At 35.5% G+C, this 72,089-nt stretch overlaps 5 protein-coding genes across 7 annotated transcripts; 2 read left to right on the top strand and 3 right to left on the bottom strand.

Moving 5' to 3' along the window:
* Positions 1-22,013: 22,013 nt before the first annotated feature.
* LOC130810705 (uncharacterized) lies at positions 22,014-23,672 on the bottom strand. Its single transcript, XM_057676843.1, has 4 exons — positions 23,154-23,672; positions 22,788-23,051; positions 22,424-22,699; positions 22,014-22,100 (listed from the first exon to the last, which is right to left on the bottom strand). The coding sequence occupies exons 1-4, from the start codon at positions 23,670-23,672 to the stop codon at positions 22,014-22,016; spliced, it is 1,146 nt and encodes a 381-aa protein (XP_057532826.1).
* Positions 23,673-26,259: 2,587 nt separating this feature from the next.
* LOC130810704 (uncharacterized) lies at positions 26,260-27,486 on the bottom strand. The gene is made up of 3 exons (XM_057676842.1): positions 27,103-27,486; positions 26,643-27,053; positions 26,260-26,598 (listed from the first exon to the last, which is right to left on the bottom strand). The coding sequence occupies exons 1-3, from the start codon at positions 27,484-27,486 to the stop codon at positions 26,260-26,262; spliced, it is 1,134 nt and encodes a 377-aa protein (XP_057532825.1).
* Positions 27,487-36,164: 8,678 nt separating this feature from the next.
* LOC130809748 (uncharacterized) lies at positions 36,165-48,133 on the top strand. 3 transcript variants are annotated; one of them, XM_057675534.1, is made up of 10 exons: positions 36,165-36,421; positions 38,379-38,766; positions 41,523-41,729; positions 44,689-44,907; positions 45,227-45,296; positions 45,385-45,582; positions 45,980-46,071; positions 46,780-46,962; positions 47,036-47,172; positions 47,283-48,115. In XM_057675534.1, exons 1-10 carry the CDS (start codon positions 36,309-36,311, stop codon positions 47,512-47,514), a joined length of 1,839 nt encoding a protein of 612 aa, XP_057531517.1. In that variant the 5' UTR covers positions 36,165-36,308; the 3' UTR covers positions 47,515-48,115. The 3 variants fall into 3 exon arrangements, with proteins under 3 accessions (XP_057531517.1, XP_057531518.1, XP_057531519.1); XM_057675535.1 differs by having other exon boundaries at positions 36,199-36,421; positions 45,227-45,287; positions 47,283-48,124; XM_057675536.1 differs by lacking the exon at positions 45,385-45,582 and having other exon boundaries at positions 36,199-36,421; positions 47,283-48,133.
* Positions 48,134-49,493: 1,360 nt separating this feature from the next.
* On the bottom strand, positions 49,494-54,371 carry LOC130810703 (17.6 kDa class II heat shock protein-like). Its single transcript, XM_057676841.1, has 2 exons — positions 54,150-54,371; positions 49,494-49,784 (listed from the first exon to the last, which is right to left on the bottom strand). The coding sequence occupies exons 1-2, from the start codon at positions 54,369-54,371 to the stop codon at positions 49,494-49,496; spliced, it is 513 nt and encodes a 170-aa protein (XP_057532824.1).
* A 16,704-nt stretch (positions 54,372-71,075) lies between these two features.
* On the top strand, positions 71,076-71,711 carry LOC130810702 (agamous-like MADS-box protein AGL62). Its single transcript, XM_057676840.1, has one exon. It carries the CDS (start codon positions 71,076-71,078, stop codon positions 71,709-71,711), a length of 636 nt encoding a protein of 211 aa, XP_057532823.1.
* Positions 71,712-72,089: the final 378 nt, after the last annotated feature.

Raw genomic sequence — 72,089 nt, 5'->3', positions numbered from 1 at the left:
ACAATAGAATACTGCGACAGGTTCGACATTCAAATCCGATTCAGTTTAGTATCTCGACCGCAAACCAATGGCCAAGTTGAATCAGCAAACAAGGAGATTTTGAACGGCATCAAAAAGAAAATCGAAGGGGTTAAAGGTACTTGGGATGAAGAACTACCCGGCATCCTATGGGCAAGCCGAACAACCGTCAAAGAGGCAACAGGACATACCCCATTTTCCTTGGTATACGGGTCTGAAGCCGTGCTTCCAGTAGAGATAGGCATACCCTCCACAAGGGTAACCTACTACTCACACAGCGAGAATGAACAAGGAAAAAGGGTAAACTTAGATCTGCTTCCAGAAACACGGGGGAATGCATTGTTAAGATCCATGGCCCAAAAACAGAGGATGATTCGCAGCTTCAACCGACTCGTCAAAACTAAACACATTCAAGTTGGCGTCTTCGTCCTACGCAAAGTTGAGGCCACGGGGAAAATCGTAGATAAAGGAAAACTAGGGGCCAACTGGGATGGCCCGTTCAAAATTATCCGCGTCATCAAACCCGGGACATTCGAACTGGAAGACATGAAAAGGAAGAAACTACCCCGCCCATGGAATGGAGATCACTTGAAGAAGTACTTCATTTAATGAGATTCGCAAGAGGCCAGTCAATGATCATTAGTTTCATCACAACCATTAGTTTCATCTCGCGGCATAGTCGCGTTGTCATTCATATTACATTTTTTCAATATATCAGAGGTTTCATTTTTTCAGAATTATCCAGCTCCAATATTTACAAGTATTTAGTTATATTCTACTTCCTCTATTAACATTGCAAATCTTATTAAATTCAGTAATGTCCATAAGTCGAACCCCTTGAAAGGGGTCCCATAATCAAATTTATTCTAAGTCACCACGAATCAGTGACATCCACAAGTCGGACCCAAAGAGAGGGGTCCAAATATCAAAATTGTTCTAAGTAAAAATATCGCCCATCAGTAACATCGACAAGTCGGACCCCTTGACTAGGGTCCAAAAATCAAAGTTGATTCAAGCTAAAATCAATGTTCTCTATTAATCAGGTAAGTATCAGTGACATCCATAAGTCGGACCCCTAGAATGGGGTCCCAAGGTCAAAATTATTCTAAGTAAATTTTCAATTTCACCCATTAGGGATATTGATAAGTCGGACCCCTAGAATGGGGTCCCAAGATCGAAATTGCTCTAAGCAGATTTCCGACCGCATCACTCCCCATTTTTGGTCGAAAGAAGCCGCGGCCTGTGAGATAGAACCGGAAATACTCCAAACACAGCACAATATCTTGAAATCAGGAAGAATCATTTATCATACGCACAAGAAATTAGAATAATTCGGCAACAAATATGTGATTCAATTGAAATTACAAAGTTTCATCAAAAATATTACGAGTTTACATTACAAAAATATTAAATATCATCCAGGAAGGCGTCTACATCTCCCTCAGGATCTTGAGGCGGTGGTTGAGGGGACCCGGCCACTCCCTCGCCGAGGCTCTGAGTGAAGCTTATAAATTCTTCAACGTCAAATGGCTCCACTTCAATCTCAGATAATTCCTTAGATAAGCCTTGGAGGTTTTTGCCCTCGTCGATCAGCAGATTGGATAAATCTAAACACAAACTCTCCAGCTTGGAGAGCGTCAAGTCCTCGGGGACATCCGAGGCTGAGGGAGGAGAGAGAGAGAGAGTTTATCCAAATCAAGGTGTTGGCCTCTTAGGTTTTGATGATGACTTCACTTTTAAATAAACAAACATATTTTAGAGATTGTTTTGTAGGTAAAAATCCGATTGTGTTAATCGTTGATGAAGCCTATGACTTTGTTCGTGGAAGTTGTACATGTCTCAAATATCCAAGAAGTTGGACAATTGCTTTAGAAGTCAGTTTACTGTTCCTAGAGTTAAAGTCCTGACGAAAGTTGTAGATGGAGACAGTGCGCTGTTCCCCACGATACTGGTCTGGAGAAGACATTGACTGGAAGTTACGAAAATTACGTTTTCTGTTTTTAGTTAATGTAAAAGGTTAAAAGTTTAATTAGTTGCCTAATTATTTAATTAATTGATTGGCAAAACTATTTTTAGGCTATCTAAAAATAGTCTAAGACTTTTTCATTTTAAGATTAAGATCTCCTATTTTTTTAGGATCTTGTTCTTTTTAAGTCCTATGCTATTTTTAGCTTAAGGAAACTGATTTTATCTTTGAGCAAATGACAGCCGGTTATTTATTCTTTTGGCAATTCCACTATCCTTGTTTTGAGAACGTGGATGATAGTGGGAGGTGTGTCTGAGGTAACTGCTGTCTGTTCCCACTATAAATAGGAGGAACTTTGCTCAAACCGAAATCCATCCAAGAGAATAAAAGAGTGTCCATTAAAGGGAGATCATCTTAAGAAAAATATTTTCAGTTTTTCAATGCCAATTAATTTATTATATTTTTCTTAAGTAATTATTTTAATTTTTAATCTCTTGAGAATTGGCCTTGCAAGGGTTAATGAGTGACTTGTTGTAATTAGACTCATGAGAAGTCTAAGGGAATAGAGAAGATAAACGTGAGAAGAGAAAGAGAAGGAGAAAGAAGAGAAGAGAATTAGGCCTAGAGTAGAGAAGCTTCGAGTGAAGCAAATTGTTTTATGTAATTGTAATTGATTGCCTAAAACATAGTGAGAATTTTGAAATCCCGGGGGGTCGTGGTTTTTCCTTTTTATTAGGCCAAGAAGGTTTCCACGTAAAATCTTTGTCTCCTTTTTATCTCTTGCTCTTTAAGTTTAAGCTTTATTTTGTTTGTTAAAATTTCGCAAATTACAAGAAAAACGAAGTAAAGCTAGATACACAACAATTCACCCTCCCTCTTGTTGCATTCGACCATCTTCGTGTATTTTAACAATTGGTATCAGAGCCCTGTTCCTCATTTAATCAGGAAACCCTGAGAGCAGTATCCTGTTCCCTGGCAAGATGTTGAAGATGAACGAACACATGGAAGAAGGGTACTCTACGCAAAGGCCACCTATGTTCGATGGGAAATTTTATACCTACTGGAAAAATAGAATGGAAATTTTTATAAAGGCCGAAAATTACCAAGTATGGAGAGTCATTGAAATTGGAGATTTTGAGGTGACGACCATCAACTCCAACAATGAAGCTGTTCCAAAACCAATCACTGAATATGAAAAGGAAGATTTTCAAAAGATGGAGATGAACGCTCTTGCTATTAAATTACTTCACTGTGGACTTGGTCCTAATGAGCACAATCGTATTATGGGTTGCAAAACTGCCAAGCAGATTTGGGACCTGCTAGAAGTTACCCATGAAGGTACCAGCGAAGTGAAGCGCTCCAAGATTGACCTCCTAATGTCCAAATATGAAAGGTTTGTTATGGAACCTAGAGAGAACATTCAAGAGATGTTCACCAGGTTCACAAATATCACGAATGAATTGGTCTCTCTTGGTAAGATCATTCCCGTTGATGAACAAATTAGGAAAATATTTAGGAGTCTTCCTCAAGACGAACGCTGGAGAGCTAAGGTCACAGCCATTCAGGAATCGAAAGATTTCACCAAGTTTAATTTGGAAGAGTTGGCTGGTTCCCTCATGACTCATGAATTGCATTTGGGAACAGCTAACAGTTCCCGTAATAAAGGACTGGCTCTGGCAGCGGATGATAGTGAAGAGTCAGACGCTGGTGAAGAGGAAGCTGCTATGTTGGCACGTAAATTCAAAAAATTCTTCAGGAACAGCAGATATAGAAACCAAAGAAACAACAAAGAAAAGGGAACTGCTAACTTGAAGACAAATTTTGAATGCCACAAGTGTGGGAGCACTGATCACTTCATCAAGGATTGCCCTCAATGGAAAAATGAGAAGGGCAAGGGAAAAGCAAGAGAAGTTGGAAAGCAATATAAGAAGGGAAACTTCAAAACTGATTTTAGAAAGGCAATGATCGCAGCTTGGGGTGATACGGAGAGCGAGGCTGAGACAGAAGCTCTAGTGGAAGAAGAAACAGCAAACCTATGCCTCATGGCATCTCATCACAGCAAGGATGAAGAGTCCAAAGAAAAAGAGGTAATGTCTTATAACTCACTTCCTAAACATCCATCTAAACTTAGCAAGAATAAATTAATTAAGTTGCTCTTGGAGACACAAGAGAAATTAGATAAACAGAATATCAAGTGTCTCCAAATCGAGAAAGACCTCAACTCAAACAAAGATCATGTGTCTTACCTAAATTCATTTAGAATAGATGTACAAAGCAGATTTTTTAATTTTCTAGATCAGAATATTGTTTTGAAAGAGACAATTGAAAAATTGAAACAGGAATTTATTTTTCTTAATATTGAAATAAATCAAAATAAATTGTTAGGATTAAGTAAAGATGTAAACAATATATCTACTCACATGGTTAGCACTGAATTTCAACAGTTGAAATCAAAATTAGAATCCTATGAAATAGAAAATGAACATTTGAAAAATAAAATAAATTCAAGAGGAAAAGGGAAAATCAATGAAGTTCCCAAATGGATTCTAAATGCTAAACCAAAAGGTAAAGAAGGTCTAGGTTATGATAAAAATAATAAAAAGAAAAAGGTCTATGTTGATCTCCCTAGTAGTAAAATCTGTTCCTTTTGTGGCAAAACTGGACACCTGAAAAATCAATGTGTAAAAAGCGAACAGCACATCAAAGAAAATAAAAATTATGTCGAACGCATATGGATTAAGAAATGTGATTCAAGTATTATCGACAGGGAACCCAAGGATGACTGGGTTCCTGTACCTAACCATTAAGTTGCTTTGCAGGTTCAAGTGAGGGGGAACAACTCATGGTATCTCGACAGTGGGTGTTCCAAGCACATGACGGGTGACAAATCTAAATTTCTCTCACTTGAAGCATATGATGGGGGAACTGTAACCTTCGGTGATAATATGAAGGGTGAGATAATCGCCAAAGGAAAGGTTGGAAGGTCAAGTTCCCATGCCATTGACAATGTATTTTTAGTCGAGAATTTAAAACACAATCTTTTAAGTATTTCTCAATTTTGTGACAAAGGTAACTCTGTTAAGTTTACTTCTGAACGATGCATAATTTCTAGGAACAACACAGGAGACCCTGTGCTTGAGGGAATCAGAAAAGGAAACACTTATGTAGTGGACCTGGACACTGTTCCCAAAACCAGTCTAACGTGTTTAAGTGTCATAGAACCCTAGAAGAAATGGCTAGGAATATGTTAATTGCTAGTGGTCTGCCTAGAAATTTTTGGGCCAAGGCCGTCAATACTGCAGGTTATATTTTGAATCGTGTATTAATAAGACCAATCACTTCTAAAACACCCTATGAATTTCTTAAAGGTGTTAAACCAAATATTTCCTATTTTCGTGTGTTTGGATGCAAATGTTTTGTTCACATAAATGGAAAACAAAATATAGGTAAATTTCATGAAAGAAGTGATGAAGCAGTATTTCTCGGTTATTCATCACATAGAAAAGCTTACAGAGTTTATAATAAGAGAACAATGTGCGTGGAGGAATCCGTTCACATAATCTTTGATGAAACTAACTTTTCAACAAGTGAACAGGAAATAAACAATGTCAAAATAGGTCTTGCAAATCTAGAAGATGATGATGAAGGAGTTAAAGTGCAAGATCTAGGAACAGCAGGTGAACAGCCAATACAAGAAGAGGCAGGAGAAACTGACCAAATCCAGGAACTGCCAGCACGACAGGACCAGCGGACTGTTCCCAATCCAGCTGTTCCCGCAGATGACCAAGATGATCTAGTAGCTGAACAAAATGCAAATCAAGATGCTGAATCAGAACATGCTACTGTTCCCTCAAGAGAATTTGTGCCCAAACCTTGGAAACATCAAAGTTATCATCCTCTTGATCTGATTATAAGTGATATGAATAAGGGAACACAAACCAGATCCCAACTGAGAAACTTTTGTGCACATTTTGCGTTCCTATCATCACTTGAACCCAAAAATTACGAAGAAGCTCTAAAGGATTTCGAATGGATAATAGCCATGCAAGATGAATTAAATGAATTTGAAAGAAATAAGGTATGACACTTGGAACCCAAACCAAAACACAAGAAGATAATTGGTTTGAAATGGGTATTTCGGAATAAGCTAGATGAGCATGGAATAATTGTAAGAAACAAAGCAAGACTCATGGTCAAAGGGTACAATCAACAAGAAGGTATTGATTACACTGAGACATTTGCTCCGGTAGCAAGGTTAGAGGCTATTAGAAATTTAATTTCTTTTGCTGCATTTATAAACTTTAAGTTATATCAAATGGATGTGAAATGTGCTTTCTTAAATGGTTTTCTTGATGAAGAAGTTTTTGTTGAACAACCCCCTGGTTTTGAGAACACCTCTTGCCCTGATCATGTCTACAAGCTTGACAAAGCTTTATATGGCTTGAAGCAAGCTCCTAGGCAATGGTATGAAAGACTATCAAAGTTTTTGATTCAAAATAATTTTGTAAGAGGAAAAATTGATAAAACCTTATTCTTTAAGAATAAAGGTTATGATATTTTAGTTGTTCAAATTTATGTTGATGATATTATTTTCGGTGCGACCACAATATTAACTCTCTTCGACCAAACCCTCGCCTCTTCCACATCCCAATGGGGGTCCACCAGCACCGCTGACTCCCGCTCCAAAATCGGAGCTAGGTTAGCCAAAGCTTCGTCTCTCTTTTGATTCGCCTTCTATTGGAGAGAATCGAAGTCGACGCCTAACTTCGCGGCAGCCAGACGGAATTTCTCGTCACTGATCATGGAACCGGCACCCACCATCTCTGCGGTCAGAGCCCCCAAGAAACTTGACGCCTCAGGCTCATTTGAGGTCAACCAATCCCTTGCTATCGGTGACTTCCTCCCCAAGCAAAGCTTATATATTCTTGCCGTGGATAGCAAGGATTGGAATTTATTCGAATCTTCCGACACCTGATGCAGAAGTGACTGATTTTGTCGAACCATCCTGGCATGAATGTCCATCAGGTGACGGATTTCGTGGCCGACAGGTTTGAAGCCGCGTCTAGACTACCGACGGTCCCCTCTAATTGCTTCCTGGCCTTCTCTCGCCATTGTTTGTTCTGACTAAGCGCTATTTTAGTTCGACGCACTTAGCCAGTTTTTCTCTTAAGACCGGCAGCTCCTAAAGATCCTCCCTTAGCCTCTTAAGCTCCTCCTCTTGTTCATTATAGTGAGAAGTTAGGGCCGCCAGGGTCTCCCTGTCCGCGGCACTCTGACGGCTGAGATTCAACTCGAACGATAACCTCAAAAATGTCTGCCCAAAAAGAAACCAACTTAGAAGATTATCCAGCCTTCCCATTCAACAAAGTATGAAAAATATAATACCTCAGCCGCCAAGGCCTGGAGTTGGCGAACCCTGTCGATAGGAGGCAGGGACTCCAAATGATCGACGTCCTTCCTACTGATCTGATGGGATGTCGCCCTATTAAAGCGGGTGATCATACCCTTATGACCCAGTTCATTGAAGAGGGTATCGTACTGGAAGGGTAAGACCTCCCTGCGGCGATACACCTCCTCAATCCGCGGCTCTGGGGCCGTTGATGATTCCCCGACCTTCTCCTTACCTTTATGGGAGATGGGAGCTTCAGCCGGGGGAATTGACGTCTCCCCTTCCGCCAACCTCGCCTGTAGAGGTATGGCAGTGCGTATGGAATCCTGGGAGGCCCTTCTGGCTGCACTCTCCCCATGGGAAGAAGAGTCTCTTTTTCTCTTTCTCTCCTTCCCACTCTTCTTTTTCTTCGTTTCCCTCTTCTTAGAAGGGATTACCCTCTGAGAGTCATCGGGAATATGAACTCTCTTCCTTTCCTTGAGGAGCCGAAGAGCCTCCTCTTCGCCAGGCACCTCGTCCAACCCTTTCTCTACCGTTGCCGAGTCCTACAAGAGAAAAAGTTAGAAGAAATCTCTCATAGTTCGAAAAATATATGAATTTATACCTTTGGAGGAAGAGGTAGAGGTTTTTCCGCGGGCCGTTGACTGGCCCCCTGAGCAAAATCACATAACACTGAATTTCTTCATTAGTTCTGGATTTTTTGCTCATAAGTTCTCCTTGGCTATCCCTGAAAAATCAAGAGTTAGAAACAAGTAAAGATACCATAAAAAAGAGAGGAAGAAATCCGACGACTCTTACTCCGATCGATAGCCAGGCTGATGTCGAATGCTAAGAGGAGGTTCTCATTCTCCAACTCAGATCGACCCGGTATCCAGTTGAGTTGGACGTTCATGGGTTTCCTCCCCAATTGAACGTCCATCTTCGCATACTCTATGATCACCGCATCATTGAAGGAACATTGCGGGATCCCATTATTGAAACCCGAGAGATTGGGTTTGATGTCAAAGGAGGTCTTAATATTCCAACCCCCTGAATTGTATAAATAGGCGAACTTTCCTATATCCCTTCTGATTTTCAGGGAGGTCGTGGACTATCTTCAGGCCACGACGATGTGTGGATGTTATCCAGCCACAGTCGTATGATTGAGAGTTGCATAGGCGGGCTCTAAATATATACCTAAAGGCGGTAAGTGTTGGTGGTACGGCCAAAACTTTACACAAGATCAAAAACGCCACCATAGAACCCCATGCGTTAGGGTATAATTCAGGCACTTAGACATTCAAAAAATCTAATGTTTCCCTAAAAAATGGATGAAGAGGAAACCTAAGTCCTAACTCAAAAGAAGGAAAATATACGGCTATACAGTGTGGGGGAGGAAACCTAACGGTGTCATAATTCCCCGGTGTTATAATGTTGATATCATCTTTCAAACCCCATTTTTGAGAGATGGCTTCCCGACGCTTGTCTAAATCTCTTTTGGTTTGTAAATCTATGAAGTAGTTAAGGGGTCCGCCGCTTGGGATGTAAAATGGAGGAGGAACCAGCGCTGCGTTCTCCCTTCCTGAGGACTCAGATGATCCTTCGATGTTTTCCATATCTACATACAATAACCCTTCCAGGTCAGGATTTATTTGCGGCAAGTAATTGGGGAAGAAAGCAACGCTCACTTCCCAAGGAGCAGTTTTCATTATCTTCGGAGGGTATATGAGGGATACAGATTACTCATCCCCGACCTTTATTGATTCATACTGAGGGGTGATTCTCACCGAACTACTATCGTTCGAATCATTCATTAGCAACCCCTCTTTATTAAAACTTCTACATGCTACCAAAGGAATTTCCTTCGGGTTAGCAGGGTTAATGTCCAAGTTAGCTATTGTCTCATGAGTAGACGTGACATCCATATTAACGATAGTCATAAAATAGTAGGCGAAACTTGTAAAGGATAATGGCTAAATTCATAAAACTAATTCAAAACATTAAACATTCAAGAACATAAAGAACAGTAAGAACATGAAGAATAATTTGAAGAAATTCAAGAATTTGAAGAAAGATTTGAATACCTTGAAGAAATTTTGAAGATTTGTCAGAAATTTGATGAAGTTCTGTCAGAATCCTTGAAGACTTTCGAGAGATTTGTCAGAATTTCGAAGGAGGGTTGAAGGTTGTCAAAGCGTTTCTCTCTACTTTCTCTTTCTAGTGATTTGAAGAAATGAGGGAGTTAATGAAGGTTAGGTGAGAGGGAACAGTTCCAACAACCCTATTTATTGCCGCAATAAATGCTCAACCTCGAACTTAAACACCCCTTGAACGAGAACTAAAACCGGGAAGTCGACAAGTCGGACCCCCAATGAGAGGGCAAACGTTGAAGATTTGTCTAAGTGTTCTTATCCATGTCCGCGAAGTCGACTAGTTGGACCCTCAATGAAGGGGAAATATGGGAAGAAATTCTAAGTACCAGCTCTTGATATTATCCGGGGAGTCGATAAGTCGGACACCCAAGGTGGGAGAGAATGTCGACAAAATCTCTAAGCTATTAAATTTTCTCCTGAAGCCGTAGGGTCGATAAGTCGGACCTTGAATCACACCCCTAGATAAACAGAAATTATTCGAGTATAAAGGATGTCCGTATGGTCGAAAAGTCGGACTCCTAGGGGCCCCCAGTTATGGAACAAAAATTATAAGTGTAGGAAAATTGTCCTATTTTCTGTATAATCAAAGACACGGACCTATGTGATCATTCCGCGTCCTGGAGGAACAAGGGGCGTGTTAGAACGAAGAAAATGGTTCCAAGTTTTTTTGTCTTCCGCAACGTCGATAAGTCGGACTCCTCTAAGAACCTCAGTGAAGAATTAAAAAATCTAAGTATAAATTTAAGCCGCGTCCTCAACACAAGTGATTTATTGTCCGGCGAGTCAGCACATTCATGCCGTGGTATGATACCTTCCCAAGATTCCACGGCTTATAACACGACAACAAGAAGGATGATAGAACAAAACCAATATCTTGTCCGTGAGGTCTATAAGTCGGACCCACTTTGATGGTATTCTCGTTCAAAAATATTCCAAGTCCCTAAAGTCCTGCGACTTCAGATTAAAAAATAATAATAAAAAGTAGATTATGGTGATTTCATCCGTGCGGTAGAGAAGTTGGACCCCCTTGGGGGCATTAATGAAGCGTGAACCAGGATCCAGCCTCCGCGACTATATTTCTGCTGCTAAATAATATAGATAGATAGGGATATTCCGCGGCATGCTTCAAGCCGCGGCTTGACTGACGTTATTTATTTTGGAGCATCTCATGCGGTTATTTTGAAAAGGCCATAACTTTTTCGTTACAACTCAGAATTCGACATGTGAACAATCGATTTGAAGCTTACGAGCCCAATTTTCGGAATCCGTCTAAAGATCTGCCAAATGATGCTTAATGTTTCCGCACAAAGAAAGATATTTCAAGTCGTTGGGGCTCCCTTTTTTCATATCATCCTTTATGCGTGGGGCTAAATGTCATGGTATCACTTATCTACTTTATTTATTTATTTAAATCATTAATGTTGTATTACCTTAATAACCTTTGACCTTTTGGATTGACCTTGACTTTTAGTCAACGGGCTTTTCCTGAATTTTCCCATCTCCTTAGTTGGCCCATAAGCAAGTGACCCACGAAATACCCTAACTCCCAGCAAAGTAACCTCCAGATTGACCCAACTTCCCATCCATCCCACAATGCATGGTTCTCCTTCTTCCAAGGCTGATAACTGCCTATTAGCCCTATGATAATCCACCTCTTCTCAGAAATAACTTCCTTCCTCCCCACTATAAATAGAGGCCAACATCAGAAAGGAAGGGATCATCTAGGAATAACCCCCTTAATATCCTTATTTATACTCCATTTCATTAAGCCTACCAAGACATAAGCAATATCAACCTCGATATCTTAATCCTTGCATTCAGTTTATAATCATTCATTCAATTATCTCATATCACCGTTCTATCTTGAGCGTCGGAGGGGTTTTCCGGGAGAACACCCCCCGGACAAGGCTAACACGTTGTGCTGCAGGAATTCAGGTCACTTCCTTCCACGAATCGCCGTCCTGATAACGCTTCCACTTACAGCATTTTAAGTGTTTTCCACTTCCTCGTTTCATTACCGAAACAATAGGCATAATATTTCAATTCTATAGTTTTGGAATTTCTAAGTAATTTTTCTTTTTCTATCGGTTATTAAACTTGTTCAAACCAGATAATAATATATTTTGTTTATTTTAAGAAAATGGGTTTGTTAATGATTTTAATTTATAGAGATGGTGAAAAGTGTGTAGTTTTGTATGGTGGATGGTTCTTTTGTTAATAGGACTTGATAGTTTAGTTTCACTATCATCAATTTGTTTTATCTTTTAGGTTAATAATAAACCAACCTTTGCTTGATCCGCGAAAATAAACCCACTTATTAATTTTTTTAAATAAACCCACCTATTAGGTATATTTGCTAAAAATAAACTGATCTATTATTTATAACAATCTTCAAAGCGTTTGGCAAGTCAAGAATTATGAATAAACAATAGTTGATTTATTTCTTTACAATTTTCCCTATCTTTTATGCATATTGCATATATTGAGTTTGAAAATAGTTGTATTGAGAACAATTAGAAAGATGGATATTACATATTCAAAGGAAAGTATTTTAAAGGTTTCATTCATAGTATATATTTTTCATTTATTTGTTAGTAACATATTAATCCAGACCATTTATCTTCTAGAAGTTTCTTTGATATTATAGTATTTTATTTATTTTCTAACTCGGCGGATGAACGGAAGAAAACTAAATGATCTTTTATATTGACAAGTATGTTTGTCGAAGGGTATAAGTCTGATGAATTTAGTCAATTGTCTTCACAACTAGATTCCTTTTTATCAGAAGTCACTGAAATGAGTAAATTGACTAGCTTTTCAAAGTAGTGCATAAACTTGAAAAGAGAGTAAAGAAAAAAGAAATGCATTAAATGTTGACTTTTGTTGTTGTTATAATTTTATATATATATATATATATATATATATATATATATATATATATATATGTTTGAAATATGTAAAATTTATAGTTGGATTATAAATCCGTGCTTAATTAAGATTGCGTTTGTAATTAGCTTTGGGATTCTGTGTAAAATTTTAAATACAATGTGTTTTGGCTGTTAAGAGAACAACCAACACTCTCAACTGTGGTGATGAGAATGTCTTTTAAGGTTCACAGTAGATATGAACTACCGGGAAGGTCTGAGTCGCTTTCCTGGCTGTTTGACTATGTTCTACTGCACAAAGTAGCAAACGAGGGCCGAAGAGGGGTCTTCCTTCGATGATTAAGTTAGTAAGGGTCTTGAGAAGATTGCTGTTAAAACTCAAGAGAATATATTTGTATGGGTTTTAGTGTAAAAAGATACATTACCCTTGGTGATGCATGGCATCGTGTATTTATAGTAATGGGCCTTAAGAGAGGATCCCAAAATCCTAATGACCGTTTTGGCTTTTACCTTGAGTGAAATATTTTTAGGGATCAGTGGACAGAGAAGTAGAATATGTCGTAATCCTATGTGTCATTTGGTGACTTGCTAATCTTTGTACCATGGACCCCACTCTCTGTCTTTTAGTATGTTTTCCTAGGTAGGGTACGAGGTAGGTGTGGTGCTTTGCCTTATACAAGTGTTGACAGCTTTTTCTGAGTACGACTGTAGTTGTCTCATGCCACATCATTATATCAGCTGCTATCATTATGTGGGATTAACCATCCTGCAGGTATTTATGTTCTTCTTTATCGTTCTGCAGGGTAAACCATCCTGTAGGTATTTGTGCTTCTTTATCGTTCTGCGGGGTAAACCATCCTGGAGGTATTTGTGCTCCTCCTTCATATTAGGGTTAGGGGTCATGTGCTCCAGCACATACAATTTACCCCTCAGGCCTGTTAGGTCATGGCAGAGGAGTCAGCAAGGCTGATTCTAGTTCATGTTCTCATGCTCTTCAGAGTTGGGGTGCCTATTTTTGTAAGTTTTTTTTTTGAAAGAAAATTTCCATTTCTTTACTCGTCTCTTATGGGATACATAATGGCACTATCCCTATACATGCCCCCTAGTCCAGGTGCTTTAGTAGTCATAATAAAGGATATGGACTATAACTGCTCGCAACTGCGTCAGGTTTGTATTTTCAGGATATTGTGCTTCAGGGTGATATTTCCAGGGTGCTGTGTATCAAGTTGATATTAACAGGATGTTTTATTTTCAGGACGATATTTGTAGGATGTTGTGTTTCAGGACGATATTTTGCAGGATGTTGTGTTTTAAGTTGCTTGGTTTTTTATAGTATTTATCTTGGGAAATGGAGCTATGGATGTGACAGCATTAAATGATGCCCCTTTTCGTAATTTAACTTGTGACGAGAATTTTTTAGCTTGTTGAGGACGCTTCGACACGCGTTTGATTGATTTTCTTCGATTGTCTGCGAGCTAAATCCTGTATCGACGCGTGGGGCCACTTGTGCTGTACTGTTTCGTTTTCCTGCCCATTTGTTTCCCTTTACTTCAATAATTTCAAATTTCTCCTAATCGTGACCGTTCATTTTCTCAACAGTTATTGTTCAGGCATTTATTGAGAAATCTATAAATATCCTCTGGTTTTCCACTTCAAAACGTTTCTCAACTCTTGAACTTCTCTTTCTTCTTTAAGTAAACTCTTTGATTTTCTGCTATTTGTGATCTCGCCATCTTTGTGTTGTTCTTCGAACGTATAGTTTTCTCGACTTTCTTAGTTTTTAGTTTTCTTGAGAATATGGCTAGGAAGAAGATGATTACTGCAACCGCTATTGACCTAACTTTTGATTTTCACTTGAACAAATCACCCGAACCGGTTCGCAACTCATTCCCTTTGGCCAATAGGGTCAGGGACCCAGACAGGGCTCCATCTAGCTGGGTATGGACTGAATGGGAGCATCTGTATTGGGATGATGCTTTTCCAACTTCGGCCTCGTTGGACTTGTCTGCTGAGGCTTCGATGACTTTTAGTTTGTTGGACGTCGATGAGTCTGAAGGCAAGTTACAGCAATCTACGCTCTCTGAGAAGATATTAGATATTATGGTTGAGGGGCGCCTTCAGTTCGTCATTGAAGATAGTTTCACCTATCTCGTGAACAAGGTTTCTGGTGCCGTTTGGGAGAGCCCGGCATGCAGGCACATCAAGTGATCATTACTATCTCCCTCTCTACCGATGTATTCATTCCTGTAAATTTATACCACTTCGTCTTTGGGTTACGCTTTCCCATGCTTTGGTTTTTGCAGAAGGTTTTATGTTTTTACCAGCTGTCTCTGAACCAGCTGATCCCTCAAGCCCTGAGGAAAATTATTTCATTCATCTGGCATTATGAATATATGGGTTACCCTCTAACCTTGGATTTATTTAGGTCCTTGTTCAAGATAGAACAAAGGGGAAACAAGCTGTATTATTCGGCTAAGGTAGTAAATGGGGCGACAGTGGTCGTCCCTGATTTGTCCGATTTAAGATATTATTTTGACAAGACTGTATGTGTGAGGGTTCCACTTATAGTTGATCACCCATACCGGTACAATCCTTCAATCTACTGGACCACCATTGTACTTCATCCTCCTTTAACCATGGATGAAGTCAGGGAGCTAACCAGCCTGGTGAGGTACGCCTTCCTCCACTTTCAAGGGTGGACAAATGAGTCCACCGGGCAGGAGTACAACCACAAGTGGCTCTATCACGAAGCTGTGTTGCGTAGGGAGCCCGTGCTGTCCTTGGTAGGAATGTCTACCTTCCTGACTTCCGGTAAGCATGATTAACCGTTGCTCACTCTTTTCTTTTGTTATCTCGATCCTTATTCATTTCGTTTTCCTGTTGTTTTCCGGCAGAATTTGGGAGTCAGGTGCATTATACCAACCTTGGTATAAACTCCCTTTGGGGAGTTTTTCAGGCCGGGTCCTCCGGAGTGCACTGGGGATGGCAAGAGAAGGTTATCCAATGACTAATAGCTCTGGGATCAGATCTCTAAGGCCCCGGCCCAGGTGGCCATGGCCGACTTTCATCTGCGGCTTTTTGATGTCTATTATCAAGATCCGCTGATGGGTAATAGGGCGGTTGCCTCCTTCGATATAGATCAGGTGGTGCCCCCTGGTAAACATCACCAGCTTTGTGGAGTGGGTAGGGTCCCCCACTTTCAAAGTGAATTTAATGATGTGCCAGCTTGGGTGCATCCAGATTTCAACCTCCTCTCTCAAGAGTTTTTAACAAAACCAGAAAGGAAGGGGTTGAGATTTGCTGCTGAAACAGCCTAAACCAGCGTAAACAATATAATAATAATATTGTCTACAAAGCACAGCGGAAGACTTATAGAAGTCCGGGCTGAATCCGACCTGTGGCTCGATAGCCACAGCAACCAATATCAGAGTATTTAAAAACTTTACAAAAATGTAATACAATTACTTACAACCCAGTTATAAACTAAATTAATACATTATATAATATCTATTTTTTATTTAAAAAGACATGATTTATCAAAATATCATTATAAGTTAACCTTCCGAAAACGATGTCCTCGCTATCGCAACACATGACACATAAATGAGCAGCACATCCATCTGCACTAAAGATGGCAACCTAAAAGTGGATCTACCCCCTGTAAGAGATAGACCCTATAAAAAAAACGGTCAACAATTGCATTGTTGAGTAATCCAAAAAACTACTACATTTGTATACAAGTCATTAATAAACATCTCCAATCAAATTCCTTGTTCACTTGGTAACCATTTATAAACATTATTTTATCCTTCTCAAAACACTTTTAAAAGACCGTTTGATATGGACATAAATGCGGCTATGAACCTTTAGTTCATAAGGAATCAAAACACGGCTATTACTTTACAAGTTAATAGCGTAAATCAAAACTCTTTTAAAAAGATCGTTTGGTATCGACATAAATACGGCTATGAACCTTTAGTTCATAACGAATCAAAACACGGCTATAACTTTACAAGTTAATAGCGTAAATCAAAATGCGGCTATTACTTTACAAGTCAATAGCGAAACAATACGGCAAATGACAAATATGATATCATTTGCAAAACAAACAAAATTTTATGTACCAAACGTATTTATTCAAAACTCTTATTAAATCAATAATTTAACAACACTTAAAACGTGGGAATATATGGACCGTCAGGAAGTAGGCTTGATCTAAATCCTGAGAACACGGGTGATCGTCATCACCGAAAATACAGTTCTTGCAAGAACGAAACGGGATCGGGGGCTCGAGACCGATCCGAATAACCATTACCTATTATCAAGCTATAGGATTTCACAATAATCCGGATATAAATATCCGTTGCCAATTCCCAAAAACGGACATTCTTCAATGTCGAACATTCAATATAAAACAAAACAATAATTCAATTGATTTTCTTTGAAATCAACAATCATACCTCATTTTCATAATACAATATTTCAAGACTCGTATTTTATAAGTTAGTAACATACAAAATATGTTTTTGTAATCTCTTTAAATGAATAAAATATTTAAAAGCTCATATATAAAAGCATATGCACATTCAAAACAATAATTTAATAAGGACCAGGAGCAAGGTCAAACAAGGTCAAAATCCACAGTTTCAAACACCAAACGATTTTGCTCAAATATCAATAGTAGTAATACCACACCTTATAAAACATAACTTGAACTTTGAAACTTGAATTAAATTTAAAAGATAGGGTAGTATTTTGCTTGTAGATTACCTTTCTACGCCATGAATAACAATCAATAATTAAAATACCAATCAATTCATATGTTCCCAAATTTATACTTGAACCAAACACTCATATTATTCAATTAAGATCCATAACCCAACAATACCAATCCATAAAGGGAAAACAATAAACCTAAGTTAATCTCAATTACTCAATAAATAACCTTAAACCTCCAATTTATTTTATACTTCCTAATCCCACATAATAAATTCCATTTTAGTACCATAACAGGACACTTGTTAGTAATTTGATCATAACTCTCTCATACGAACTCATCTTGGGGCGATTCAAGTGCCTACGTGATCGCGACTCAAATCTCTACAAATATCATGAAGACACCAGAACCCAAAAACAATCAAAACTATCCCAAAATAGCCAAAACAGAAGGTTTAGTATTGATTTTCATGACAGCTTGCGGGTATGTCACTGTTTTGAACATAACTCTCTCATACGAACTCATCTTGGGGCGATTCAAGTGCCTACGTGATCGCGACTCGAAGTTCTACAAATATCATGCAGACACCAGAACCCAAAAACAATCAAAACCATCCCCAAAATAGCCAAAACAGAATGTTCAGATTATGAACTGAAATTTCAGAATCCCAAATACTCAATTTGATACTAGAAATCAAATAACCCAAATAACCAATACTAATCAACACTAGCAAAAACCCAATTACTAATTAAACTCATATACTCTAATTAAATTCAAGTTGATACCCAAATTGAATCCACATACCAAACTACCTTAAAACATTCAATTAATACTTAAATAGAATAGTTTGTGGATTACCTCAATCACCATTGAAGGAAGAGGAAGGAGTTGGTGTGGTGGTGTGGTGACACAGGCGCAGCCCAAAGGAGCCGGTGGTGATGCTGGGCGCCTACTGCCGCCGCAGAAAAACCACAACGTGGCTGCTGCTGCTTGGAAGACTCATGGCTGCTGTAGGAGAGGAAGGAGGCGTGTCCGTTGGTGGAGGGGAGAGGGTGGAGCAGTTGGTTTGGTTTGAGGAGGCGCACAAAACGTGAGGGAGAAGGAGAGTAAGGTGTACTGATTTGGTGTTGTTTGAAAATGAGGAAGTAAGGGTAATGGATGAGTATAAGGGTTTACAATTAAGGAGTTAACGTAATGAGTCATAAATTATGTGGCGAAATTACGGTGACTCAACTTCATATTCATACTCACGAAAATATGAGATGGGTAATACACCCATATTTTTCGTCGTATAATTTATTTTTCAATACTTTATTTAAATTTATTTTTATAAAGATAAGATAGTAATCAATTAATAAAATATAATCAAAATACACTTTTATCGAAGTATTCTTTATATAAATTTTATACATAAAATATACCTCTTTCTTGAAAATGTTAACAAATGAAATACTTGAGTCAAGATTATCAAAATAATAATATTATTACTCGAATTAACATACTTAATAATCCCAATCAGCTTAATCACTTATAATTAAGCTTTATTAAATGTAGTCTATTTCAGCTGCCCCTGCTATGCTGGCTCTTCCTCCACCTCCACCCAAGAAGAAGAGGAAACAGAGGGAGAACCCTCATCCTGCAGGGGCTGCGTCTCTTCCTGTTGTAGTTCCTTTTCAGGAGTGTAGGGTTAAGTAGAGGCATGACCTTGCCACAGCTACTTCTTCTAGTCCTGCTACTTCAGATAATGACATTTTTTAAGGTTTAAGTCGACCTGCTTATATTATCTTCTTTTTGTTTTCTTATTTATTTTTTCTTCTTTTCTTAGTAGTGACTAATATAACGACGATTGTGACTGAGGCCCCCGCCAAATCAGTCCCTCCGCCTGTGGGGAATAGAGGTAGCCTCCGCGGCTCAGACTGGGAGTGGGGCCCTCTCAGTTGAAGTTTTTGATTCAGGGAAGTGTATCTTCCCCAATGACGAGTTCACCAATTTTGATTCTTTCGTCAACGTTTCGGATGACGACGGCGAAGGTCTTCTATATCCAGATTTGGCTACTGCAGGTTCGTAAGATATGCCTCGGACTTGTGTTTATTTCTTTAGTTTCTATGGTGTTCAGGACCGACTCTCCTTTCTGGGTATGGTTACACAGTTCTTATTACAGTGGGTGAGCCTGCTGCTAAGCTGGGGGAGGCTATGGCAGAGGATGTGGCTCCTAGGGTCATCACTTTTGAAGTTGCAGTGATTCCCCCTGCTTCTGCCCCCGTCCCTCCTGTTGCTCCTGCCCTTTCTCCTGCTCGGATCACTCGCAAGAGAAGCAAGGGCAAGGGCAAGTCTTCGACTTTGGCGGAGCAGAGGTCTCCTTCACTTCCTTGTCCTCTTCCTTCAGTTACATGATTGAATCTTAATCAACCAGTATTTCCCCGTGAGTAGTTACTTTTTCTTATGCTGATGTTTATATATTTTTTTTCTTTTTAGAGAGGATGTATCTGGACTCAAGGCGGGATATAGGCACTTCATCAGTGGCTAAGCCTATCACTAACGAGGAAATTGCCTTTCTCTTGAGGTCCAATCCTCCTGAAGAAGAGGCTTACGAGCCAATGGGGCTCCTTGTGACTGATGGGGAGGAGGTGACGATGGCCCCCTCCCTTAACCAAATAGAAAATGTCATAAAACACGTATCTTTCTTACCCTTAGCTATTTTTTGTCTCCTGTTTCGACGTCTGTTTTTAATTGAGGTTTATTTTGTTTTGCAGACTCTTCGGAGTCACTTTATTCGAGTAGGTACAGCCGTTCAAGCTGAACGGTTGCGCCTTCTTAAAAAGCTCAATGAGTCCAGGATCAAGAACCTTCAGACTCAGGCTGCCCTCCAGCTCAGGCAAACTCAATACCAGGACTTAAAGTCCAGGTTTCCTTCAGTCGTTGAGGAGGCTGAAGAGCTAAAGAGGAGGCTTTCTAAGGCAGTAGCCCCTCTTGAACTTATACAGAAGATTCAAGATCTTGAGGTTCAGGCTGCTGCCAAGGACGAAGCTCTGGTGAAGCTGGGCGCTGCGAAGGATGAAACTTATGCCAAATTAAGCGTTGAGTTGGAGGCAATGCACGCTGCTCACCTTAAGAACGCTGCTTTGTTGAAAGAAGCTCTAAAAGAGAGAGAGAGAGAGAGAGTGCAGCAGGTGAGCAGGTGTGATCATTTTGAAGAGACCTGCTCCCAACTCAGGCTGGAGGTGAGCCAGCAAAAGGGGAAGTATGAGGTTGAGCTTGCGGGTCTCAGGGCTGAGGTCTAGCACTTGAGAGAGCAAATGTCTACCTGCAAATGGGAACAGGCTGCCGCAGAATCTCAGCTCTTAACCTTGCAGAAGCAGCTTCAGGAGTTTTCTTTTTCCCTGTCAGCCAAAGCTAAAGAGGCAGATGATCTTAAACATCAAGTGGCTGACCTTGAGTCTCAGTTAGAAGCAAAAGCTAAGACCATAGCTGGGCTCGAGGATCAGCTTGCATACCAGCTAAAGGCTGTTCAGGACCCGGTGAAGACTATTGGGTCTCCCCCTCCTGTGAATGGGACTTTTTCAACATTCCCATCTTGTGTCCGAGCTTCAACTTCCTTATTCAAAGATGCTCTTGTTAGGGCAGATACAGCTGAGAAGAGGGTTGCTGATTTAGAGGAGCAATGTAGGGGGTAACAGTCGCGTCATTTTGAAGTGGAGAAGCATCTTCAGGTATCCGAGCTCCAGGTCAACGAATACATTCTTCGTACTAAAAGTCTACAGCTAGACCTGGAGAGTACTAGGGAGGAACTTGCTACAGCTCGATCTGCTCTTGAGCTTGCTCATAAAAATCATAAGGAGCAGATCGTTAAGGTTTCCTCTTACTATCAGAAAGACGCAACTGTCGAAGCTAGGGTCATGATGCTCAACGCCTGTTTTATCCAATATCCTGACTTTGATTGGAGCGCTGTAAGGTGACATCTACAGGCCCCCAAAATCGAGCATAATGTCAATCAGTTAAGGAAGAGTGACCCTCTTCTCTAAACTCCAGGAGGAGAGTCCCCTTCTCAGAAGCCTGCCTCTACAAGTCCTGCTTCTACTACTCCTTGTAAGTGACTTGCCTCCAGTTGTTTCAGCGTTTAGCTTCGTCATTTTTTGTATTCTTTGTATTTTTGTATTCTTTGATCTGGCTGTATACATCCATTCTTTGTAGGTTTGTATACTTGAACATTACAACTTGTAATTTTGTATACTATAACTTGTAAACTTGTAGGAAATTTTTGTAAACTTGTACATTGCAACTTGTAAATTTGTATACTGTAACTTTTGTGAAATGATAAGTTGATTTCTACCTTCTATTCTTCGCTTTGCTGTCTAAGTTTTTATTCCTTTCTTATGCTTTTGTATTCCTGTTGAACAATCGTTATAGTGCTAGAGTATGTCTCCCTAGCTCATGTGTTTTAGGCTTTTGTCTAAGGGATATGAGCTGGTTTTGCAGCTATTTATTACTACTACCTTCCTTATTCCATACCTTTTTCTTATTTTATAAAATTATTAGTCATTTTAGGAGAGTAAGGTGTTGGGGACTATTTTTTGTCTGTTTGGGATCTGGAACATCCTCTTCAAGGTATAAAAGATCTGTCCTGAAGAGTGTTGACCCAAGGGTTACTAGCCTTTACTATTTGGATTCTAAGATATTCTCTTTAGGGTATCAAAATGACTTTTTTGTTGAGATTCTTAATCCAAGAATTGGTGAAAGCCTGTTTAGGACAAGAGTCTACCTTACCAGAGCATTAGATAGCTTTCCTGTTAGATCCATCTCCTAAGAAGAATGAGCCAGAGTTATACTAGACTTTTGGCGTTGAACTGGTTTGATGGTAATCAGGATCCTAGTATCTCTCTTAACTGAAAAACTTTTGCTTCCATGGTTAAGGTAACAAATTTCCTTGATCAGGCTCTTCTGTTGAACGACTTCTTCGAACTATTACCTTTAGATTCTCGAGGTTGGGAGAAACCTGCAGGTAGTATAAATGTTTTCAGTATAGTTATATACACAGTCAACTTGATTTACTAAAAGGTCAAAAAGACTATATTCATTACAAGAGAAAAATTTAGATTACCGCGAAACTATACATAATACTTCATCAAGACTCTAGAATTCCAATTGTGCCTGAATTCGTCTTGGCCAGGCTTTTTTCATTTGTTGGCTCCATGACCCAAAACTTGAGTTACAATGTACGGACCTTCCCAAGTTTCAGAAAGTTTCCCATGATCTCGAATTTGTGCAGCTTGGGCATATTTCAGGACTAGATCTCCCACTTGAAAGTTTCTTTCTCACCTTCCTATTATACAATCTTGCAACCCTGTTCTGGTAGGCTGCCATTTTTAGAGCAGCTTCTTCTCGTACTTCCTCAATGAGTTCAAGGTCCAGCAGCCTTAATTCTTGATTTTCATTTTCTTCATAGCACTGGGTACGCAGAGTTGGTACACCGATTTCAACAGGAAGTAGAGCCTCTTTGCCATGTACAAGCCTGAAAGGAGTCTGCCCTGTAGCTTCTTTGGAAGTAGTTCTGAGTGACCATAATACATCATACAGAACCTCAGACCATCTACCCTTTACCCCATCAAGTTTTTGTCTTCAGCCCATTCAGGATTTGTTTATTGGCTGTTTCAACTAGTCCGTTTCATTGAGGATTACAGACTGATGAATATGCAACATTAATCTTGAAGTCATTGAGATATTCCTTTGAGGTATTACAATCAAATTGCTTTCCATTGTCCATCGTCAGGACAATAAGTAACCCAAATCTAGTGATGATGTGCTTCCATATAAACTTTTTAGCCTTCCTGGAGGTAATTGTAGCGAGAGACCCTGCTTCTACCCACTTGGTAAAGTAATTCACACCCAATATAAGGAATTTGACCCATTCTAGGGCCACAGGGAATGGCCCTAATAGGTCCAAGCCCTATTGGGCAAAAGGAATTGGGTTGTGGATGAATTTTAGCTCATTAGAAGGTGTGTTGATGCTAGGACTAAATTTCTGGCATTTTTTGCATTTTTCAACTACATTCTTCGCGTCTGAGAGGGCGTTTGGCAAGTAGTATGCTGCCCTGAACGCTCTGTGCGCCAGAGACTTTGCCCCTTGGTGATGACCACAGACCCCCTCGTGGATCTCTCTTAGAATGTACTCAGCTTCTTTAGGGGTAACACACTTCAGCAGAAGACCACTCTTAGTTACTTTATACAGCTCATTGTTGACGATTATGAACTGGGGTGCCAGGGTTTTTATCTTCTTGGCCCTGGTAGGATCTATTGGTAGCTCACCCTGTTCTTTATACTTCAACATCTCTTCAATCCATGGGGAAAGATTCAATTTGTTGATTGTGAAGACTGATGTTACATTTTCATGGATTGCACTTTGTTGTTTTACTTCCAACAGAACAAATCTTTTCATTTCATGTTGCCTGGCGCTTCCTAATTTGGAAAGGGCGTCGGCCTGTTCATTCTGTGATCTGGGGAGTCTCTCTACTTCGAAGCCTTTGAAGTGTGCAATTAGGCATTTGATCTTTGGTAAATATTTCTGCATTGAAGGTTCTCTAGCCTCCTATTCCCCCAGGATCTGGTTTACTACCAATTGAGAATCCATCCTCAGTTTTACATGTTTTGCTTCCAAGGCTCTGTAGAGTTACAGGCCTGCAATAGCTACTTCATACTCTGCTTCATTGATTTTAGCTCTGAATTGGAATTTTAGAGGATACTCTATGGTTTTTCCTTTAGGAGATATTAAAATAGCTCATAGCTCCTGCCCCCACATTTCTGGAAGAGCCATCTGTGAGCAGCTGCCAGATAGGAGCATCTTTTTTCAACTCAGGGTTGTGCATGCATTCTGGAAATATGTCAGCCAAGGCTTGTCCTTTGATAGCAGTCCTTACTTGATACTTGATCCTCTACCCGTTCAGTTCAATGGCCCACTTGGCTAGTCTCCCAGACCTCTCTATCTTGTTTAGGGATTTTTCTAGTGGTAGATCTGTTAATACAATTACATGATGGGCATCAAAATAAGGCTTGAGTTTCCTTGCTGCTACCAAGACGACATAAGTTGTCTTCTCGATCAGGGAATATCGGGTTACTGCATCTACTAGGATCCTGCTTACGAAATAGATTGGCTGCTGCACATTTCCTTCCTCCCTAACTATCGTTGCGCTTACAGTGGTTTGACTAGCAGCAGCATACAGATACAAAGTTTCCCCTGTGACAGGCCTTGCCAGGGTGGGCAGGCTATGCAGGTCGTTTTTCAGTACTTGGAAAGCTTTTTTCTATTCATCTTCCCAAAAGAAATTCTTATTTCCGCGGAGCACCTTAAAAAACGACAAATATTTTTCTGTTGACTTGGCTATGAATCTGGAAAGAGCCGCCATTCTCCCAGTGAGCCTCATTACATCTTTCTTGGATTTCGATTCCGCCAAGTTCAGAACCGCTTGTACCTTGCCCGAGTTTGCATCTATACCTCTTTGAGACACCATGAATCCTAAGAACTTTCCAGCCCTGATTCCAAATACACATTTCTTAGGATTCAATCTCATATTGTGCCTTCTCATGTTCTCAAAGGTCTTTTTGAGATTAGGGATAAGATTTTCTTCCTTCTTGCTCTTGACAATTGAATCGTCCGCGTACACTTCTAAATTTCTTCCCTTCTGGCTGGCGAATATCTGGATCATTAGCCGCTGGTATGTTGCACCTGCGTTCTTTAAGCCAAATGGCATCATTTTATAGTTGTAGACTCATGCTGTGCAAATGAACGCAATTTTTTCTTTATCAGAAGGGTCCATGAAGATCTGATGGTACCCTGAGAAAGCATTCATGCAACAGAGCAGAGCATGTCCTGCAGTAGAATCTACTAGCTGGTCGATTCTAGGTAAAGGATAGAAATCTTTACGACATGCCTTGTTCAGGTTGGTGAATTCAATGCACATCCTCCACCCTCCTGTTGCCTTTGATACCAACACGAGGTTGGCCAGCCATTCAGGATATTGGCAGGGCTCGATGAACCCTGCCTCTAGGAGTTTCTGTACTTCCTCTTCGCTGCTTTTTCTGTTTCAGGAGCCATGTTCCTCTTTTTCTGTTTTACTGGTTTTGACCCTCTAATCACGTTTCGTTTATGAGTGATGGTGGTAGGGTCAATACCAGGCATATTCGCTGCAAACCATGCAAAGAGGTCAGCATTTTCCTTCATCAGGCTTACTAATTCAGCCTTGATTATTGGTGATAAGGTCCTTCCAACCTTGATCATTTTGTCTGTCCCTTCAATGAGGGGTATATCTTCCAGTTCTGTCTCCTCGGGTTTTAAAGTCCTGGAAAGTATTTTATTTCCTGCTTCGTTATTATACAAGGGTCTAGGGTTTATCTCTGTTGCCCACCTTTTCTCTGAGAGTTAGGACCGTGCCCGGATCCCTCACTACTTCTTCTATACACACTCTCTTATTCTTCTCCTCTTTTCTTTCTTCTTCTCTTCTGGGTTACTATTTGGGGGTCTTGACAGCTTTAATCATATTGCAGGTTCTGGCCATCTACTGACAGCCTCTGGCTCTCCCCACCTTTCCATTTTCTCCTATAAACAGGAGTGTTTGATGGAAAGAGGAAGGGATGCCTGTGATGTCTCCTAAGAACTTCCTGCCTAGGATGCAGTTATATCTTGTTGGGGCGTCAATGATGTAGAACTCCTGTGGACAAGTGACAGTGATTCCTTTCTTGTCCTGAATGGTTATAGGCAAGGTGACTTTCCCTTCGGATCTTATTGATTCCCCTGAGAAACCAACTATAGGAGTTGTTGCTCTTACCAAGTGTTGTCCTTCAGCATCCATTCTGTCCTAGCAGCTTTTGTATATCACATTCACTTCTACCCCTTTGTCTAACAGGACTCTATATGCAGGCTGCTCTGCTATTTCTAATAACATGACTAAGGATTAGAGTGGTGTAAAAATTATGTCAGGAAAATATGGTGTTTCTGCTTCTTCGTGGATTTCAAAAATCTTGGTTGTGGGTTGAGTTACAGCCTTCAAATGTGCTTCTCCATCTGCTATGCCCCCGGATTTTTTGAAGATCACAAAGATTGGGGCTTTCATTTGCTTCTTGGCTTCTCCTTCGTCCTGGCTTGGACCTGGATTCCTCTTATTTTAAGCTTTAGTTTTGCGTTTCTGCTCGTCGTTCCACTTCACATAATTTTTGAAATAACCCCTCTGGATCAGGTCCTCCAGATTATTTTTCAGGGTCATGCAGGATTCAATGGAGTGTCCTGGACTTCCATAGAAGTCACAAAACTGGTTCAAGTTGTTTCCTAACCTGCGGAGCGATGGGGGCCTTTCCCATAACTTAGAGTTCTTGTGAAGATGGAAGATTTGTGCCCTAGGAGCATTTAGGGGTGTGAATTGAGCAAAGTTTTGGAGTGCAGGTCTTCTGGCCTCATCCCTGTGGTTTTTCCTTTCGTCAGCACCTTTTCCCCTGCTCCTTCTATCCTGATCGTTTGGGGAACGAACAGGGTATGACTCTTTATTGTAACCGTTGTTGTTGTTGTTATTACTATGACTTTTCTTCTCATGCCTTTCTCCTCTAAGACTAGCAGCGATGAATCTGAAATTTTCTGAGCTAGTGAACCTCTCTGCTCTTCTCTAACGTCGTCCATACTATGGATGTTGATCCATCCATCATCTTCCTTGAAACTTCTGCTATCTGATCTGTCATCATTCAATCCTGACATGAAGGCCAGGAGAATGATGGAATTTTCAGGTTTGATGACTGTCAAACATTCTGTGTTGAATCGTGCTATGTATTCATTGAGGGATTTCTCTCTTCTCTGCTCGCATTTCATCATCTCAATGGATTGCCTAGGTCGCCTAACAAACGGTGCGTATTGACTCATAAATTTCGCTGTCAAGTCATCAAAACTAGTGACAGAACCTTCAGGGAGGCACTGAAACCAACTTTGACCAGCCCTGTCATGGTTAGGGCAAAATTCTTACACCAGGAAGCATCATTGTGAGCTCCAAGAGACATAGTCCCTGATAGGCGTTGAGATGTTCTGTGGGGTCTGTGCTCCCATCGTATCTGACGTATCCAGGTAGTTTTACCCGGTTGACAGGCATGCTCACTATTTCAAGGGAGAATGGTGAAGTGTTTGGCATCCTGATCTTTTGGGCAGGAGAGGACGTTACCGCTTTTTTGCCCTTTTTCTGCCTGATTAACTCTGTCTGCGAATCTTCCCTTCCCTCATGAACTGCCTTCTCTTCATCGTTCTTTTTCTGCCTGACCTGGCCTTTAGTGAGGTTTCTCTCATGTCTGATCGCTTCTTTTTCTTCCTTACTTTCATGCCCCTCAGACCAAGAGGTCTGAGTGTGACATGGCATCCTGATTCTTTGTTCAGGGTCTTCTTCGATAATTTCTTTTTATGGGCCCAACCTTTCCCTAACGTTAGAGCTTTTGGGACCTAGCCTACTCTGCATTCCTCTCTTCCGCCCTAAGGATGCGGCTGATTCCACTGGTGTGTAGCTTTTTAGGCTACTTTGGGCTTCCTATTCTGGGACTAAACTTATTTTTGTATGGCTTTTGTTTTGAGCATGAGAATCAGTAATATGTTGTCGAGAGCCTAATCTTTGTTTTGCGGTGACAATCCTGGGTCCTACTTTGTGTTTCACACTGCAAGTTTTGTGCCTTGCTTCTCCATGTTTAGCAGCATAGGTCGTTTCTTTGTCTTATCCTCCTCGTAAAGAGGATAAGGAATAGGGTTACTCACAACATCATGCTTTGGTGGTGGAGTTACTGCTGGGTTGCTCCTTGCAGCAATGTTTGCTTGCATAAGTCCATGTGCAAGCGTCGCTATTTCTTCGGATGTCAGTCCTCCACTATGAGGAGTGGCAAATCCTAGCCTAACGGGGGGTGTTTTTGCCACAGAGTGTAACAATCGAGAAATTTAATATTTTACAATTGAAGAATTTAAAATAAATATTCGAACGAGGATTAATTTGGGTTGAGTGAATATATAATTTGTGGGTAGAATAACGGAGAATCAAATTGGGCTCAAATATGGCCACATTTAATTCTATTAATTTCTTTATTTTATTTTATTTTATTTTATTTTATTTCTTTCTATATTCCTAATGCCCTAAACCATGAATCGGTTTTTTTTCTTCCCGTTTGCATTTTCCCCAAATCCTAATTTCATTTAACAAAACTGAAATAAAAAATTTGCTCTTGTTCCATTTTAAGCCATTCGAAATCCCTTGCCTTCTATTCCTCTGAATTTTGCAGTCTTCTCCCTCAAAATAACTCTGAGAATTCGAGTATAGAACAATGGCTTTTCGTGCTTTCTTTCCTTGCCATTTTGACATGAAACTTTCGAAATTATCAACAATGGTGCCTTGTTCTAATTGCTTTCGCCTTCTTGCCTGATTCTAGAACAAACAAACATAATTTTTCCTTCTCATTCCTTTGAATTTCGATAGCAAGTAGTAGTGATCTTCTTTCATATTTTTTTAAAAAAAACTGACGAAAGACAGCAGCCTTGATTCTACCTAAATTCATTTTTTTTCTTTCTTTCTTGTTATTTTATTATTTTTAATTGGTAATTCCTTGTACCCATGGAACAAAATCTGCACCTCTGTTTTCCTCTGATTGCATCGTTCAAAATACAAATAACTTGCCTTCTTATTCGAAACATGAAGTGAGATAACAAGAACATCTTGGTTTACTTCTGTAACTTTTACCTTCTTAAATCCTTATGTAATTGTAAATTTTTATGTATACATTCTCTTTGCTCCATTATATCTTAATTTCTATTTCAACGCATTCTTTCCGAATTCATTAAAAATGATCAATTATTGATTCAAGATTTATTTAATATAATTGTTTTGGCCATTTAATTGGACTAACTGACCATTAGTAGCAAATTATTGGATCTTGGGATAAGTTCTTGAATCTTAATGGTTAGTATGAAATTATTAATTTTACGGGTCTTGTTGAGAAATATTTGAAAGTAATAAAATATTGGATAATTGGTGTTCTTGATTTAATTATGTGAGTCTTGGTCAAGCTACAGTCGTAGGAGGAGATGTAATAAGTTATATGTTAGTATAGTTACATTGAACACACGCTGGTGACGTTATGATATTGTCATGCTTCAGGATACGACTACGTCGATAAGCCCCTGCCCTTCTAGTCAACTGCAGCGAAACGGTCTCAACTTCTCAAAGCGACATTGTCGGCGAGTAGTAGTAGTCCCTTAAAGGGTCTGGCCAAACTACATTCTTGAAAATAAAATTTTTACTAAAGTTCTTTTGAAATTGGCAATTGTTGAGACAAATGTTGTTGTGAATGCTTATGTTGATATTATGATATGGTCAATGGATCGGGCTTGCGAGTTGGTCATTGATGGAATTGAGGAAAACTGTTCCCTGCTCCCTATTTTTGAAGCGAGTTGTCATTCAGATATTGACTAGCTTCACCCGAGAGCGACATAGCCATAGAACTAGGAGGCACCTCTTAAATTAGACTTCCTGTGCGCATATAGATCTAGGAAACTGATGTTGCTTTTAAACCTTTGCTTTGAATTGCTGTGTTTTATTGTTTTGGATTGTTATTTCTCATTCAGTTAAATCTGATCCTCTATTGTTTCCAACTTTTAGTTTGATTACAGATCAGAACCGGTCGGGAATGATAGGTTAGCAGTATTGATTAAAGTTCCAAGGATGTCATATTGAGCTGAGCATGTGGGAATTTTGTAGCTTTGTTTTAGGTTCTTTTTTTGATAAATGTATATTAGGCTTGGTTGTTCTGGTTATATTGCACTTAAAGTGATCTGCATGTTTACCTTGTGTTTTAATTAAATGTTTTGTTTGAGAATTAGCCGAGTTAGTTACGTTAAAGAGCTAATGACCCCTTTGCTTAAGTTTTGGAAGTGTGATTTAAGTTTCTTGGGAAATGAACCCCGTGATAACTCTGTTTACTCAGTCAACGGTAAGTCGGGATGTTACACAGAGGGTGTTGCTTTATCATCTTTTGATTCTTCAGCACCCATAACAACAAGTGGGTTATGAGTGGGGATTTTGTTCCAGTTTTGCTTGTGGTAGGGGTTTAGGTCATTGACGAAACGTGGTTCCTGACTTTGTTGAGGATTTGAGGTTCCTTCAACTTCAGCTCGTCGGTGCTCGCCAAATTTGGATCAAGGTTTTGCTTTTAGTTGTTCATTTTCAAGGAAAGTTTGTGATTGGTTTGAGAGTTAAGTGAAACGTAGCTAGAAAGAACTGGGCCCTCCCTCTAGCGCCAAATTGTTCCGACTGTTGAGAGAACAATTAACACTCTCAACTGTGGTGATGAGAATCTCTTTTAAGGTTTACAGTAGATATGAACCACTGGGGAGGTTTGCGTCTCTTTCCTGGCTATTTCACTATGTTCTCCTGCACAAGGTAGTAAACGGGGGCTGGAGAGGGGTCCTCCGGCGATGAATAAGTCAGTAAGGGTCTTGAGAAGATTGTTGTTAAAGCTCAAGAGAATATATTTGTTCGGGTTTTAGTGTAAAAAGATACGTTGCCCTTGGTGATGCATGGCATCGTGTATTTATAATAGTGGGCCTTAGGAAAGGATCCCAAAACCCTAGTGGCCGTTTTGGCTTTTACCTTGAGTGGAATCTTTTTAAGGATTAGTGGAGAGAGAAGTAGAATATCTCGTAAGCCTATGTGGCATTCGGTAACTTGCTGATCTTTATACCATTGTCCCCACTCTCTGTTTTTTAGTATGTTTTTCTAGGTAGGTGTAACACCCCTGAATTTCCAACCCCTTAAACGAAACCAGAATCGTGAAGGAATGGAGGAAATTCGGGTGTTACATAAAAAGAAAAGAGAAAATAATTAAAATAAACGCTAAAGATTAATTGAAAAGGTGAGTAGATGGAAATTTCGGCAGCATCTCAGTTAAAACTGAGGGTGTGACAAGGATATATAAATGATTGACATAACTAAACTAATCTAAGGCTTTTAATGCCTTTCAAAAATATGTCACGACGGAATGAATCACCGTCGGCTTCTCCAATCATCAACTCTAACGAGGATCGTGGTTCCAGTGTTAACGCATCAATCTGACAGATACTAAAAGAGTATTCTTACTACTATACATGCAAAAGCTACGCAGCAGAACTATGGATCATACAAGGAGTCACATGGCTCCATACAAAAAAAATTATACAATCCCAAAAGAAACTTTACAGGTAATATAGAAGCTATAAGCATTAGGTAATTTGTACACAATTGTTATGACCGTACTCCGCTCTTTCCCCCAAGGAAAAGCAAAAAAAGCTCCTATACCTGTTATGTCAAGCTATGATCCTCCTGCTGCTCAACATAATGACCATAGTCAGATGTGTCATAGCAGAAACATCATAGAGAGTCATGAACAAACAACAACAAACACATACACGTCAGTAATTAATGAACTTATAACAATTAGAGTCACTGAACAAAACTATAGACAACGATATAGTATGGCAATAACGAGTCTACTCATCTGTTTAAACACCTCCATTTACTCATAATTTCTCTTTCAAACTACTAATCTCTCGAAGTATATTCAAAGTTAGTGGATCTTTTCTCTGTTCATGGCACAGTGACACGGCCAAGGGCGTTATCGGCCACCCAACGCGCATGGCAAAGTATGAGCTCATGCCCCCTCCAACTGACCTTCTCGGGTCCTACCTTCAGGAAAACTAACACACTGGGGTACTAAACCAGTGAAGAGGCCACCATATTGGGGTTTGCAAGGCCCGCATGGTAACACCTCGGTCAAGGGGCGGTATCGGCCACCCGACGCCCAATGACCCAAGCATGCTCATACCCCCCTTACGGTGGTCCCGTCGGACCTCACCTAGGGGACTACTAAATCAACCATACATAATCCAGTTGAGTCACGCCAACTAATCATAAATCAATGCTCAATAAGTAGGGAATCACTCCGATACCACACACAACCATGGTGCGTTCTCTACTATTTAGAAATTTGTTCTCATAGTCTCCTAATGCTTTCATTCTACTTGCCTATATCACTATTATGACTATTCACTAACATGTTTTACTTTCTGGCGTTCTATAATTCTAATGTGATGCATATAATCATGTAATATTAATAATACTTTGAAACGATGAATATAATAATTAATTACTACGTGTACGTACCTGCAAGCGTCACTGCACGACCAAAGTTACAAAAATCACCCAACTAAGGTTCTGCTTTCCTCTTATGAACTGGGGACCTATACAAGTTAGGAATAGAACTAATAAGTTCCCTTAACTAGTTTGTCCTACCAGCTAAAAGCCAAAGTGACTATTATGATCCATTCACGACAAGTTTCCAATTGCTTCTAGCACGTAAGCAACTCATTCAACACCAAACATAATCGTTAATTCAACAATAACACAAGTTTTTCCATCGACAAAGAATAAAAGGATTATGTCAACTGTTTTATTACACCAACTAACTTTGAGTTATAACGGTTCACATCATCTTAATGTAAAATGACGATTCACACTTAATGTTGATGTAGTGCTAATATGACAACAAGGATGAATCTTAAAGTTATCACATCGTAATATCATTTATTATATTCTCTAAGGTTAGAAAGAACTAAAATCAAGACATCATAACAAGTAACTTTAATAATTCTCAACAGTTGACACTAGGTTCATAGCCTTACTAATATCATTTAATCATACTTTGATAACCTAACAAGAGCACTTGTAATCAACATTAATAATTTATTTTACTTCAACAAGGCCAATTAAGACTACCATGCCTAACAAAACTCCCACATTCAACACAAATAAAGTTACTCATGTACTAAGACACCATCAAAATAGCACACAACCATTATTTTCATTCATACTTCAAACTCTAAATCATAAATATGTTAAATTCATCAACCACACTCTTACCCATAAAAGATTCAATGAAAATAATACAAAGTTCAACACTTTTCATCCATATTTCAAAAACCCAATTCATAAGTACATTCAAATCATCAATCAAATTCTTACCCATAACAAGATTCAATGACAATCATACAAAATTAACTCCAAACTCATAAACTTAGTTAAAATTCTAATTAGATACTAGGAAGATTATTTAGAGTAAACTTGAGAGGCTTACAATGGGGTAATAAGAAAAGAGGGGTGAGATGAAAAGTGTTTGATGTAGTGCTGGTTGCACAGGAGGGTCAAGACACCGCGGTGGGCCTTGGTGGTAGTGCAGACAGCCGTAGCTGTTGCTGGTGGCGCCCGAAAATGCAACAGTTGCTGCTGTTTTGTAGGCGGGTGTAGCGGGGCTGCTGCTGCTGGGCTTGGTTCGCGCATGGAGGCTACGGCTGTTGCTGCTTGGTGGCTATGCGGGCTGCCAGCTGCTTCTTGGTGATTGTGGCGGCTCACAGAGGTGATGGAAGAGAAGAGGAGAGGGAAGGAAAAGGAGTGACGGCTACAAGTAAGAAATAAGGGTTTCATACTACTCCTTATTATTATTATTATAATTATAATTATTATTATTATAATTATTATTATTATTATTATTATTATTATTATTATTATTATTATTATTATTATTATTATTATTATTATTATTATTATGTTTATGTTTATTATGTTTATTATGTTTATTTATTATTTTATTTATTTTTATCTCGATTCGTTTTCTTGCGTGACCCCACCAAGAGACTTACCTTCGTGGGCTCACACATTTAAAAAAATAGTCATTTTGATTTGAATCTCTTTATTTTTGAAATCACTACTATATTTTAATATAAGTATGTATTGTTTAAATTCGTATATGAAAGAAATTTATTAAACTAATTCAAAAATAATTAAATATAATTGTAAAATCTTTAAAAACTATTAAAATATTAAATAATTATGTCATTAAAATCTCAGGGTGTTATAGTAGGGTACGAGGTAGGTGTGGTGCCTTACTCTATACAAGTGTTGACAACTTTTTCAAAGTACTACTGCAGTTGTCTCATGCCACATCATTTATATTCGTTGCTATCATTCTGCAGGATTAACCATGCTGCAGGTATTTATATTCTTCTTTATCGTTCTGCAAGGTAAACCATCCTGCAGGTATTTGTGCTTCTTTATCATTCTGCGGGATAAACCATCCTGCAGGTATTTGTGCTCCTCCTTCAAGGTCTTAGGGTTAAGGGTCATGTGCTTCAGCACATACACAATGGGTTCTATGTAATTCGAGAATTGAAGAATTGTTTGTAATGGATATTAATGTATGGTGTCATTCTATCCTCATTCAAAGTATATCTTGGGAAGGTGAGAAAGCTTTTGTTTGGAAAGACTGATAATGGATGGTGTCATTCTATGCTCAACAACAGTATAATGTTGTAAGCATAAGGGTGGCGGAGTCTCGTTTCCATCTAGAAGACTATGGCTGTTAAACTCTCAATGTTGCTCTCGTCTAAATAAACACAAAATAAAAAGAAGGTAGAAGAGTTGATGAATTTCATTACATATTTAAACACTAAATTGAACATTGCTTTCTTCAGTGTGTTTTATTAGAGGTTTCCAAATTAAAGAATATTAAAAAGGTCTTGTTTGAGATGCAAGGAGCACTACCCCCAAAGTGATGTCTTGAAAGAACTTTACAACAAATTTTTAAGCATCGATGAGTAGAGATGACAATGGATCCTAGACTTAAATCTGATACAATATTTCATGGAACAGTTAAATCCAGGTCCAATGCAAATCCATAAAAAATGACGAATTTGGGTACAGTTTTCAGAAAAGTATTTAGACTCGGATCTAGGGGTGTAAGTAATTTGGTGAAAAACTGAACACCGAACCAAACCAAATCGAATAAGTAATTTGGTTTGACTATATTTTAAATTTGGTTTGGTTTGGACTGAATTTTGATTAAATTTCGGTGTTCGGTTTGGACTCGGTCTAGGGTCCAATAAAACCGAAAAATCAAAAAATCGAAAAAATCGAAATGTTAAAGGCATGTTATATTTTCCATTTGATTTGTTTGAATTTTTGCTCTTATTTTTAGATTTTTGTTTTAAAGTTTTTTACTTGTACAAATTAAAAACCCTAAAATTATTAATATCTATTTAGGAGTTTTAGAAAGAATAATTTTAATACAATACATGCAAATTTGATTTTCGGTGCAAAATATACAAATTGGTGCAATTCGGTCTATTTGGTTCAATTCGGATTGCTATTTGAAAATTCGGTTCAGTTCAATTTGGATTACAAATATTATGATTTGGATTTGGATTGAAAATATCAAAACCGAATTTTATTTAGTTTGATTTGGAATTGTATCAAATCTAAATCAAAAATCAAACTTTCACCACTAGATGCACATTATTAACACATGCACTCAATTCCTTAGGCTGCCTCCTGCTACAACATTAGACATGCAGTGACTATAATAGTAAAAAACTTTTGAAAGTAGGTTGGTATTTTAAGTACATTTATATTATGTATAAATTGTTTTGGATCATGAATATTCTCAACCCTGAGGGGTCTTTGCTTAGGGTGAATCGAGGTTACCGGTAACCTATTACTACAGGTTTATTTTCCTATATAAGAAAAATTAAGTATACTTAAAAAGAACTTTCCTCCACCACTCCCATCATTTCCTTTTCCCTACCCCACTTCCATCATTTTTTCACCTATGAGATTTCTTTTTCACCACCGCACTCTTTCCCCCCTCGACCCTCTTCGCTGTTAACCCCACTTGGGGTAAGGGGTGATAGTGGCAAAGTGAAGGGGTATTTTGATTTTAAAACTTTTTTGTAGAAAATATTGCCAAAAATTAACTATTTTTTGTTTAATTTGTTAAAAATAAATTTAAATATTATCTATTTTTAAATAAATTCATAAGTAAAAGTTGATTTATACCTGATTATTAAAAATATTTACGATTAATCAAAAGTTAAAATTAATGTTGAAAAAGCATAAAAAAAAAATTTGAATTATTCAAGTTAATCTTTACTATCAAAAACCATCAGTCCATTTTATAGTATTTTAAGGCATTTATTACTTTATTACCTATCAATCACCATAACAAAACCTCGATTTTTAGAAAATTAAAAATTACCCAATTTGCAGATTCCTTCTTTGCTAAAACTAAAAGGTCAATTGTGCGCAAAGAAGAGAGATAGAAAGAAGAACACTTTCCAACAAAAATGGCGCAACAAAGTAGTGGGATTCCCTTGATTGAAATCTACTGGTCTTTGGTTGATAAAGCTGATAAGAAGTTCTCCAAAATCAGGGACTTACCTCTTTATGAACGTAACAGGTCCAAATTCTTGGTCCTTTTTTTTTTTTCGAGATTGTTTCTTTCTGGGTTTGTGTTTGATTTTGTTTTTTTTATACTTCTGTAAAATTTGAATAATTTGGCTGTTTATTTTTCATGCATAATCTTGATTGAATTAGTGTGATTTGATAATAGGAAGAATTCTAGTTACTCGTTTGAGGGAAGACTACAGGCAGTACTGTTAACATGTGGAGTATGCTACTTATAGGCTACATGATTGGGATATCTACTCAATTCTTGATTGAAAATCTTGTTTGACTTATGGCATTAGACTCATATGATCACTCTTCATTGCCATCGGCAATTTAGATAATGATATTTTATTTTAGGAAATCGCTTGAATTTTTGTTGCATTTAGTGTACACATTGGATATTAGGGTATGGTCTTACGTATCCAATTCTCCCCAGACCATAGACCCTGATCTTTGGTGGGGTATACCGGGTATGATGATGATTGAATGTTTGGACTTGTTTGAGATCATGAGTTTTGAGTTTTTTCTTGATTTTACCATTTTCTAATGTGGGTTATTTGCTCGAATCCTAAGAAGCTTAAAGGGAGGCAGCTTTAAGATTTGTACAATCAGACCTGATGGACATGATTTTTAGTTTTTGAGAGATAGAAATTTTTTGCAAGAAGTCTCTAGAGGAATACAGTACCAATTATTTTTTAGTTCGTAGTCTTTGTCAAATTCTTTTTTCTTTAGTTCCTTGTCAGCTTCAAGACCACAATTGCCTCACTGGGAGGTACACTATGGTGGCTAACAATTGGTTCTTGTTTGACCTTGGCTTCTTCACCCTCATGGAAAATCTGAAGGGAAATAGAGTAAGCCATTACAAGATACCTTTTGGGAACGTAAGTTACACTTAATTATATGGCTTTAACGGCAAGGCCCTAGTCACCCAATGCCTAGATTTCTACTTGTAAAGATTCTTTGAGACTCTGACTATGGTGTCAACGACATATTATCTTTTAGATTGCATCAACATTTAAAATATCCGGTGAAATTTGACGAGGTCAGTGTCATATGCTTACAAAGAGGGGGCATAATGGGATGCAGGATCCACAATTTTGAGAAGAGAAGGGAAATGAATTAAGGGTTTGTTTAAGTTTTTTTACATGGTACACCCCTCTATCAAGTGAGAGATTATGTTGGTTGAAAAAAAATTAAATTAGAAATCAAGGGAGTAAAAAAAGAAATCATGTTGGCCCTTTTATTGAAGTAAATTAGAAGGTTTATTCTTGAACTTGAAACACCGAGAATTATAGTTACAGAGAGGGAGGGAAAGGAGAGAGAGAGAGGGAGGCATTTGCATGGCTGAGAGGAGGTAAAGTTTTCCAAATGCTGCAATTTTTTTTACCAAGTTTGGTTATCACCATATGAGGTATTCTCCAACTAGCTTCTTTAACTTATTACATAATGACTCCATAGATGTAATCGATTGTAATAGTTTGCTAACTAGATTTACTGGTTTACCCCTTATTCTTCCTATATGAGTTGTATCCACTTTTATATTAATTCTCAATATAATTAAAGGAGTTTGCAGGTTATTTACTTCAAATTAGTTTTGTAGCTCTTTTACTCTTTATGTTTTGAGTATTTCTATTTTATGACTTGAATTCTGACCTAGGTGGAAACCACTAAATGACATTGAGGTAATGATATGTTGTTTTCATCCAAAAATAGGAGCATTAGTAGAGTTTGGTGCCCTATGGAAAAAACATGTATATGAAAAGTTTATTCTGCTGTTCAGCCTAATGAACCGACTGACCTATGACTCTATCAGAGTCTATCTTATTTAGTTGTGACCTTTGAATGGATTTTTTAATGATGGTTAAATGGAAGTAAAATATTGAGGAAACTGTATATTTGGAAGAATTTTAGCTATTTGGATCATTGGTCTGTTTGTTGATATGGAGCAATATATTTTCTCTTTGCAGGTTTGACACTTATTTTTACAAAGTATTCAAAGTTTATACAGAGTTATGGAAGTTTCAACAAGAAAATAGACAAAAACTAGTAGAGGGCGGGCTCAAGCGATGGGAGATTGGTGAGATTGCTTCTCGAATTGCTCAGCTTTATTTTGGACAGTATATGCGCACAAGTGAGGCAAGCTATTTGTCAGAATCATATGTATTCTATGAAGCAATATTGACAAGGGAATATTTTAAGGAGGGCTTGTTACAAGATCTTAATATAGCAAATAAACAATTGAGATTTCTTGCTAGATTCATTACAGTATGCTTATTGTTGAACCGTAGACATATGGTTCATCAGTTGGTTAATCACTTGAAGATTTTACTTGATGAGTGCAAGCGGAGTTTTCAGGTTATTTACTTCAAATACTTCTGTAGTTCTTTTACTCTTTATGGTTTTGAGTATTTCTATCTTTTAACTTTTCATATGATTTCGAACATTCCTTATATTGATGAAATGTCTCTTGTGGGAAAATATCTTGCATTAGTGTGTTGGCAACCACTTAATATAATTAACAATTTGTATATGAACATGAATAAATCTTTGTTTTTAACCTGCTTACAATTTGTATATGGTCACAGACATTGTTGAATTATAATTTGAATTTCCTGAAAACACTCATGTAGTCTTATGATAGTGCTGTTATTTCATTTTGAAGTTTGAATATGAGAAATAGGCGTGTAAGAATAGAAGACTGCATACATGTGACCCCCTTACAGTGCTTAAGCGGAAGCAACTTTTGTGACTTTTGGAGAATGTTATTTAAGTTAATACTAACAAAACATGATCTTCTGTATTTATGACTTGAAATGCTCCATTTATCAATTGTATAAACCATAAAATGATAGTTTGAGGCTTTAAGCATTTCAAACCATTCGTTAAGACGTGGGGTAAGGAGTCTCTGACATGATTTAAGGAACATATAATGTGGTTCTATGCAAAGGATTTTAGTTTGAATGGCTTTCTGAGGTGACCCTATAATATGAGGTGGTTTCTCAAAACAATTTCCTTTCAATATTGTTTTTTATTAAATGAGGAACATATAGTCTAAGACTCGAACGAAAAATAGAGGGTTTTTTTGTTAATATAAGCTAGTTATTCTGAAATTGGGTTTTGTTCAGGTTCGAAATTGGTGGAGTTTAGAGGAAAATAGCGGAGTGAAACACTGACTTGGAACATCAGTCATGACTTGGTTGATAAGGATCATGCTTGATTCAATGTATGAGGTTTTCAGTTTTAGTTTAGGATTTGTAGATCAGACATATAATAATACTTGGTAATAAAAGACTATAAGATTTTTCTCTACTCTTGGTGATTAACTCGTCATTGTTGTTGTTGTGATACACATGGCACATTTTCTCCGCAGCAAATTTACCTTTACCGGATGTGAACTGGGATGATTTTAGTGTAATAAGGCAACAAAAAGTCTGTCAAATTTATTGAAGAGGCACTTACACAATTTCTGTCTGCTGATGTTTGGGAAGGCTGTGTTTTCAAATTTGTCGTTCTATTTGGAAGCCATATAGTCTTCTAATGACCGGAGCCTCACTGCATAATTACATTATTTTTTTTCTTGTTTTGGTCCTCTCAGTATTGCTTATGATGTTTTCATGTTCATGGCCATGTTTTCCCTGTTTCATACTTTCTTGAGTTCCCTTCATTTTTTGAAAGATTCTTCTCTTCAGTCAAGCTGCCATTTTATTGCACATTTATTGGAAATCTTTCTATAGGAATGCTTTCACTGTTCTAGATGTGGGGTTCCTTTCTTACTCCCAACAGCCTTCCAATCACAAATCTTTTCATTTGGTTATTCTTTATACTTTATCATTCCCTCGACCTCAATGAGTTTCCCCATCTATCACTTATTGAAATACATCCACCAAATGTCTTCATCTATTTCGTACTTATCTTTTCCAATCTACATGACCTTATCCCTAATAAAGGATCCTCTTTCCATGGGGATAACTCATGAAAGAGGAGTATTGTGGATTGCCTGGTGATAGTATTACCCTCTTGCAATTCTATTTTCTATCCAAAGGTATAATCATAGCCTTCTAAAAGATGCTGAGTGGCTTGCAAGATGACCCCTGCATTTCTGTCTTCTGTCATCAGATCTTAAGTGTCTTCTATCATTAGATATTAAGTGCAAAGAATGGAAGATGTTTTGTGGTGCTTTACTTAAAATTCCAACAAGTTCTATTTGAGTATTTTTTAGGATGGTTCAAAATAAGTCTTGCAATTCCAAGCACAGAACTCTTTCCACTAATAACGGAAAGGTCATGACAATCTTCAACCTATGGTTTTGATTTTTAATTTCACACTATGGTTGGTGCATTACAATGGTAAATTTGTTTAACAAAAATAGTTATACTATTGAAAAGCATAGGTTATTTAAGTTGAACCTACATCTGCCTATTTTTTATAATTCATTCATGTCAATAAAGCTCTATCAGCAACTTAAAGGAAATTCAAGGAGACTTGTTGGGTGATGGATTATTGGAATAGGACAGAATTAATGTCTTTTGGGAATGATGGCTGCCCCTGTCTTGACATGAGACCCTTATACACCAAAAACAAAGCAATTAGCAAGTGCTTCTCAAGTGGAGATTAGTTGAAGGCAGAATATGAAGTGGAAATCTTGCATGGTAGAGCAAGAATATATTTAGATCATGAAAGGTTTGGAATTTAATGGAGTGGAGATCAGTATATATTTTTCATTGATATGTTTGATTTGACAGCCTACAGCTAAGTTGTGCATTGTGAAATTTTTTGAATGATGCTGTGAAATGTGAACCACTTTAGATTTCTGGTACATTTACATAAGCCGAGCTAAACATCGGATGATTTTGCTTTATATTTAAGAAGGTGAATGTTGTTTCATTGTTGAACTGTTCTGATTACTCTAAAGTCTCATATGTAACCATTTTGTAAAAGTTCAAGTGACTTGGTTGGCATCTTGCGTCTTTTAGAAGCTTATATACCTTTCTTTAACTCGTGATGTATCCTTGTCTACTAAATATCACCTATTCTATCAAAGGATGTATTTTTAGCATAAGGTTGTTGGTGATAACTGATAAGTTGCATGACATCCACATTCTAATTTCCAGGAAGTTAACTTCAGAGAATGGAAGCTGGTTGTCCAAGAAATCGTTAAATTTCTGAAAGCTGACACCAATTTTTTGAACATAAGGCCGCTGAGATACAGTCTTGTTCTTGATCCTCATCCAGACACTCTGCCACATGTTGTTTCACAAAACCCAAAGAGAAATTTAAAATTACGAGATGCAGTGCTAAGTAGCTATCATCCTAATGAGGTTAGACCGACTTTCTCGTCTTTGTCCATTTGCTGTATGTGTGTTCAGTGAATATTGTCTTAAAGGATTGTATTTCAGAAGGAAGCATTAGGTTTTGTACCAATGGTTTGTTTGTTAGCCGGTAATATATGTTGCTAATATAATATATGTTAGTAATACGAATGCATTTTAACTTGTAAGTGTTCTTTTGCTAGGAAAGTCTTGTGTCAATATTTATGGTATGCACTGTTCAACTATGTGAGAAGTGATGCTCAAACTTGGGTATGGGTTTGATTCGGGTATGGATCCAACTGTCAGACTCAACAAGTTCTAATTTCTAGGACTCGCGGACACGTTTGGGAAGTGTCCAAATCTTTATTTGGACTTGTTTACTTCTTTTTTTATTGAAACTACTTTCTTTGCTGTTTTTTAGTGATTACACTTTCAATTTTTACACTATCCTATGCACTATTTTAACAGACATATCTTTAAATGTGCATAATTAAAAATTATAAAACATTGATATGATTTAAATATGCATCGAGACGAATCAAACAAGATGCTACTTGAATATGTTTTTCTTTTACACATTTGATATTATAAAATAAGATTGACTGATCAATGTTTAATATTCAAGTGTAGTCATTAAAAAACGAGGAAGTATTTAATAAAAGAATAAAAGAATAAGATTATGGAGGATTAGGAGTTTGTGTTGGGTGACTTCACATCTACCTGGTATGACCTTACACTTACTATATCATACATTAGAGTCATGAAGTAATTGATTTGAGTTGCATTCATTGAACTTTTATGAGTAACCAAATGGTTCTAAAGCATTCTATACTATGTGTTAAGCATAACTAGGTGATTGCCCGTGCTAAGCACAAGTTATTAAATATTTTATCATATTTAACATATATCTTTACTAAATAAATAAAAAATATCAAAAACAGATGAATTAAAAAAATAATATTGATACGCAATTTGAAATATAGGTTTGTGTACCATAATATACATTACGACGGAAAAATAAAGTTAAACGATACATAAACCTAGTGAAATGGATACATTTATAACAACTTTTATCAACTATAAATATTGAACCACTTTTTTGTATACGATATTGTATGTTAAAGTATAAATATTATCATAATCATCACATATTAAAATCTTTAATTTTTGCTTACTTTTGACCCATGAAACAACTATATATGATTGATCATTCATTAATACATATTGGTAAAAATTTAAAATTTATGTTAGGTAATAATCAAATGATTGAATTCTAATTTTGTATCTTGTTCATTTTTTTCCTATCAGGAAAATAAAATTTTAGATTTTAGTATTAGGAAACAATATCACGATTGTTATTGTCAATCCTTCTCAAGTTTAATTAATTCTCTGTAGATTTGCTAAATTAGAAAAAAAAGAGATCCAGGTTTGATCAATCAAAATAATAACAATAAAAAGCAATTAAAATTTAAATTTATAAATAAATCATTCACATGCATAGAAAAAATATGATATCAAAAATCAATAAATAAAATATTTAAGAAAATAAAAGATAAAAATAGACTAATGCAGGAGATATGGCCCATTTATCGAGATTGTTTACATGCTTTACTTCTCTCTTTGGTTCGATTTAGCTAAACCTAAAAAATCTATAGAGAGAGATAATTAAAAATAAAAAACCCAATTTTTCAGAAATGAGAATCGAAGAAAGATAGGGAATTTTTATGAGAAAAAGATAGAAGTAATCTTCCATCACAATTTGCAATGATCTTCAAAAAATGTGATAATTAACTTAATGAGACATAAAAATTCAGTAATGCTGCAGTAATTAATTCCTTGATTGTAGGGATTATTAGTAGATATTCTAGATTTTAAAGGCTATTTGAGATAATAGCGTATTCAGTACTCTAGTTATTAGGAAACAATATCACGATTGTTATTGTCAATCCTTCTCAAGTTTCATTACTTTTCTGTAGATTTCGTCCATCTCTAAACACGAGTTACTTCCCTTCCATTTGAATAAAGAAATTAAAATTTGCTAAATTAGAAAAAAAGATATCCAGGTTTGAACAATCAAAATAATAACAATAAAAAGCAATTAAAATTTAAATTTATAGATAAATCATTCACATGCATAGAAAAATGATGATATCAAAAATCAATAAATAAAATATTTAAGAAAATAAAAGATAAAAATAGACTAGTGCAGGATATATGGCCTATTCATCGAGATTAGTTACATGCTTTACTTCTCTCTTTGGTTCGAATTAGCTAAACCCAAAAAATCTATAGAGAGATAATTAAAAATAAAAAACCCAATTTTTTAGATATGAGAATGGAAGAAAGATAGGGAATTTTTATGAGAAAAAGATAGAAGTAATCTTCAATCACAAGTTGTAATGATCTTCAAAAATTGTGATAATTAGTTTAATGAGACATAGAAAGTCAGTAATGCTGCAGTAATTAATTCCTTAATTGTAGGGATTATTATAGTAGATAATTTAGATATTAAAGGCTATTTGAGGTAATAGCGTATTTAGTACTCTAGTTTTTGGGCGGGAACTAAACTCATCAGTGACACGTGTCCTTAGGTGGTCTCTGTTTAAGTATTGGATATAGATGCAAAATGTGGTCTTAAGTGCCAAGGTAAAGTGCCAAGTCGGAGCATAATGCAAAATGTGAAGACATCGTTTCTTCACAAAGTTTTGATCCATCCATTTCCAAACGAGAAGATGGGTGTTAAGTTGGAATGAAAATACATTAAAAAAACATTTTTAGGGATTAAGTATCATTACCATTGACTTAAGCATTGGGCTTTCCATGTACAATAACACGAAATATTCATCTCAGTACCGCCAATTATTATCATTTGGCGAACAGGCAATTAGGTTACTTACTGATCCTATAGATCTTGACCATCAAGGTTGATTCATTGTCTTTTACGTGTTTTAGCGTTCACAATATGCAGGTGAAATTCTCAGAGGTTACCTTGGACACTTACAGAATGCTCCAGACTCTGGAATGGGAGCCTTCTGGAGTATTCTATGACTCGGTAGGTGGTTCAGGTCCAAATGGAACAACAAAAGCTATTGGCCATAGCCCCACACAAGATATTTTTGATCCAACCTTGCCGGCTAATCCACGGAAAGCTGTCCTTTACCGCCCATCCGTGACACATTATATTGCGGTATGTGTAGCAAACTGTTTATTCTGGTTCTAGAAAAAACATTGTTAATTTACTCTGGATTGATTTTATGTTTTTCTCTTGCAACTGCTAAGAGAAAGATGAAGGTTAACTAGATTTTGGATTTTCATTAGTGAATTAATTTTTGAAAGTGATTTTTATTTATGTGAAGTTACAAATCATGTTTGCAAACAAGGACCATTCAAAAATAACGTCTTGTAATTAGTTTTTGAACTTTGCGGTGCTCCTTTCCTTCATCTCTATCAGTTTCGTATATAAGCTTAATGTAGGTAGCAACTTAGGCTAATAGTACTTGGTGCAGATTCTGGCCTCAGTTTGCGATGACCTTCCGCCTGATGGTGTTCTCCTCATATATTTGTCAGGTTGTTATGGTAAATAATGTCTTTACCCTGCTTTATTATTTTCCATGTGTTACAAGGTATGGATAATACTTTCTCTTACATAATTTGAATGTATCAGGGAAAAGTGGACCGGTTTTCTCGTCCTCCTCTGGTCCTGTCAGTCGTCTTGGTCCCGATAACAATGTCAAGACTCCTCAGACTTTCTTGCATGAAACTCATGTAACTGATGACCTAAGCCATTTATCTATCCCAGGCTATGAAGGTTTCTTTAGTAACCACCTAGATTGCATACATATTGGGTCCCGTGGAAATGAAGGTACTAGATACATGATAAATATGCAAATGTAAAGTTTCTTTTGGGTGACTTTACTCTTGCTTTCCCTCATTTCAAAAGCGTCGTTATTTAAGTTTTATGTAGTCCTCAACACAAATGACTGGGATGCCAGATTCGAAGTTTGTGGCTGGGGTTTTTGGTGTAGAGGCGTGAAAAGTATCTCATTATTTTATTTAATAGATATAAAATCTAATGAACATGTAATATACTAGTATCAGCTACTATGATTAGAATACTTGGTAAATAAAGTACACTGAAAGCTAGTAGTGAGTGGTAGAAAAGACGACTAGAAGCAGGATACTGTTATGCATTTTTTCATATAAGAAATAAATATTTTTTTTAAGTCGAGGCTCATCTATTAGTTCAATCTTCTTTTCAGGTTCAAATTTCATTTACCCATCTGACTTGCTTCCATTTACAAGAAGGCCACTTTTCATTATTATTGACAGTGAAAGCAGTACATCTTTCAAGGTAAAGTCTCTGAGCTCCTACGTATTAATGATACTACTGGTTTACCTTTGATTTTTTTTTTATCCGGGAAAACTTTCCTGAGTTACAGGTGTCTATTTGAAAACTTGATGTGGATTATAGATAGGGCCAATTGTGTGATTCTATTGCCACGATCTGGTTTCAAATTTACGAGGGAAACTCAAAAGCTCTCTCTCCCTCTCTGGCTGACGGTCTTTGATCTGGTTCACCTTCGTAATTATAGATTTTGTTGTGTTTGGATCGCGACCTCTTCATGATGAAGGTATTGGTCTACCTTCTTTCCCATCCTCTCAGATTAGTCTTGCACGGGACTCACTGGGATGAAGATGATGAGGATGAGGATGATTGTTGTTTGTTGTATGCAATAATGGTGTTAAATCATGGGTATATTTCTTTTGTTGATGTACATTTGTAGAAAATCCTAATCAATAACTGTAATTTTAAATCATCATAAAAGACAAAAAACATACTAATAAAATAAGCAAAACACAAATGAATTACAATTTAAAAAAATGTCACCCTATCAAGTCCCCCCACATGGGTGTGATTTGCCAAGTCCGCAAATAAAAGTTATTAACCTAGAGTTGCTCCGTACATTTGTATTGTCTGCTAAACTGATAGGGGTTATTCCAGTGTAATCATTGACTGGTTCACGTTCACCACATTGACCTTTCTTTTAAAATGTTGTAGATTATAAGTGGATCAGAAAAAGGAGAACCAGCTGCAATGCTCCTGTCTCCATGGTTTTCACCGCCTACTTCTTCCGGCGAGTGGTCTTGGCATATAAACGGGAGTCTGTTTACCATCTTCCTCACAGCTCCAATCCAGGCATTCTGCTTCCTGCTTGGATTTTCTGGGTCTGATATTCAAATGGTAAATGTTTTAACTTACCTGCTCATGGCGCATTATTTTTAAACAAAGCTTATAATCTTATTTTATGACTCAGGATGTCTTTGAAACTGCAAACGAGCTTCTTTCTTCTTCTATGAATGAATGGGGGTTGACGTTGGCTACATCAGGTGCTCTTGATCCTGTTTGGGCCCAAGTTTATTGCGATCCATTCCTTCGGCGCCTCCTTCTTAGGTATGTAAAACCATCTGTTCAGACTTTTCTGGTCTTTGACAACGAATAATCGTCATTTTTTCGATGTTCAAAGACATTAATCTTACTGATGTTTCTTTTCCATGATACAGATTTATATTTTGTCGAGCAGTACTTACCTTCTACGCTCCTACACATAAGAAGACTGAATTCATTCCCCAGTGCCTGCCTTCTCTTCCGGAATATGTTCATCCAACATCACCTGCAATTGAATCTACTATAATTGAAATCGCAAACGTGTTTAATGCTGCAAGCAGTTTCGATTTTTCAGAGAAATCTGTACCAGCCATAGTTCAAAAGAGTAGAAATCATCCTGAATCATAGAGAGATTCCTCACCAAGGAGATTACAAGACTTTTAAAACTTCTACTCTTTCTTTCTGAGTTTTTTCCGAGCTTAGAAATGACCGCCTTTTATATGAAGCACCCAGCTTGGTGAGACGGTAAAAATGAGGTCAGAACTGGGTGTAAAGCCTGTTCCGCGTGAGCAACTCGCTTGTGACGGTAACGTGCTGCTAGTCGGAGGGATTTCCAGGTTTAGAACGAAAAACCAGTTTCGATTTGTACTAAGCTTGATGATCAAGTATTTTTCGACTGGCTTTTTCTAGATTTGATGTATGGTGTGGGTCAGTCAGTGTATTCATGTAAATCACCCTATTTGATGTATTGTTGCTTCTGTTCCTTCATGGTGCAATAAGTTCTGAGTAATTGAATTAGTTTAAGTTCCAACAATAAACATGCATGTCCCCCTATGCCTTTTTCCTATGATATACTCGAAAATAGAAAAAAGTAATCTTTTTATAATAAAAAAATTCCAAAAGTAAGCGCTGGAGCAAGATAATTTGCCAAATAAATGTCTTTTACCTAAATTTGAGATGAAATATTGTCCGTTATTAGTAACAACGGATGAGTATTAAACTGAATCAAAGTCAGCTTAATAATTGTCTAATAATTGTCTACCGGGTGATTATTAAGGTATTTGACTTAGTTTAACAATTGCTCTGCTGTTTGTATTCCATTGTGTTGTTCTTTCAGTAGCACCAAATCATATGACTCCATATTTTTAGTTAAAAGTGAGTCATAAATAATTAATCTCTGATGATTCAAAATGATGATAAACAGGTTGCTAATAGCGGAGGAGGAAAGAATCGGATGAATACAAGGATTCAAACATGAAGAAGCAAAAGCAGCTGCCTACGCGTGAAGCTATCGAAAGTCATACTCTAATCAAATGTTTCATTTGGTTTTACACACTTCTTGATACACTATTTTATATTTTTATTCTTTAATCTCTTTGGACCCATTTAAGATCCTGACCCGTTCAAAATCCATTTCAAACCCGCCAAACCCGCTCTAGACGCGACCTATTCTACAATCCAAAATCCATGTCAATTTCATTCTAAACCTTTTTTTTTTTTCTGCACTCAATTTATATTTATATATAATTCAAGACTCATTTTAATACTAATAAAATCTTTAAAATGCAAAAGAAAGTTAGAAAATAAATAATTAAATTAAAACCCATTCAGAACCTGTTTAGGACTCTAGACCCATCAGATTTGGCGTTTCTGGGTCAAAATCCACCAAAAATTAATATCAAATCTGATTAGACTCAATCCAAATTCGACCCATGACCATTCTTATGTATAATTTATCTGTTTATTTGCTATATTTAGAAGAGTTTTTTAAATTTATTTGTTTGAATGATGTGGGGATAAAGAAAAGGGTGAGCTTTTATTCTTGGTTCATTCTCAACAATGTGAAAGCAAGATAGATGCTTCTATTTCATATGATCTAGATTATATACTTCTTCCGCATTATTATACTTTCTACTTTTTATTTTATTACGTAATTTAATGTGTTATTTTTATTATTTATATCTAGAGTAAAACTTATAAAAATTAATACCATAAAGATATGTAATTAGACGATTTAAACAATATCTCACTTGACTAGATTCTTTTTTATACATTAGCCATATATATATAAAATAAACTCAAATAACATACATTACCAAAATACTAACGTAGAATTTCAAGTATTTCAAAGGGAGGTAGTATATATGTTTGATAAAAGTCACAAAAGTAATAAAGATACCTAAAACATAAACATACGTAGAATTTCAACTTACACGATCAACAATTTTATAAATCACTTTACAATTACAAATAAATAAGGTGTTATACGCATTACATTTTTAACAAACACAATCAATGAACTAATAAGATTATTCAAAATTATTCGAAAAATAAATTTAATTTCAAAGTGATGGAAAATAGGTTAAATTATAAAATTAAAAAATGTATTAAGAGATGGAAACATTGGTAAGGAGGGAATTAAGTTCGGAATGATCATGAATAGGTTCAATAGTTGTGGACAACTTATTCTTAACAACAGTAATGGAGAGCACACCATCTTTGTAAGTGGCCTTAACATCTTGAGAAAAGGCATCGTCTGGCAAAATAAATTTCCTCATATACCTTGCTCTTCGTCTTTCTATCCGTATAACTTTCACTCCTTCTTTATTTGTCGGTTCTCCGATCATCTGCTTCTTCTTCTTTCCTGATACATGAAGTATCCCATTTTCTACCTTCACCTACTCAATAAAAAAAATATGAATATGAGAAAAATTCAATTTTTTATTTTAATTTTTTTAGTTTGATTCTGATTTTTAAACATAATTTACTCAAAAACTTATTAAACTTTGTTGTGATTGGTGTGACTTGAGTGCACATTTGATGAGGTGTATTCATGTGTGACCTTTGGGATGGAATCCCATGAATGTGTTAATGTGGGTGTATTAAGTTTGGTTTTGATGATTGATTTATGATGGTGATTAAGTATGGATTAATAAGGTAATGAAGTGTAAGAGTTATGGGACTTAATGAAGAAGTGGAAAGGTTGATTCAAGATGCTCTACTATGCAAGTCGAGCAATACTGTCAGAAGCTATCTGAAGTGCCGCTCGACCAGGCTGCTCGACCGAGCGAGCCATATTGGTAGGTCGAGCGGTCAGACAGAATGCTCCAGAATGGAGCTGATGCTCGCTCGACCGAGCGAGCTCTCTGATCCGGTCGAGCGGATCCTCTGATGTGCATGGGATGCTGTTTTTCGACCTTTCAAGTTCTTGGAGTTATTTCATATTATTCATTACCCTATATTAATGTTGTATTCAGGAGAGCTATTGATATTCTTGTATCTAGTACTATATATAGAGCTCTCATACTCACATTGTAAGAAATCCACAAATACACCCCAAGCCAAACACTAGCCTATATCTCTTCTCTATTGTAATTCTCCATATTTGAGAGTTCTTTGAACTCCTTTGATAATATAAGAGATACTACACATTGGAGGACGTAGCCTTAGTTGGGTGAACCTCGTTAAATCTTTGTGTCGTTTTATTGCTTTATTTTCTCCTACAAACATTGATATCTTTGGTAGCGTAATTTGTTTGTCACTAAAACTTCATACACTCGATCTTGGTAATATTGGAGTTTGAAACACATTGTTCTAACTCTAATACAGTCGTTTTTCAAACTTAATGTTTAAAAGTTTGATAATAAACTTGCCTTTTAAAAATGTAAATGTTACTTTTATTTTATTTTATTCTTTAGCTGTTTAATTAATTTTACTAGATAAATTTCCACGGATGTAATAAATATTTATTGATATGAATAAAGATATTATTTTATAATATTAATTCATTTACAACATAAATTTAGCTATAAAATCTTTGTACTTCCTACGTTTAATATTACTTGTACCAAACCAACTTTTACACTGTTCATCATTTCATGATAATTTACATATTTTAACTATTATACCAGGAAAAAACATCGTCATGTGGGATCTTGTTTTATTCATCTCGTTGCATATTTTCATAATATAAAATTTTTATAATTTTTAGTTATGTATAACTCTAGATACCAACGATCCGACAAAACGCATTGGATTGTGCAAAAATGTGTTTGATGCAAGTATTTTCGAACGGAGGAATTATTTGTTATGATATTATCATTAACAAAGTGAATAAATAATTTATTATACATACAACAATAGTAAATACTACACGCGTTCTTTAAATCTTGCACCATTTGACTTTTCACAGTCCCTAATGCATAACTTTAATCGTTTTTTATTGTTAATATCTCTATTTATGTTTATCAAAAAATTATGAAAATTACAAATTAATATATTTTAGATCGAGACAATTCAAACAAGATCTCATATGACTATGTTTTAACTTATAGATTAACGACAATATAAGAGTAAAATTTTGCTGATGAATAGTGCACGATTGTCAAATGGAGCAAGATATAGAGAACGTAGGAAGTATATACTCATAGTAATTATTGATAATTGAGACAAATAAAATTTAAAAAGTCTTCAACTAAAAAAGATATGAGGGAGGATTTAGTTGAAAAAGTAACCAAATTAGTTAGCTTATTCATTATATGATGATGATTAATTATCTAAGTTAAAATAAAGATTTACTTGTATATTATTTTTTTGGTTATATAAGAAAATATAATGTTTCAAAAGATCATCACATATAATCATAGTCAATCAACAAATATTACACCTTTTAATGAGTTAATTGTTTTCCTAAATATCAAGTCAATATCAAAAGTTTACATGTCAATAATAGAAAAAAAAGGCGAAATTTTTTAAAGACACTGTGCACAAGTTCGTAATTAGTATATTTTTTGATTGATTAATTGATATTATCATTATCAAAGTGAATAAATAATTTATTACACAATGATAATATTAAAACATATATTCATAATAATTATTGATAATTGAGACAAATAAAATTTAAAAAGTCTTCAACTATGATAGATAGGAGGAAGGATTTAGTTGAAAAAAATAGCCAAATTAGTTAGCTTATTCATTGTATGATGATGATTTATTATATAAGTTAAAATAAAGATTTACATGTATATTTATTTTGGTTTAATAAGGAAATATAGTATTTCAATAGATCATCACATATAGTTATAGTCAATCAACAAATTTTACATGTTTTAATTAGTTAATTGTTTTTTTAAATATCAAGTCAAATATTAAAAGTTTTTCTGTCAATAATAGAAAAAAGGCGAAAAAATTTAATGATAATATGACACATATTTCAAGTCATTTCTTCATTACTATATGAATCATTGATTATTGATGATTTTGCTTTGTAAGTTGGTTTACAACAATTCAATTTAGAATGAATGTTTGAATCGCTCAATGTTTGTAAATATTTCTTGTTATAAAGGATATGATATCATCCAAATCATTTTAAAGTTATGTCAATGAAACCTCTATTATTATGCATTTATTGTTCAAACTAAAAATTAATTAATCTATTTAGAACATATAAAAAATTAAAATTTCTACTTTCTCTTTCATTTACTCCCTCCGTCCTATTTAATTTGCAGCATTTTTATTTTGGTCCGCTCCACTTAATTTGCATTATTTTTAATTTTGAACTATGGCCCACCATTTTCTTTTATCTCATTCATACATTTTAACTCTTTTTTAATTTCAACTACACAATTCATTCTTTTTCTTTATTTACTACCATTATCTACCTTTTTCTTAAAAAATAATAATTTTCTCTTTGCTAAAAATTATACGCCATAGAGTAGTAATATTTTTCTTAAACACAAATATTAAAATTGAAAACCCAAGGAGTTTCCAACATGTACTTAGATATTCGGATCGATCTAGATACACCGAACTATGTAACATTTCCTATACAATTTAGTACCTATTATTTTACTTGTAAAAGAATACTTAATTTGAAAACTAATTATTATACACTTATATGTCAGATTTTGATTACGTGGTTTGGAAAATGTTACATATTTTAGTGTAGAGGATGCAAAAATCTTAAAAGGAAAAATTTCTGTGAATAATTCAAACTAATTTTAGTTACCTGTTAATAATCTTACAGTTTGTAAATTTTTTAATAATTTATTTTTTTGTTTTTAATTTATTGCCAATGGACCCTTAGAAAAATAATCTACTATATCATGTTACCTTTTATCTTCTTCCTTCTTTATAATAATCCAATCTATTTTTTATTACCTACCGATAATTTCACCTTTAAAATTTTGTTCAATAATCGAACCTTACTTTTTGTTTGTTGACAATAGACCCTTCAAGAAACTAAATGAAATTGCTATTACTTCCCAAGCTTGTGAAGTTAATCATTGCATAAATATTAATTGTCTTTACATACATATACCATCAAATATGGGTGTTCAAAAATCCGATCCGCTTGACCCGACACGCGGATTTACACCCAACCCGTTATATATTATCTTTATCAAGTTGAAATTTACATGTTAAAATAATATAAAAGATTAATAATAGTTGTACATTTTTCACTTCCTTTCAAAGTAAAATACCCCTTTTAATCAATACTACAGAGAAATTAAGTATTTTAAAAATTGTGGATTTTTTGATGATAATTGAAGAGAAAATGTGTTAAAGAAATTAAAAGAGATTTAACATGTATGGATGAGATATTTTGGATTATCATAAACTAGTGGCAAAGAGAAATTGAGTATTTAGCTTCTTGAAGGGTCCATAGGCAACAAATGCAAACAAAGGTTAGATTATTAAAAAAAATTCAAAAGGTGAGCTTATTGACAGGTAATGAGAAATAGGTTGGATTACTATAAAGAAGGAGAAGATAAAAGTTAACCTGATATAGAAGGTCATTTTTTAAAAGTTCCATGGACAACAAATTGAAAGCAAAAGTTGAATTATTACAAAATTTTCAAAAAGTAGAATTATCAACAAGTAAATGAAAAATAAGTTAGATTATTGATGGCAAATTTTCCAAAACTCTAAACATAATTACTTCATCCCAAATAGTAAAAGAGGAATTACTCAATAAAAAAAACATGTCAATATTTAACAAATATAATAAAGTAAATAATTAAATAAATAAATAATTTTACCTTAATATTTTGAGCATCAAGGCCAGGCATATCAAGAATAAAGGAGTAAAAGGATGGGTGTTCATAAATATCAGCTGGTGTTCTTAATGTTGTCTTGTGTTCATTCTTTTTTCCACCATTCATATTCTTTCCTTGATGATGATCATGATCTCCTGCTGCTTCATCTAATATCTTTTCATTTTGATGATGATCATCATTAATCTTTGTCATGATTTCCTCCATTTTCTGATCAAACTTAAGAAGTCAATCTGATTACTTTTTCTCAGATTTGTTTGTTTAATTTGACTTAGTTTAAGAGCCTAATACCATTATGTGCATATAAATAAGCCAATAAAAGAATCTAGAAGTATTTTTGATATGCAAGCTTATCTTGTTGCCTGTTCTATACTTCCATCTGTATTATGACTTTGTATTTCATTATTTAATTCCATCTCTTTTGATAAGATAGTTTGCATGGTATAAGCGTAACAATTGTGATCATAAGAGGAATTTAGGGGAACTTCTTTTTTTTTTTTTTTTTAAATTATATATATATATATATATATATATATATATATATATATATATATATATATATATATATATATATATATATATATATATATATATATATATATATATATATATATGCTGCATATCTAGGGGAACTGTAATATACAGTGTAATTTTATATGCAGCATATAATGACTTCATTCTCCACTTTTAAACCGGAGCAATAAAATAACTAATCTGCTGCTGTTACAAGTGCTTGGGTCCTAAACTGCAACAAATAAAGGGCTAAAAAACCTTAACACATGAGTTTTTTTCCACTAGTACGTCATAAGGGGATTTTAGACCCAAATTTGTCTAGGTTATGGTTTGAATTAGTTGATTAAAATTAATATTAAATTTTGTAATATATAGAAGTAACACATAAAAAGTTAAGCTGATTTAACTACACATGAAAAAGTAAACGTTCTTTTAACTATCTAATGCTAGTATCTTAAGCTCGCCCATGTTTGTCTTTATGAGATTGCTTTATATTAGTAAAATATGAGAATCATTTTTAATATATACTTCTAAGATAGAAACCCCTAAAGACAGAAAATTAGTTTGGATTTATGTTAGGGAGATCTAAAATCTAAAATGGAAGCAATTCATCTTATAAGACAAGTAATGGAGTATTAATGGGCAAGAAAAAGAGACTTGCGCATGATTTAATTTATTGACAAAGAAAAGTATTTCGAAGAAATACATTAATATAGTGGAAGATATGTATCAACAAGTAAAGAAGAATTTTAGGACATGTGGAGGGGCAACTTTCCAATCACAATTGGCCTTCATCAAGTCTCGCCGAAGCCCCTTTCTTTTTGTTGTGATCCTAGATTTGATGATTCGATCAATATAAGGAGAGCTACCATGGTGCATGTTATTTGCTAATGACATTGTTTTGGTAGATGAGACACGAGAGGGGATAAATACTAAGTTAGACGATGGGGACAAGAGTTGTCAGAGTCACAAGGTTCCAAATTAAATCAGAGCAAAACATAGTACATGAAGTATAACTTTATCATAGACTAAATAATAGTGATACTATAAAGCTAGAAGAGAAAGAAATCACTCTAAGTGGATACTTCAAATACATTGGGTTATATTTTAGAGTAGTGGCGACATTCAAGAGGATGATTCGACCCATAAAATTAAGTATGGGTGATAAAAATGAAGAGCATCTACTGAAATATTATGCAATAGAGATGTGCCTTTAAAGTTAAAGAGAAAGTTTCATCGAATGACCATAAGATCAATGTTAATATATGGATTAGAATGTTGGGATTTTAGAAAAGATCATATACAATAAAGATGAAAGTAGCAAAAATGCAAATGTATCGATGGATGAGTATTGAGTGGGCATACCTTGAGGGATAAAATTTAAAACGAAGATATGAAAAAGGCTTACGATTTGCAAATATTGAAGGAAAAATTAAAGAAAAGCGTTTAAGATAGTTTGAACATGTGGAAAGACAAGGTTTAGCAAACCGGTAAGGAAGATAGAAAGTTGGAGCTCAAGAAACTCAAAAAGAGCGTGAAGAACACCGAAGATGACTTGAAGGGAAACAGTGGAAAAGGGTATGAAGAACCAGACTTACAAATTGATTCATGTAGCCGAGTCCAATCTTTTGGGAGTAAGGCTCTAACATTGTTGTTATTAGGTTATATACGAATACTTGAATCTTAAATCAATTATCTAGATTATACGATAACAAGGCTTTAAAAAAATGTTAGGAATTACAACTTGGAATGCTGGCCATAGCGTTTCTTGTTTGCTGCCACCTGAGCTGTCTCTGCCACCCAAAACGGTGTCAGTTGAAACCCTAACGAAAGAGTCTAGGGAAAAAAAATAAGAAAGAGAAAGAATAGATTTAATAGAGCAAAGAAGCTTACCAAATGTATTCAAGATCGGGGATAAAAACTAAGGAAGGAAAGAGAATAAGAAAGCAAAAAATGAAGCATACTTAGTTTTTGAAACACCTTTTCAAAGTTAAAGCTTTTACAAAAAAAAAAAAAAAAGTAACATTGCTATAATAACTCAGTTACTAAGTTATGATATGCTATAAAGAAGTTATATTTTTTTGTGTTTGTAGGAATTAGAAGAGTTACAATGGTATGCATGGCTACAGGGAAAGAGAGAAGTGAGCACTAGGAGGATAATGATATATGTAAACATTGCTACAAGAATTTAAACACTCATTTCTGATTCAAGGACATGCAAAGCATCCAAATCTGGAGATGGTTATTATGAAGTCAGGGATAGTAAGTCTTTCTTACCAGTGTGTTTAAATGACCGAACATGCCTTTGCAGTGCTTGGCAAATCACATGAACGCCTTGTAAACATGCTACGATGGCTATTCTTCATTCAAGTCAAGACCCACTCAAATTCAGTAGTGAGTGGTACAGTTGCAGGAGGTATAAGGAGGCTTATTCACACACTATTAGGTCAATACCAGACACAGATTATTGGCTAGAAATGCAAGGTTCATTGATTAAGCCTCCTCCACAGATAAGAGCTATTGAAAGAACTAGTAAGAATAGGAAGAGGGCTGTTAATGAGGAAAGGAGGGGGGAAGAGGTCTGCTACTGTAAAATGTATTAGGTGCAAAGAATATGGACACAATGTCAAAACATATAAAGGAGGCTTAACAACAAAGGAAAACAAGAAAAAGAAAGCCACTGCTGTAACAGGCTCAAATTTCTTAATCTTAATCTTCTTCCGAAATTTCTTTTCGAATTCCTAATCCTTTGGTTATCTAATTCAAATCACCTTTAATTCTAAACCTTATTCCGATTTTTGTAATTTCTTCCAAATATTAAACTTAAAAATATATTTATATTCTTAAATTTCTTTATAAGCACTAAAATATTATTTTATTATTTTATACTACAAAAAGTAAAATTTTAATATTATATTTACGGTTTTATTAAAACGTTACGTTTCAATTTCGTTTCCTTAAACTAACTTTACTACTTATCATTTTAACTTTAAAACTTTGATTTAATTATTTTATACCTAAAAATTAACTATATTTTTTTATTAACTTTAAGTATAGTTTTAACTAAAATTTTCTAAGTAAACTTTCATATTTTCATAATCAAACCTTAATCATACTTTCCCATTAATCTAAAACATTTCACTAGCATAAACTAGAACAAAAATTTGATGAATCAAAATCCTTTCTACATCAATCCATAATGTTCATCACTTACACAAGCTATCACCATTTCCTTACACAAGTTAACCTTCTTCTACACTCCAAATTCTTACACATCCACTTGCACACTCCAACTCTTACACATTCACTTACACACTCTAAATCACTTACACAAGTTAACCTTCTTTTTCATACAATCTTATGAACTAAAAAGTTGCCCAAAACCCATTATAAATACCCCTCCTTAGCCATGAGATCACTTACACCCCCATCATCAAATCTTTCTACCATTCTTTCTTATATCTTCACTTCATTAACATCTTACTAACTTTATACCCTTTTTATTTGTTGAAGAATCAAATGAAGATGGAGCTTGATCTTATCACTTCTTAAGCCGATAATCATCAACTTTTAAAAAGTCAAGTATTATCTTTTGGAGCTTGGATATCTTTTTCTTTTGGGTAATTGAAGATCTACTTCTTTGAAGCTTGGAACCTTGAAGACTTTCTTTTGGAACTTATTTCCTTAAGTTCTTATTTTTCTATTATTATTCTCTTACTTGGTTTAGCACCACCTTCGGAGGAAAATGGTACACATTTTCTTAACTCTCTCGTTATGTGATATTTATTTATGGTTACTCGATAATATAAAAGCATGATCAACATGATTTTATTTTAGTCATTTAAACTTTATATGGTAATATTAAAGTTATATCCAGTTTAGTGATATTTTCGTCAAAACAATAATACTTTTGGGACACTCAAAAAAAAAAAGTCATATATATGGAAATTTTTGATTAATATGATAATATAGATATATATGAATTTTACTAGTTAAATAAACTTATGTGTTTAAAATGATTTCATATCATCTTGGTGTTTTGATATTTTTTTTGTTGGACTCAAGTAATTATAAAGAATTATTAATCGGTTTATCGGTAAAATAGTCAAACAAATTTGTTAAAATGCATAGCATTGTTTTTCTTGAAAACTCATTTCATATAGATTTTGGACCCTTAATAATTTGTCGGATTATGTTATTTTTATAGTGATGATAGATCCGTTTTACTATTTTACTGGTTATTTGATAAAATATGTTATTAAGTACTTAGAAATATTACCCTTGACTGTTATGATTATTTATGACACAATAATGACTTAGTTTAGCCTCAGGAATCTTAGTATAGCTACGAAAATTTGTTATTTAATTAAATATTAATTTATTAGATACTAGTAATTTGTTTCTACTAAAAGGGTAGAATTGTCAAAAATTTGACTAGTGGAAGTTTGACTTATAAGAATGTAAACTATTTCGGTTTAGAGTCTTGTTTGATATTGCATGATATTGATTGTATGACTCTGATAGTAAGGTAACGTCGAACCATGGACCGGCATGTAAAATCCCGGCGTCCGTGTTAGCCGGCACGTAAAATGCGGTGTCAGACAGGGGGTCCGAGAAAAACCCATCCTGTGAAGTCTCGAGCATAACAGTATTGAGAGGAGTGACGACTCCCACCACAGTTAGGAATTAGGACTACGGTCCTCACCTAACCAGACCCTTACATATATCAGTTGTCATTATTGTTGTGATCTTGTGATGTGCTATGATGGTAAAGCTATGAGGCTTAATTGAACTTGATTAAATAAGCATTAAGGTTACCAAGTATTTAGTAGCAGTAATGAACTTCTGCAAGTATTGAGAATGTAACTTAATGGCTTAGTAAAGGTCAATAATGAGTAATAACCTTCTATATTGTGCTTGATGATTATTTTGTAAGCATGATTTAACTATCGCATCATAAGCTTATTGAGAAAATTGTACTCGGCTTTATCGCTGACCGATTTAATCGGCTGTCATCCGTATTATGGATGACAGTATTTTGCAGGAAAAAAAATTAGCTCAGGTTTCGATCCAGGCCGCAACTTTAATTATTCTATCGAGGACTTAGCTTCAATGATTTTACTTGATGACTATATTGTACTTATGTTTTTTTTATCGTATTTAAGTAAACCTTATTTTATATTTTCTCAGTTGTAAGATATATTTTTACTTATGTTTTGAACATTTTTTTTATTTCAAATGGTTTTTAGCAGTTCGGCGTTTTACACTTCCGCATTATTTATCTTAAGTATAATTATTAATGTTAATTATGTAACGAGAGTGCCGCTCCTGCTACACGTGGTATCAGAGCTAAAGTTACTCGAATCTTGGAATTTTAGTTCCATGTGACTCGATAGCTGACTAAAAAAAAAAAAATTAAAATTAAAAAAAAAAAAAAAAAAAAAAAAAAGTGGAAAAAAAGAAAAGTATTTCAAATGATTTTCAAAACAAGTCTTCCTAAAAATTCTATTTGTTTTCTATGTGCTTATGTGACTATGTGTAAAATTACGTGCTAGATTAATTAAGTTAATGTGAAAGTTAGTCACATGTTTAAAAAAATATTTTAGGTAAGAAATGGCGTAACTTCATCTGATCACGAAGCTAGAGTTCGAGAGCTAGAAGCACAACTAGCTCGGATGGAAAGGACAAATGAGCGACTGATCACCCTCATGGAGAATCAGGCTCAAGAGGCCAATGACGACGGGAAATACTTTAAGAATATGGCATATCATCGTCCGCCGCAATACGACGGAGAAGCTGATCCGGTTCGCTTTGAGAATTGGCTCGCAGAGATGGAGAAACTTTTAGAGGTCATTAACTGTCCAGCGCACCTAAAAGTAAAGCTGGCTTCCTTCTACCTATCTGGTCCAGCAGAGTTATGGTGGCGTTCTGTCAAGGCCACTATGACTGATACCTTTTGGGATGATTTCCTTATAACTCTTCGTCAACAATTCTATCCGCCATCACTCCAACGGAAAAAGGAGAATGAGTTCTTACATCTTCGTCAGGGTCTTATGACCGTGATTGAGTACAGTTGTAAGTTCAATGAGCTATCTCGATTTGCTTCTAACATCGTAAGCAAAGAAAGTGTTCGTGCATCCCGCTTCTTTGAGGGTCTTAATCTTAAGATCCAAAAGGGGATCGGGAAGTATTCTGACTTCCGAGATCTCTACGACCGAGCGCTTGAGTATGAGAGGATCCTTGAAAAAGAGGACAACGCCAACAAAAGAAAATTTAGTGGAGGCAACAACAACAGGAACAAGAAGCCGACCAATTGGGATCGCAAGCCGTTCCAACCAACCACTTCAACAAGAGTCACAGTTTGGAAGTGTCGCTTATGTGGTAAGGATCACCGAGGTCGTTCATGCACTGGGAAGATCATCTGCTTCAAATGCAAAAAGGAGGGTCATGTTTCCACTAACTGCCGAGAAGGGATCCAGTTGGGAGCTAGTAGTACTGGTAATTATGGAGCTCCTAGTTCTTCGGGAAATGTTCAGAGTATTGCAGCTAGGAGGACTGCCGGTTTGCACGCTATTAGCAACCATGTAGACAATCTTCATCAGGCGTTTGAGGGTAAGGTCATTTCTGGTCACTTTGTTGTAGGAGACTCTTTGGCTCATATTCTTTTTGATTCAGGAGCTGACCGATCTTTTATCTCTTCTTCTTTCCTTCATAAATCCTCTATCTCTCTTGAACCTCAAAAATTTAATCTCCAAATTCTATTACCTGACGGTTCACCATTCCTGTGTGACCGTATCTTTCCTAATTTCCCACTTAAGATTTCGGACAACCATCTACCTGCCGATTTAATAGTGTTTGAGTTGGGTACATATGATATTATTTTGGGGATGGACTGGTTGGGACGTCATCATGCGGAGATTTTGTGTAAAGAGAAGATCGTTCGGGTTAAGGCTCCAGGTGGAGAATGTTTGATTAGGAAGAATTCTGTGTTTCCCATTCAGACCATTTCTGCAGTTCAAGCCATTGAGATGATTAAACATGGAGATAAGGGATATTTGTGTTTTATTGCTAGTAGTGAGGAGAAAATCAAGTTAAGTCTTGAGGAAACCCCAATTGTTTGTGATTACCCTGATGTTTTCCCTGAGGATCTACCTGGTTTACCTCCAAGGAGAGAGGTTGACTTTCATATAGATCTAATTCCTGATGCTACCCCTATCTCTAGGACTCCGTACCGTTTTGCTCCAGCTGAGTTAGCCGAATTGAAAAAGCAATTAGATGAGTTATTGGAGAAAGGTTTTATCCGACCTAGTGTGTCACCCTGGGGAGCCCCTGTTCTGTTTGTGAAGAAGAAGGATGGAACGATGAGATTGTGTATTGATTATAGGGAGATTAATAAGATCACCATTAAGAATCGTTACCCTTTGCCCAGGATAGATGATTTGTTTGATCAGCTAAGAGGCGCTCAGGTGTTCTCGAAGATTGATTTAAGGTCTGGATATCATCAATTGAGGATAGCTAAGGAGGATGTTTCTAAAACAGCATTTCGGACCCGATATGGACATTATGAGTTTTTGGTGATGCCATTTGGGTTAACAAATGCACCTGCAGCTTTTATGGATTTGATGCAGAGGTATCTTCGTCCTTATTTGGATAAATTCGTGGTTGTTTTTATCGATGATATTTTGGTATATTCAAGGAGTAGGGAAGAACATGAAGAACACTTGAGAATGATTCTGGAGCTTTTGAGAAAGGAGAAATTGTATGGGAAGTTTAGTAAGTGTGAGTTTTGGCTTGAGGAAATTTCTTTTCTAGGTCATATGGTGTCTAAGGGTGGAATTTCTGTAGATCCTGAGAAGATTAAAGCAATAACGGACTGGCCGATTCCTAGAAATGTGACTGAAGTTCGGAGCTTTTTGGGATTAGCTGGGTACTATAGGAAATATGTTGAAAACTTTTCTAAGGTTGCTCGTCCCATGTTTAAGCTGTTGAAGAAAGGGATACGATTTCAGTGGAATGAGAGGCACACAATTGCTTTCGAGGAATTAAAGAAAAGACTTACTACTGCCCCTGTTTTAGCAATGCCTGATTGTAGCAAGCCATTCGAGGTCTATTGTGATGCTTCATTCGAAGGTTTAGGTTGTGTACTTATGCAAGAAGGAAAGGTCATAGCTTATGCATCGAGGCAGTTAAGGCCACATGAGGTGAATTACCCCGTGCATGACATTGAACTTGCTGCAGTGATCTTTGCTTTGAAGTTGTGGAGACATTATTTGTATGGGTTACCGTGTAAGATCTACACTGATCATCAAAATTTGAGGTATGTCTTCAACCAAAAAGAATTGAACATGCGCCAAAGGCGGTGGCTTGAGGTTATTAAGGATTATGATCTTGAAATTGTGTACCACCCTGGAAAAGCGAATAAGGTAGCTGATGCCTTAAGTAGGAGACCGAGAGTGTCTGTGAATGCCATTATGTCTGTACCATGGGAGTTGTATCGTGAGATGCAGAGTTTGAGATTAGAGATTTGTAGTCGACACGAGGTTGGTCAGTATTTGGGAGCAATGACTATACAACCCACTTTGTTTGATCGTATAATTGAGGCACAACTTGAGGATCCAGAGATTGTTGAGTTGATCCATAGAGTTGAGAAAAATGAGACTGATGCTTTTGAGTTAGGAGAAAGAGGAGAGTTGAGGATGAACGGTAGATTGTGTGTTCCAAATCAATTTGAATTGAAGATTGAGATTTTGAAGGAAGGTCATCAAAGTTTATTTCATTTGCATCCAGGTCGAGATAAGATGATTGAGGAGATAAGAGAGATATTTTGGTGGAAAGGTCTAAGGAAAGATGTCTCTGATTTTGTGTCTAAGTGCCTAGTCTGCCAGAGGGTAAAGTTCGAGAGACAAAAGAGTTCAGGGTTGCTTCAACCGTTGCCTGTCCCAGATTGGAAGTGGGACTCGATTTCTATGGACTTTGTGGTAGGGCTGCCAAGGACCCAGCGAGGGAATAATGTTATTTGGGTCATTGTTGATAGATTGACCAAGGTCGCTAGATTTGTGCCAATGAAGAATACTTGGGGGGCTAAGCAATTAGCAGATGCCTATGTCCGAGAGATTGTCAGACTTCATGGTGTTCCGAGGACTATTGTTTCTGATAGGGATCCGAAGTTTTTATCGAGGTTTTGGGAAAAGTTGCAGGAAGCTTTTGGGAGTAAGTTGTGCTTGAGTACTGCTTTTCATCCTGCGACTGATGGTCAGACTGAGAGAACTATTCAGACTTTAGAGGATCTTTTGAGATGTTGTGTGTTGGACTTTGAGGGTTCTTGGGAAGATAAATTACCGATGGTGGAGTTCGCCTACAACAACAGTTTCCAATCTAGTATTAGGATGGCACCGTATGAAGCTCTTTATGGAAGGAAGTGTCGAGTACCTTTGTGTTGGGATTTGATGGATAGGACCATTCCCGAAGGTCCAGATGTGATTCAGGAATCCATTGATGCGTTGAAGATTGTTCAACAGAACATGAGAGCAGCACAGAGCCGACAAAAGAGTTATGCTGATAATCGTCGAAAGATGTTGCAATTTGAGGTTGGCGACAAGGTTTTCCTAAAGGTTTCACCTACAAGAGGTGTCCAGCGTTTTGGAGTTCGAGGAAAGTTGAGTCCAAAATTTATTGGACCTTTTGAGATCCTAAGGAGAGTCGGGGAAGTTTCTTATGAGTTGGCTTTACCTCCAAGTTTAGCAAAAGTTCATAATGTGTTCCATGTTTCACAGTTGAGGAAGTATGTTCATGATCCGTCTCATGTTCTAGCTCACGAGCCGCTTTTGATTGAAGAGTCTTTGGTGTATGAGGAACGACCAATCAGGATCTTAGATACCCGAGTAAAAGAGTTGAGAAATTCGAGGATTCCATTGGTCAAGGTTTTGTGGTCAAACCACGGGGTTGAAGAGGCGACTTGGGAAAAAGAAGTCGACATGAGAGAGCGTTATCCTAACCTTTTTGGTAAGTCCTAGTTTCGGGACGAAACTATCTAAAGGGGGAAAGAGTTGTAACAGGCTCAAATTTCTTAATCTTAATCTTCTTCCGAAATTTCTTTTCGAATTCCTAATCCTTTGGTTATCTAATTCAAATCACCTTTAATTCTAAACCTTATTCCGATTTTTGTAATTTCTTCCAAATATTAAACTTAAAAATATATTTATATTCTTAAATTTCTTTATAAGCACTAAAATATTATTTTATTATTTTATACTACAAAAAGTAAAATTTTAATATTATATTTACGGTTTTATTAAAACGTTACGTTTCAATTTCGTTTCCTTAAACTAACTTTACTACTTATCATTTTAACTTTAAAACTTTGATTTAATTATTTTATACCTAAAAATTAACTATATTTTTTTATTAACTTTAAGTATAGTTTTAACTAAAATTTTCTAAGTAAACTTTCATATTTTCATAATCAAACCTTAATCATACTTTCCCATTAATCTAAAACATTTCACTAGCATAAACTAGAACAAAAATTTGATGAATCAAAATCCTTTCTACATCAATCCATAATGTTCATCACTTACACAAGCTATCACCATTTCCTTACACAAGTTAACCTTCTTCTACACTCCAAATTCTTACACATCCACTTGCACACTCCAACTCTTATACATTCACTTACACACTCTAAATCACTTACACAAGTTAACCTTCTTTTTCATACAATCTTATGAACTAAAAAGTTGCCCAAAACCCATTATAAATACCCCTCCTTAGCCATGAGATCACTTACACCCCCATCATCAAATCTTTCTACCATTCTTTCTTATATCTTCACTTCATTAACATCTTACTAACTTTATACCCTTTTTATTTGTTGAAGAATCAAATGAAGATGGAGCTTGATCTTATCACTTCTTAAGCCGATAATCATCAACTTTTAAAAAGTCAAGTATTATCTTTTGGAGCTTGGATATCTTTTTCTTTTGGGTAATTGAAGATCTACTTCTTTGAAGCTTGGAACCTTGAAGACTTTCTTTTGGAACTTATTTCCTTAAGTTCTTATTTTTCTATTATTATTCTCTTACTTGGTTTAGCACCACCTTCGGAGGAAAATGGTACACATTTTCTTAACTCTCTCGTTATGTGATATTTATTTATGGTTACTCGATAATATAAAAGCATGATCAACATGATTTTATTTTAGTCATTTAAACTTTATATGGTAATATTAAAGTTATATCCAGTTTAGTGATATTTTCGTCAAAACAATAATACTTTTGGGACACTCAAAAAAAAAAAGTCATATATATGGAAATTTTTGATTAATATGATAATATAGATATATATGAATTTTACTAGTTAAATAAACTTATGTGTTTAAAATGATTTCATATCATCTTGGTGTTTTGATATTTTTTTTGTTGGACTCAAGTAATTATAAAGAATTATTAATCGGTTTATCGGTAAAATAGTCAAACAAATTTGTTAAAATGCATAGCATTGTTTTTCTTGAAAACTCATTTCATATAGATTTTGGACCCTTAATAATTTGTCGGATTATGTTATTTTTATAGTGATGATAGATCCGTTTTACTATTTTACTGGTTATTTGATAAAATATGTTATTAAGTACTTAGAAATATTACCCTTGACTGTTATGATTATTTATGACACAATAATGACTTAGTTTAGCCTCAGGAATCTTAGTATAGCTACGAAAATTTGTTATTTAATTAAATATTAATTTATTAGATACTAGTAATTTGTTTCTACTAAAAGGGTAGAATTGTCAAAAATTTGACTAGTGGAAGTTTGACTTATAAGAATGTAAACTATTTCGGTTTAGAGTCTTGTTTGATATTGCATGATATTGATTGTATGACTCTGATAGTAAGGTAACGTCGAACCATGGACCGGCATGTAAAATCGCGGCGTCCGTGTTAGCCGGCACGTAAAATGCGGTGTCAGACAGGGGGTCCGAGAAAAACCCATCCTGTGAAGTCTCGAGCATAACAGTATTGAGAGGAGTGACGACTCCCACCACAGTTAGGAATTAGGACTACGGTCCTCACCTAACCAGACCCTTACATATATCAGTTGTCATTATTGTTGTGATCTTGTGATGTGCTATGATGGTAAAGCTATGAGGCTTAATTGAACTTGATTAAATAAGCATTAAGGTTACCAAGTATTTAGTAGCAGTAATGAACTTCTGCAAGTATTGAGAATGTAACTTAATGGCTTAGTAAAGGTCAATAATGAGTAATAACCTTCTATATTGTGCTTGATGATTATTTTGTAAGCATGATTTAACTATCGCATCATAAGCTTATTGAGAAAATTGTACTCGGCTTTATCGCTGACCGATTTAATCGGCTGTCATCCGTATTATGGATGACAGTATTTTGCAGGAAAAAAAATTAGCTCAGGTTTCGATCCAGGCCGCAACTTTAATTATTCTATCGAGGACTTAGCTTCAATGATTTTACTTGATGACTATATTGTACTTATGTTTTTTTTATCGTATTTAAGTAAACCTTATTTTATATTTTCTCAGTTGTAAGATATATTTTTACTTATGTTTTGAACATTTTTTTTATTTCAAATGGTTTTTAGCAGTTCGGCGTTTTACACTTCCGCATTATTTATCTTAAGTATAATTATTAATGTTAATTATGTAACGAGAGTGCCGCTCCTGCTACAACTGCCACTACTTTACAACCAACTGAACCAAGAAGCAGTAGACCCGTTACAAGGGCATACTCATCACAGCCAATTACTAGGGCATTAGACTTAGAATGATGTTGTCCTTTTGCTTGAATGATTTAAAAAGTATGAAATTATGTACTAAGTTGCTTTGGATAGGGATAATCCTATTTTGGAGGGTATAATGCAAATAGTTGGTATAATGTCCTATTTTAGAGGATGTAATTAGTAAATCTTGATGAACTTATACTATGATGATGTAATTAATAAGTTATGATGATGATGGATTAAGTTATGATGAACTTCAATGAAAAGGGAGATGAACTTCTATGAAAATATTAATAGATTTCATAAATACTCCTTCCTAATTCAACAAAGTAAATTACATTTGTAGTTACTTTCATTCCTGATCTACTTACACATTCATTTTAAATATACATTCATTCATTTACTACTAAGTAAAAAAATACCCAATAAACCCTAAATTCAAACTTAACATTACATAACTTAATTCTTAATGAGAAGGACAAGTATTAAAAGACCAACAATAATCATAATCTTCATCATCTTTTGTAATTGCCTAATCAATTTTGTTTCAATTTGAGTAGACATTTGTCCTCTATATGCTTCACACATAAAACTTTGTCTTCCATATATGGTCAAATCTTCTTCCTTCATCCAAATAAAGAAAGAGTAAATTTTACATTTGTAGTTTCGCACAAGAATTTAAAACACTAATTTCCAAAATCCATCCTTGTTGGCCATTACTACTCCTGCATTTAACAAAAATTAATGTCTTTGATGTCCACGTCTGTCGCCTTTATTGTTGACCTAGAACTTCTTGAGTCTGCAGAATTTGAAGACATGGTTAAAGGAGTTTGAAGATGGATGAAAGAAGATGATGAAAGAAGGAAGATGGATGAAGTAGAAGGGGTTACTATATTTTAAGGAAGTAACATTAGGATAAAAAGAAAATTTTTTAAATTTGCTACCAATTGTCTTTTGCAAAGGTTTGTACCAACTATGTAAAATTTTCGCACATTAAAAAGCAATAGACTAAGGTCATAAACATCACAGAAATGTAGATATCAGACATTGTGATACTTCAAATTTAGCTTTCAAAAGCATTGATAGATTATTCATATCAATAAGGTGCATCTTTTTTTCTAGGGAGCCTTGATGCTAAGAACTTCAAAATTAAGCGTGCTTAGTGGGGAACAATTTTAGGATTGGTGACCTCATATGAAGTTTTCTCGAATGCGTACGAGTGAGGCGAAAGTGCGCCGAAAAGACTTATGTTAGTTTGTGGGGCCAGTCTATAATCTCCATGAGTAGTCTAGTCATAGGTGGTCTGAGGGGCCGGGGTGTTAAAGACACAATCAAACCTAAAGGCATGAAATTTTGAACCTGTAAGAACCTATCAAATTCACTGGGGTTTTTTTTTATCATCATCTAACAAGATAGAGAAAGCAAGAAGACAACAGTGAGGAGAAGCTCCACAAAGACTTCCTTTTGAGTTTAGTATTAAAATGGAGCTTTATTTTAAAATTTTTTGGCTTTTTTTTTGAAAAATTAGGCAAATGAACTTGGGGTGAAAATAATTTCGTAAATAATCGATCTTCCAGCAAAGTTGCAAAATCAAAAATGACAAAACAATTTAAATAAATATTGAAAAATGGATTAAATTGAGGACGAAGACGATCATGGACTGATTATATAATGACGAGATATCAACAAAGATCATTTATCAAAAAATATTAGTGGAATAGTGGTAGCATAAATTAATTACTAAGTATGTGACGATTAGTGGTTGGGTGGGCGGGTAAATTTTTTATTTTATTTTATTTTTTTTCTTTTTTGACAATTTGTTTTAGTTTTTTTTGAAATTTCTATTTATTCAAGATATGACATGTGGAAAATAAAAAATCTTCTTTTCTTAAACTTGCAAATACCAGCTAAATTAGATGAAGAGAACTAAGAACACCTTTAAAAGAGAAAGTGAGGTAAAGGTTGGATTAAATGTGAAATTTTTAAAAGTTAATTTTCCAAAAAAGAATATCATATTTTGAATAAAATAAATTTCATAAATAATTGACAACATATTCTAGACCTTCTATATTGATTTCCTTATACTAGACCTTTTATGGTTTCGTATACACTCTATTATTTTAACTAAATTAACTTATACTCTAGTTAAAATTTAATATTTTCATATAATATATGAAAGATTAAGAGGCATCAAAAGCAAAAGAAACATTTAATTTAATGCACATTTAATTTGAAATGGAACATTTTGCTTAAAATGGAACATTGAATAATTGTTTATTATTACTAAAAAAATTGCTAATAAATCTTCAAAATTAGAAAATTTTAATTTGAAAAGATTTTCTAAACTCCTAAATTTTAGGAACAACAAAACATATAATCGAGTCCAAATCCTAAATCTTATGTATCACCTCTTAATACACTAATAGTCTGTTTGACAATCGATACTAATTGGTGAGAATAGTAATAAAAAATTAGTGTAATTTTGGTAGAAATATATTTTGACAAGTTTTATGGTCATGTTTAATCCTTCAATAATTTCATTTTTTCCCAAAATTAATTCCAGTTTATTCCTATCATTTAGTATCAAATACCAAATGGACAGTAAAAATTATGTATCCTATACAATAACTCTTTATTTTTGAACATTTGATGATCTGAAACTATATACGAAAACATGTAAGCACTGGACGTTCCAATTAATATATTATGTGTATCTAAAAACTTAAATATAATTTATGGGTGGGACTAGGCGAATGAGTTTATATTATATCTAATTTAATTAAAATAAGTAAAAAAAACTGTATTTTTACTAAATAATTTTGTTTACAGCCACTATCTTTAAATTATGTAGTTGTCTGATGATCTTAAACTAATACAAAAACATGTAATATTTTGAATTCCAATTAGTGTATTTATATGAATAATTATACATAATTTTTGGGTGGGTACTTATCAAAACATTTTATTTTATATCTAAATTATTTTGAAAGAGTTCAAAAGTATAACCGCTATCTTTAAAGCATATAGGACATCTGCTAATGTGAAACTCTTATACGAAATAAATATGTTAGTAATAACTAAAAAATATCAAAAACTTTTTGAACCTCATATTATTATATCTCAATTTTCGAAGTGATAATATTGTTTTAGAAAGAATGAAATCAAACGAGAGAATTAATAAAGATGAGAGGATTCAAATTACAAATACTCATGTTTATACTCATGTTTAGTAATTTTGTGATTAACTTAAAAATTTAACTTGGACGGAATAATTAATATTAATAACAATTAATAAAAGTCATTAAAATCATTATATATATAATACCATTAGTAATTTTGAGCAGTGACATTTAAATTGAATGTCACTACATATATTTCATTAAAGTATATTATGTTGTAGTTTGATAACAACTAATCTGCAAATAAATATCCATAAAAAGAAATTATTGATTTGAAAAGATATTTTAAACTCCTAAATCTTCAACGTTTGGTATTAAATTATTATTCACCTTATATCATTTTTTCATATATTAAACTTATCCAACTAGTTTTCACACATTACACTCCTATAAATACCCCTAAAGGTTATACCTTCTTTTCACACAAAAAAAAAAATAATAAATCTCATTGCTATCAAACCCTTCATCTATGGCAACAAAGAAACCTCCAAGAGGTCGTCAAAAGATAAAAATGACTAAAATTAATGATCTTAGTCACCGACAAGTAACTTTCTCAAAAAGACGTTTAGGCGTCTTCAAAAAGGCTAGTGAAATATGCACTCTATGTGGTGTACAAGCCATTATCATTGTGTTCTCCCCAGGGAATAGAATCTTCTCTTTCGGACACCCAAATGTTGAATCTGTCGTAGATTGTTACCTTTATTGTAACCCATTATCATGTCCTCCTCAAACAACAAGTAGCAATACTAAAAATAAAAATGTTGATGTTGGACAAAACTCTACTCTAAACACACTCAACTCACAAATTACAAAAACACTTGATCTACTTGCAATTGAAAAGAACAAGGGAGAAGTACTCAAGAATTTATTGAGGAAATCTAGCCAATGGTGGTGGGAAGCACCTATTGATAACCTTGGGTTGCATGAACTTGAGGTTTTAGGTGTTTCTTTGGAGGATCTTAAGAAAAGTATAGCTAGTCAAGTAGTGTTTTTGGAGAACCAAAGATCCAACATGGCAAATAATGCAGCTGATTTTGAAGCCAGGATTGTAGGATTTGCTTATCCTCATCAAGTTGGAAGTATTCATGCACTAAAGTTCCTTTAAGCAACTAATTTTTCTCTTTCTTTATTATTGTTGGAAAATAATACAAAAAATTAAAGAAAATATATGGTTTATGTTTTTAAGTTATGAATTAGTATTTTAATGATATGCTAATATAGAGCATCAATATTTTAGTATTTTAATTCAAGATGTTTAACTATTTTTCCTTCTGAATTTTGTTGATTGTGCCTAAATTTGTCATATATTAATATGTACTAATAATTATAACTTTATTTTAATTTTTTTTATTTTCAATTATATAATAAAGGTAAGGAGAGAAAATAAGTTGCATCTAAGTGATGAAAATTGAACCTTTGTTACAAGGTGTAAGAGAAATCTTCAATCATGATCTTTTTGATTTGATGTTGTATTTTTATTACA

The sequence above is a fragment of the Amaranthus tricolor genome, chromosome 4, assembly GCF_026212465.1.
Source record: "Amaranthus tricolor cultivar Red isolate AtriRed21 chromosome 4, ASM2621246v1, whole genome shotgun sequence".
Lineage (NCBI taxonomy): Eukaryota > Viridiplantae > Streptophyta > Magnoliopsida > Caryophyllales > Amaranthaceae > Amaranthus > Amaranthus tricolor.
The sequence above is the reverse complement of the archived record's forward strand: the minus strand, read 5'-3'. Positions and strand labels throughout refer to the sequence as shown.

Coding starts and splice junctions, on each gene's coding strand:
- LOC130810705 (XM_057676843.1), bottom strand. CDS start 23,672: ATGCAGAAATATTTACCAAAGATCAAATGCCTAATTGCACACTTCAAA. Junction 23,052..23,153: donor CCCTCTCAGACGCGAAGAAT/GTAGTTGAAAAA, acceptor TTTGCCCAATAG/GGCTTGGACCTATTAGGGCC. Junction 22,101..22,423: donor CAAGATTGTATAATAGGAAG/GTGAGAAAGAAA, acceptor TACTACCTGCAG/GTTTCTCCCAACCTCGAGAA.
- LOC130810704 (XM_057676842.1), bottom strand. CDS start 27,486: ATGCCATGTCACACTCAGACCTCTTGGTCTGAGGGGCATGAAAGTAAG. Junction 27,054..27,102: donor TCACAATGATGCTTCCTGGT/GTAAGAATTTTG, acceptor AGTTGGTTTCAG/TGCCTCCCTGAAGGTTCTGT. Junction 26,599..26,642: donor TAATAACAACAACAACAACG/GTTACAATAAAG, acceptor CCAAACGATCAG/GATAGAAGGAGCAGGGGAAA.
- LOC130809748 (XM_057675534.1), top strand. CDS start 36,309: ATGGCGCAACAAAGTAGTGGGATTCCCTTGATTGAAATCTACTGGTCT. Junction 41,730..44,688: donor GTAGCTATCATCCTAATGAG/GTTAGACCGACT, acceptor CACAATATGCAG/GTGAAATTCTCAGAGGTTAC. Junction 47,173..47,282: donor CTTCGGCGCCTCCTTCTTAG/GTATGTAAAACC, acceptor TCCATGATACAG/ATTTATATTTTGTCGAGCAG.
- LOC130810703 (XM_057676841.1), bottom strand. CDS start 54,371: ATGGAGGAAATCATGACAAAGATTAATGATGATCATCATCAAAATGAA. Junction 49,785..54,149: donor TTGATGCTCAAAATATTAAG/GTAAAATTATTT, acceptor TTTATTGAGTAG/GTGAAGGTAGAAAATGGGAT.
- LOC130810702 (XM_057676840.1), top strand. CDS start 71,076: ATGGCAACAAAGAAACCTCCAAGAGGTCGTCAAAAGATAAAAATGACT.